The 70,883-nt window shown below is 38.2% G+C and overlaps 6 protein-coding genes and 2 non-coding genes across 10 annotated transcripts in view; 4 read left to right on the top strand and 4 right to left on the bottom strand.

The window, feature by feature from the left end:
• LOC104105294 (serine/threonine-protein kinase STY46) overlaps positions 1 to 649 on the top strand; it is an 18,374-nt gene extending 17,725 nt beyond the window's left edge. For 2 of the 3 annotated variants that reach the window (XM_070195281.1, XM_070195283.1), the window contains 2 exons: positions 1 to 68; positions 153 to 502. The exon at positions 1 to 68 is cut by the window's left edge and continues 67 nt beyond it. In XM_070195281.1, the coding sequence (XP_070051382.1) occupies positions 1 to 68; positions 153 to 233 (149 nt within the window). In that variant the 3' untranslated portion in view covers positions 234 to 502. The other variant, XM_070195282.1, reaches the window with a different exon arrangement.
• Positions 650 to 20,405: 19,756 nt separating this feature from the next.
• Positions 20,406 to 21,645, bottom strand: LOC104105295 (protein IQ-DOMAIN 20). The gene is made up of 2 exons (XM_009613554.4): positions 21,331 to 21,645; positions 20,406 to 21,226 (listed from the first exon to the last, which is right to left on the bottom strand). Exons 1-2 carry the CDS (start codon positions 21,547 to 21,549, stop codon positions 21,053 to 21,055), a joined length of 393 nt encoding a protein of 130 aa, XP_009611849.1. The 5' UTR covers positions 21,550 to 21,645; the 3' UTR covers positions 20,406 to 21,052.
• A 6,997-nt stretch (positions 21,646 to 28,642) lies between these two features.
• LOC104105296 (thiosulfate sulfurtransferase 16, chloroplastic-like) lies at positions 28,643 to 30,547 on the bottom strand. The gene is made up of 6 exons (XM_009613555.4): positions 30,265 to 30,547; positions 30,066 to 30,176; positions 29,887 to 29,960; positions 29,670 to 29,740; positions 29,506 to 29,559; positions 28,643 to 28,982 (listed from the first exon to the last, which is right to left on the bottom strand). Exons 1-6 carry the CDS (start codon positions 30,435 to 30,437, stop codon positions 28,908 to 28,910), a joined length of 558 nt encoding a protein of 185 aa, XP_009611850.1. The 5' UTR covers positions 30,438 to 30,547; the 3' UTR covers positions 28,643 to 28,907.
• Positions 30,548 to 31,916: 1,369 nt separating this feature from the next.
• Positions 31,917 to 32,112, bottom strand: LOC117279014 (U2 spliceosomal RNA). Its single transcript, XR_004509406.1, has one exon. It is a non-coding gene; the product is annotated as a U2 spliceosomal RNA (small nuclear RNA).
• Positions 32,113 to 33,110: 998 nt separating this feature from the next.
• Positions 33,111 to 37,269, top strand: LOC104105297 (thiol-disulfide oxidoreductase LTO1). Its single transcript, XM_009613556.4, has 7 exons — positions 33,111 to 33,420; positions 33,500 to 33,785; positions 34,607 to 34,863; positions 34,950 to 35,062; positions 35,817 to 35,964; positions 36,689 to 36,826; positions 36,968 to 37,269. Exons 1-7 carry the CDS (start codon positions 33,319 to 33,321, stop codon positions 37,046 to 37,048), a joined length of 1,125 nt encoding a protein of 374 aa, XP_009611851.1. The 5' UTR covers positions 33,111 to 33,318; the 3' UTR covers positions 37,049 to 37,269.
• Positions 37,270 to 38,192: 923 nt separating this feature from the next.
• LOC104105298 (GPI mannosyltransferase 1) lies at positions 38,193 to 41,520 on the top strand. The gene is made up of 4 exons (XM_009613557.4): positions 38,193 to 38,573; positions 39,151 to 39,333; positions 40,111 to 40,658; positions 40,754 to 41,520. Exons 1-4 carry the CDS (start codon positions 38,303 to 38,305, stop codon positions 41,066 to 41,068), a joined length of 1,317 nt encoding a protein of 438 aa, XP_009611852.1. The 5' UTR covers positions 38,193 to 38,302; the 3' UTR covers positions 41,069 to 41,520.
• A 706-nt stretch (positions 41,521 to 42,226) lies between these two features.
• LOC108946704 (uncharacterized) lies at positions 42,227 to 42,881 on the top strand. The gene is given in 3 exon segments (XM_070193252.1): positions 42,227 to 42,296; positions 42,701 to 42,732; positions 42,734 to 42,881. Coding segments are annotated over 3 exon segments (189 nt in total). The 3' UTR covers positions 42,821 to 42,881.
• On the bottom strand, positions 42,722 to 42,873 carry LOC117279015 (U4 spliceosomal RNA). Its single transcript, XR_004509407.1, has one exon. It is a non-coding gene; the product is annotated as a U4 spliceosomal RNA (small nuclear RNA).
• Positions 42,882 to 70,883: the final 28,002 nt, after the last annotated feature.

Raw genomic sequence — 70,883 nt, forward strand, 5'->3', positions numbered from 1 at the left:
AGCAAGACCCAACTCAAAGACCTGATTTCTCGGAGATTTTGGATATTCTGCAGCATCTAACTAGGGAGGTTGGGCATTTGCATAATATAAGCTTCATTTTGTTAAGGCTTTTTCATTCCTTTGAACCTGGTTTTTCTATGCTTAAAAAATAGGTCGGGGGTGATGGAGAGGACAAACAGAAGGACAAATCAATTGGTAGCTTTTTCTCAGCTCTTAGAAAGGGCCATCACTGAGATTTTGGTGAAGAGAGGAAGGTGCTTGGCCTTCCGTTTTTGTTTCAGTGAACCGATTCTCAGATGACCAGACTTGATCCGATTAGTCTTTGAAAATCATGGTTTTTATCCAATGTTGCTTGGCATTCATTTACTATTCCTAATTTAGTCAGGGGCGCAAGCTGGTGAGGAAAGCTTTAGCAACTCTGTACAGAATTCCTGTGAATTCGCAAATTCTGATTGCTAATCCTTTTTTGTACGTTTCCTATTGAGAACTTCTATCTTTTCAACTGGTTCTAGGCACCATGATTGCTTCTGAATTGATGCTTTTGAAGCTAACCAAGATGTCTACCAATGCCGCCTCAGATTACAGGGATGTAAAGAAAACTGGTAAAATATATAGAACACTATTATGGAATAGAAGACATTTTTTTAAAGTATGAAAATAGTACCCAATATTTATATATAAAAATGATTACATCTACTGCCCTGCCATACCTCGGAGGCAAAAGTCCAGACTGGCATGGCTGAAGCTGAAAGAATGAGGATAATTACATTACAGGAAATCGTTTTACTGGACTGCTAAAATGAACAGTAGAAAGAATTTCACGGAGAAGATATTTTATCTATGGTGTTAAAGGGTGATCGATTACTCCCTCTTTTTCAATTTTGATGACACATTTTGCTTATCGAAAGTCAATTCAACTAAACTTTAAAACTAAAGTAGATTAGTTCAATTATACGAAAAGTACGACTACAAGTTATAATTTCTCTCATGTCAATATAAATAAAACATAGTATATTTTAAAATGTTAGGTCAAAATTCATAAAGTTAGACTTTTGATAAGCGAAATGTATAATCTGAATTGAAACGGATACGGAAAATTATATCAAGAGCAGATTGCAATAAATTTTAGAACGTCCAGTTCAGTTGGATAGGGACAACCAGAGAATGATGAAAAATAGGAAGCTGTTAATTAGCTAGAATGTCCAGTTCAGTACGGCTTCAACATTGTTTAGGATAGCAGTGAACATTGTATACGGGTAAAATCGAACTCAGGATTTGATCGAGCATCCAACACGATAATTTGGGATCGAGAGATGGTGATAAAATCCCGGAGATCGGTCTCTGCCTTACCAAAATTAGCCACCGGAACCACCAGACTTGCCTTCGAGTTTATCAAGGTCATAACCGGTCCCGGTCATAACGGTTTCAAGAAATATATTGCCAGCTTATCCGGCAGAGGTCCAAAATTCCCGCAACTAACCAGGCATTACGGCAGAAATCAGGGAACATACCAAAAAATGTACCAACGGTCAACAAATCAAGGATTTTTTTTACCTTTTATGGAATAATAGGTTAATGGCTTAAAAGTAGGTTCCTCTATTATATAAAGGGGCCACACAATTTATGAAACACATTGTAACATACACTCATAAGAAATACATTATCGTTATCCTCTAAATTCTTATTTTTTGGTATCTTGGTATCAATCAAAGTACATTCAACTTGAGGGTGGTTGCCTAGGTTGAAATCATCTGATTCGTGTGATTTGCAGTTTATTTATCGTTATTTATTTCAATTGCAATCTAATTTATCGTTAAGTATAAAGTTAATCTGCATATCCTTTAAACCACTAACAAATTCAATTGTTATCCGATTTTGAGGGTAAACAGTTCGGTGCCCACCATGGGGCTAAGAATAATAGCTGCAATTTGATACGAATCATCATAACACACCCCATTTTACACTTGTTCTTTGAAGTGTTTCTGATTTCACGTCAGGATCGAAATGTCAAACCCACAATCTTTCACTCTAAACATAGACACGGAATCCGGCCACCACGGCAGGAACAATAATGCAACGCTCGGTAACGAGGCAACACCGGTCGGTCTTGGTAGAATCCCGGTGGTGGTTCCCATCGACGCATGTTTGCATATGGCCATCGACACAAACCAGCCCACCGACCCCAAAAACAGCGTGCGCAGGGAAGTGCATTCGATTGCCCAAAACACTCACGACGGCAAAAATGATGGGATCAACCTGAGTATGATCTTCGAAATGCTACATGCTCAACAGACGGCGATATCTCAATTGCAGAACCAACATCGAACACCGAGCAGGAATGAACCTAAGCTTCCCCTGGAAGCCATCCGCAGAAACGAACCAATCTCGAAAAAAATGAGCGAGAGTGAATTGGGGACTAACCCCGAAATCCGAAAATTGCTCGAAGAATTGACGAAACAGGGGGAAAAAAATCGAAGCCAATGATAAAAAGGTGAAAACCTAAAATTCCAAGGCCGACCAAATCCCAGGAGCACCCCCGATATTGAAGCGCCTAGATTCTAAGAAATTTATTCAAAGGCCTTTTCCCCCGAGTGCGACTCCGAAGCCGATCCCCAAAATGTTTCGCATGCCCAAAATCCCTAAGTACAACAAAACGACCGGCCCAAACGAGCATGTAACCTCTTATACATGCGCCATCAAAGGGAACGACTTGGAAGATGATGAGATCGAGTCTGTCTTGTTGAAATAATTCGGAGAGACCCTATCAAAGGGAGCTATGCTATGGTACCACAACTTTTCTCCTAATTCTGTTGACTCGTTTGCTATGCTTGTAGATTCCTTTGTAAAAGCACATGCCGGTGCTATAAAGGTCGAGACCATGAAGTCATGACTTTTCAAAGTAAAGCAGAGGGATAACGAGATGCTCAGATTTCGTTTCTCGATTCCAGATGGAACGGATGGATTTGCCCTCGGTCGCGGACGATTGGGCTGTTCAGGCTTTCACCTAAGGACTCAACATTCGAAGCTCATTGGCTTTACAGCAGTTGAAACAGAACTTTGTAGAATATTCAGCCATCTCTTGGACCAATGTCCATAACCGATATCAATCAAAAATCAGGGTCGAGGATGACCAACTTAGGACCCCTTACGTATCCGTACACCCCGTCAGGATCACCGACCGAGTCAAGGGAGACACCGATCAGGAACCTAAATCAAACCGGGATCGATATCAACCATACAATAGGGATCGGAGAAGCAGTGGGTCCGGGCGAAACCCTATGATAAATGAAATAAATAATGACCGAGAACAGAACAACTGAGGACTCATGAGCAAAAACAACTTCGACAGACCCATCGGGACTAAATAAGCATTGAGGCTCTCAGAGTATAATTTCGTCATCGATGCCTCTGCTATAGTGTCCGCCATATGAGACATCAAAGATACCAAATGGCCTCAACCTTTGTAATCTGATCCAGCCCAAAGGGATCCTAACCGTATGTGCAAATGCATGGACATAGAATGGAAGATTGTTGACAATTAAGGGAAGAAGTAGCCCGGTTGTTCAACAACGGGCATCTTCGAGAATTCCTCAGTGATCGGGCCAAGAGCTATTTTCGGAACATGGATTCTAATAAAAGAACCGAACCAGAGGAACCTCAGCACATCATAAACATGATCATCGGTGGGGTCGACATCTCCTAAGGACTGATGATGAAGCGTACCTAACTTTCCATCACAAGGGAGAAACGGACTCGAGATTACCTACCGGAAGGAACCTTGTCGTTCAACGACAAAGACACAGAGGGGATCGCACATCCCCACAATGATGCACTTGTAATATCGGTACTCATAAATAAATATTGACTTAAATGTGTGTTGATTGATCCAGGTAGCTAGGCCAACATCATCAGATCGAGGGTCGTGGAACAACTCGGCCTACAAGATCAGATTGTACTTGATGTCCGAGTCCTAAACGGGTTCAACATGGCCTTAAAGGGGAAATAACATTACCGGTGAACGTCATCGGAACTGTTCAGGAAGACAAGTTTTATGTAATCGATTGGGATATGAGATACAACGCTCTGCTCAGAAGACCGTGGATTCACAGCATGAGGGCAATGCCCTCTACATTACACCAGGTGCTGAAATTCCTAACGCCCGAAGGAATCAAAACAGTTTACGGGGAACAACCAGCCGCAAGAGAAATGTCCGCATCCGATGAGGTGATATTGGCATCCACACTCTCGGTACCGAAGGGTCCGAATCTAGTGGTAGAAATTGGGGCCAAATAACAATCACTGATACCAACCTCGCCAGAATCGGAGGAGCGGGGGATAGATGAGGGTAATGACTACGGAATCCCTAGGTCTTTCATAGCCCCCGATGATTCTGACGCTACAAAATCAACGGTCGAGGAATTGGAACAAGTCATACTAAGTGAACACTTGCCTGATCGAAAGATATACCTGGGCACAGGGTTAAACCCCGAGCTCAGAAATAAACTCATTCAATTTCTTATAGCTAACAAAGATTGTTTTGCTTAGTATCATAACAATATGACAGGGATACCGCCATAAATAACCACTCACAAGCTAAGCTTGAATCCAAAGTACCACACGGTCAAGCAGAAGAGGAGGCCCTTGTCCGAGGTCAAACATGCTTTCATCAAGGACGAGGTATCTAAACTCCTTAAAATAGGGTCCGTTCGGGAAGTTAAATACCTGAATTGGTTAGCAAACTTAGTTGTAGTTCCTAAGAAAGGGGATAAATTACGAATGTGTGTAGACTATAAGGATTTGAATAAGGCATGTCTCAAAGACTCCTTCCCTTTGCCCAACATCGATCGCATGATCGATGCCACTACCGGCCACGAGATCCTCAATTTTCTCGATGCTTACTCCGGGTATAACCAAATATGGATGATGAGGAAAAAGCCTCCTTTATCACTAAATACGGCATATACTGCTATAACATAATTCCATTCGGGTTAAAACCCACCGGTGCCACTTACCAACGCCTAGTAAACCGGATGTTCGAAGAACAAATAGAAAAATCAATGGAGGTTTACATTGACGATATGTTGGTTAAGTCCCTGCGAGCAGAGGGCCATTTAAAACACTTGCAAGAAACCTTCGACGTGCTGAAAAAATACAACATGAAGGTGAACCTAGAGAAGTGTGCGTTCGGAGTTGGATTGGGTAAATTCCTCGTATCCATGGTATCCAATCGGGGAATCGAGATAAATCCCGATAAGATCAAATCCATCGAAGATATCATGGTCCTAGATAATATAAAGGTCGTGCAAAGGCTAACCGGGCGCATTGCCGCTCTGGGACGGTTCATTTCGAGGTCCTTCGATAAGAGTCACTGATTCTTCTCATTATTGAAGAAAAAGAGTAACTTCTCATGGACTCCGGAATGCCAACGGGCCTTGAAAGAGCTCAAGCGATATCTATCGAGACCACCGCTGCTCTACACGTAAAAGATAGATGAACATATATACCTTTACTTGGCGGTCTCAGAGATAGCGGTAAGTGGAGTCCTGGTCCGAGAAGAAAAAAGTACGCAATTTCCAATTTACTATATTAGCAGAACTTTAGGTGAGGCCGAAACTAGATACCTTCACCTAGAAAAATTGGCCCTTGCCTTGCTAAGCGCCTGTAAGAAGTTGAAACCTGTATACGAGTAAAATCGAACTCAGGATTTGATCGAGCATCCAACACGATAATTTGGGATCGAGAGATGGTGATAAAATCCTAGAGATCGGTCCCTGCCTTACCAAAATTAGCCATCGGAACCACCAGACTTGCCTTCGGGTTTATCGAGGTCATAACCAGTCCCGGTCATAACGGTTTCTAGGAATATATTGCCAGCTTATCATACAGGGGTCCAAAATTCCAGCAACTAACCAGGCATTACGGCGGAAATCATGAAACATACCAAAAAGGGGACCAACAGTCAACAAATCAAGGACCTTTTTACCTTTTATGGAATAATAGGTTAATCCTTAAAAGTAGGTTCCTTTAATATATAAACGGGCCTCACAATTCATGAAACACATTGTAACATATACTCATAAGCAATACATTATCGTTATCCTCTAAATTCGTATTCTTTGGTATCTTGGTGTCAATCAAAGTACATTCAACTTGAGGGTGGTCAGCTTGCCTAGGCTGAAATCATCTTATTCGTGTGGATTATAGTTTATTTATCGTTATTTATTTCAATTACAATCTAATTTATCATTCAGTATCAAGTTAATTTGCATATCCTTTAAACCACTAACAAATTCAATTGTTATCCCATTTTAAGAGTAAACAGTTTGACGCCCACCGTGAGGCTAAGGATAATAGCGGCAATTTGATACGAATCATCATAACACACCCCATTTTACACTTGTTCTTTGAAGTGTTTTTGATTTCAGGTTAGGATCAAAATGTCAAACCCACAGTCTTTCCCTCTAAACATAGACATAGAATTCGTCCACCATGGCAGGAATAACAATGTAGTGCTCGATAACGAGGCGACATCGGTCGATCTTGGTAGAATCCCGGTGGTGGTTCCCATCGACGCTTGTTTGCATACGTCCATCGACACAAACCAGCCAATCGACCCCGAAAATAGCGTGCGCAGGGAAGTGCATTCGATTTCCCAAAACACTCACGACGGTGAAAATAATGGGATCAACCTGCGTATGATCTTCAAAATGCTATAGACTCAACAGACGGCGATAGCTCAATTGCAGAACCAACACTGAGCAGGAATAAACCCGAGCTCCCTCGGGAAGACATCCGCAGAAACGAACCAAACTCAAAAAAAATGAGCGAGAGTGAATCGGGTACTAACCCCGAAATCCTGAAATTGCTCGAAGAATTGACGAAACGTATAGAAACAGGGGAAAAGAAAATCGAAGCCAATGATAAAAAGGTTAAAACCAACAATTCTAGGGTCGACCAAATCCCAGGAGCACCCCCGATATTGAAGGTCCTGGATTCCAAGAAATTTATTCAAAGGTCTTTTCCCCCGAGCGCGACTCCGAAGTCGATCCCCAAAAAGTTTCACATGCCCGAAATCCCTAAGTACAATGGAACGACCAACCCAAACGAGCATGTAACCTCTTATATATGCGCCATCAAAGGGAACGACTTGGAAGATAATGAGACCGAGTCTGTCTTGTTGAAAATATTCTGAGAGACCTGTCAAAGGGAGCTATGATATGGTACCACAACCTTCCTCCTAATTTTGTTGACTCTTTTGCTATGCTTGCAGATTCCTTCATAAAAGCACATGCCGATGATATAAAGGTCGAGACCAAGAAGTCATACCTTTTCAAAGTAAAGCAGAGGGATAACGAGATGCTCAGAGAGTTCGTTTCTCGATTCTAGATGGAACAGATGGATTGCCCTCTATCGCGAACGATTTGGCCGTTCAGGCTTTCACCCAAGGACTCAACATTCGAAGCTCATTGGCTTCACAGTAGTTGAAACAGAACTTGGTAGAATATTCAGCCATCTCTTGGACCGACGTCCATAACCGGTATCAATCAAAAATAAGGTCGAGGATGACTAACTCGGGACCCCTTTCCGGATCCGTACACCCCGTGTGGATCACCGACTGAGTCAAGAGTGTCACGACCCAAACCGCAGGGCCGCGATGGGTACCCGGTGCCTTACACAACCGAGTACCAACGTAACATATCTTTCTTATCATACCGTTATGAGTAAGTGGGCCAGAAGGGCCGTAATGAGATAACGAGAATAAAACATAAGGGAATACTAGACATAGGATGACCCAACATGATATAGAAACTTATACATATGACATACGGGCCTATAAGGCCGATATCATCATTTCTCTACTCAAAACATAGACCGATAAGTCCATACAAGTATCCATATACATGACATCTGTCTGCAAGCCTCTAAGAGTACATAAATGTCATAAAGGTCGGGACGGGGCCCCGCCATACCAATCAATAAATGTCCAAATCATACTGATCAAATAGGCAACTTCGGAGCAAGTGGAGTGCACAAACACCTTCTGTTGAGCTGATAGCCTACTAGGAGAACTCTCAACCTATCTATCGGGACCTACGGGCATGAAACGCAGCATCCCCAGGCAAAATGGACGCCTGTACAAATAAAGTACCGAGTATGTAAGGCATGAAAATAGTATATAAAAGACATGAAAGAAATATGGAGTAAAGAACTCAACCTATAATTCTGAATAGCTCTGTGAATCATGAAAATTTTATAATGTTATGCATGTGCGTATAAATATCATACCATGCATAGGTATATATGTACATAACATCATCAAGATTCTGAGGGCATCTCATCATATTATCTCAGCCACTGTGGGCGAAATCATCAACGTATACCAGCTAATCAGGTGGTGATGCGTATATAATGCCATAACCTTTCCTCATATCTCATATGCATATAATATACGCGTATATAACATCATCTAGTCATGGGTCAATGTACATGTATAAGTGAATGCAATGCATAAGGAAGTAAGTCTATAAGATCTCTCGGAATATCATAAGACCCATGAGCAGACGATATGATAGTAGGACATATGGGGAATCAAGAACATAGGCAACCCTAGTACTTTTAGGAATAGAATCATTTGTGAAAGTTGTGTGCTTGCTCGTTTTATTGCATCATATGGATCATGCCAAAAGGAAAGAAGGGATAGCATTAATATACCAGTATGATCTCTTCCTTATTACTCAACAAGCTCAACACAACTTCTTTCATCTACAACAAGTGAAATTATATTGCCGTTAACATATAATGCCGTACCATCGTATTTGGCTAGTCGTATGTCTTAAGGAAAATCGGGCAGCAACTCCCCTATTTTTAATACATCCCAAAGATCACTAAGGGTCATCAACAACCAAACAACAACAACAACAACTATAACCAACAATAGCAATAACAACAATATAATCCAATATAAGTTTCACCGATTATCTTAACAACCAAATTGAGCGGCAAGCTCATTTTTACTCACAACAAGATATAAATTGAATCCAACTCTTATTCCATAAATTAGTTTATAACATTAAGAACATCATACTTATATGTACTATATTATTTCTAGTTCAAAACATCCACAAATGCCTTCCAAAACAGTCCCATACGTCTAGCACCTTAATGTTTATCGTCAATCACTTGTTTTTAATCTTTTCTTATTCAATAAACTTAATTAACACCTAGAAAAGCTTAACAACAGTAGCCACAACATTATCAAATTATTTCTTACAATTTCCAGCCACCACAAACCATCTATTTAGCTACAAAACAGTCCAACCAAAAAGGCAACTACATCCCATGTTCTTTCAAGTGCTATCTTATGGTTTCTCACTCAAACAACACAGCCAACACAAGATTAACCTTAAGCACAATCAATAAGATGTTATACATACCTTGGACAGCATCTACAACTCGAAACCCTATCTCAACTTAGCTCACAATAGCCCTCAATCACGCCACAATATCATAGAAACATTCTCTTATAGTCTTTAACATCTTAGATGATGATTTGAGTTGATTTCCCTTGAGTTTGGTTCTTGGGATATTGGTATATATTAGGGAGGGTTTTGGAGAGCTGTTAGATGAAATTTGGGTGAGAAATGACCCGAAATGAATCTGAAACACCTTTAAAAAAATGTAAGGTCGGAGGTCGTCTCAAGTGGGTCCCAACCGAGCTGCTTGCGCAGTCTCGCAAAAATATGGATATCTCTCTACTCCGACATCGAATTAATGAACGGTTTAATTCGTTAGAAATGAGACTCATAGACCTTAAATTTGGTATATAATATGTCCCAAAAAGACCCCATATAGCACATGAAATATATTTCTCAAAAAGCTCTGTTACAAGGAAAATCCTTAGTCGGTTTTTCCGCAACTTTAATCCGATTTTTCCCAAACTTTATATTTTCTATCCAAACACCATATATAGCCATATTATGACTTTAAACTCATTTAAATAATGATTAACAAGTCTCATATTCATTACATCACCTTGGGACGCACATGGTGTAACAAAGAGAGACACCGATCAGGAACCTAGATCAAACCGAGATCGGTATCAATCGTACAATAGGGATCGGAAAATCAGTGGGTATGGGCGAAACCCTATGAGAAATGAAAGAAGGAATGACCGAGAACAGAACAACTGAGGACTCATAAGCAAAAACAATTTTGATAGACCCATCGGGCCTAAAGAAGCACTGAGGCTCTCAGAGTATAATTTCGGCATCGATGCCTCTGCTATCGTGTCCGCCATCGGACACATCAAATATACCAAATGGCCTCGACCTTTGCAATCCGATCCAGCCCAAAGGGATCCTAACCTTATGTGTAAATATTATGGTACTCATAGACACAGAACGGGAGATTGTCAACAATTAAGGGAAAAAGTAGCCTGGCTGTTCAGCAACGGGCATCTCCGAGAATTCCTCAGTGATCGGGCCAAGAACCATTTTTGGAACAGGGATTCTAATAAACGAATCGAACTAGAGGAACCTCAGCACGTCATAAACATGATCATCGGTGGGGTCGACATCCCTCAGGGACTAATGCTGAAGCGTCCCAAACTTTTCATCACAAGGGAGAAACAAACTCGAGATTACCACAGGAAGGAACCTTGTCATTCAACGACAAAGACGCAGAAGGGATCGCACATCCCCATAATGATGCACTAGTAATATCGGTACTCATAAATAAATATTAAGTTAAACGTGTGTTGATTGATCCAGGTAGCTCGGCCAATATCATCAGATCGAGGGTTGTGGAACAACTCGGCCTACAAGATCATATCGTACCTGTTGTCCGAGTCCTAAACGGGTTCAATATGGCCTGTGACACCATTAAAGGGGAAAAAACATTAACGGTGAACGTCACCGGAACTGTATGTGAAGCCAAGTTTTATGTAATCGAAGGGGATATGAGATACAACGCTCTGCTCGGAAGGCTGTGGATTCACAACATAAGGGCAATACCATCTACATTACACCAGGTGCTAAAATTTCTGACGCCCGAAGGAATCAAAATAGTTTGCAAGGAATAACCGATCGCAAGGGAAATATTCGCAGTCGATGAGGTAATATCGGCATCCACACTCTCGGTACCGAAGGGTCCGAATCCAGTGGTAGAAATTGGGGCCAAATAGCAATCACTGATACCAACCTCGACAGAATTGGAGGAGCGGGGGATAGATGAGGGTAACGACTACGGAGTCCCCAGGTCTTTCATAGCCCCCGATGATTCTGAAGCTATAAAATCAGCGGTCGAGGACTTGGAGCAAGTCATACTAAGTGAACACTTGCCCGATCAAAAGGTATACCTGGGCATGGGGTTAAACCCCCAGCTCAGGAATAAACTCATTCAATTTCTTATAGCTAACAAATATTATTTTGCTTGGTCCCATAACGGTATGACACGGATACCACCAGAAATAACCACTCACAAGCTAATCTTGGATCCAAAGTACCAGCCGGTCAAGCAGAAGAGGAGGCCCCGGTCCGAGGTCAAACATGCTTTCATCAAGGACGAGGTATCTAACCTCCTTAAAATAGGGTCTGTTCGGGAAGTTAAATACCTGAATTAGTTAGCAAATGTAGTGGTAGTTCCTAAGAAAGGGGATAAATTACGAATGTGTGTAGACTATAAGGATTTGAATAAGGCATGTGCCAAAGACTCCTTCCCTTTGCCCAACATCGATCGCATGATCGATGCCACGGCCGGCCACGAGATACTCAGTTTTCTCGATGCTTACTCCGTGTATAACCAAATACGGATGAACCCGGATGATGTGGAAAAAACCTCTTTTATCACTAAATACGGCACATTCTGCTATAACATAATGCCATTCGGGTTAAAAAATACTGGTGCCACTTACCAACGCCTAGTAAACCGTATGTTCGAAGAATAAATAGGAAAATCAATGGAGGTTTACATTGACAATATGTTGGTTAAGTCCCTACGAGCATAGGACCATTTAAAACACTTGCAGGAAACCTTCGACGTGTTGAAAAAATACAACATGAAGGTGAACCCGAAGAAGTGTGCGTTCGGAGTTGGATCAGGTAAATTCCTCGGATTCATGGTATCCAATCGGGGAATCGAGATTAATCCCGATAAGATCAAAGCCATCGAAGATATCACGGTCGTAGATAACATAAAGGTCGTGCAAAGGCTAACTGGGCGCATTGCCGCTCTGGGACGATTCATTTCGAAGTCGTCCGATAAGAGTCACTGATTCTTCTCATTATTGAAGAAAAAGAGTAACTTCTCATGGAATCCGGAATGCCAACGGGCCTTGGAAGAGCTCAAGCGATATCTATCGAGCCGGCCGCTGCTCCACACGACAAAGATTGACGAACAGCTACACCTTTACTTAGCGGTCTCGAAGATAGCGGTAAGTGGAGTCCTGGTCCGGGATAAAAAAGGTACGTAATTTCCAATTTACTATGTTAGCAGAACTTTAGGTGAGGCCGAAACTAGATACCTTCACCTAGAGAAATAGGTGCTTGCATTGATAAGCGCCTCTAAGAAGATAAAACCGTATTTTCAATGTCACCCCATACGTGTTGTGACTACTTACCCATTGAGGAGTGTAATGCATAAACCCGAACTCTAGGGAAAATTGGCCAAATGGGTCGTTGAGGTCAGCGGGTACGATATTGAGTATCAGCCCCGAACCACCATTAAATCTCTACTTTTGGCAGACTTTGTGGCCGATTGTTTGCCGGCGCTGGTACCCGAAGTCAAAAGAGAGTTATTATTGATCTCAGGTACTTCTTCGGGAATCTGGGCCGTCTTTACAGACGGTGCCTCGAACACGAAGGGTCCGGACTTGGCATCATTTTAAAGCCACCAAAGGGCAATGTAGTTAGACAACCTATTAGAACCATAAAATTGACTAACAAAGAGGCCGAATATGAGGCCATGATTACATGTCTTGAACTAGCCAAAAGCTTAGGGGCAGAGGTGATCGAGGCTAAGTGTGATTCCCTCATTGTGGTAAATCAAGTTAATGGGACGTTCGAGGTAAGAGAATAACAAATGCAGAGATACTTGGATAAATTATAGGTAATATTACACTGGTTCAAATAATGGATTCTACAACACGTGCCTCGTGATCAGAACAACGAGGCTGATGCCCTCGCTAATTTGGGGTCGTCGGTAGAAGACGATGAGCTCAATTCAGGGACAGTCGTACAACTAATGAGGTCGATAGTCGAAGTGCCGAGATAAACTAAACGAGCCTAACGTGGGATTAGAGAAACAAATACATAGAATACCTGAAAACCGGAAAATTGCCCTCAGATCCCAAGGAATTGAGGACCCTACGTACGAAGGCGGCACAATTTAGTTTGTCTGAGGATGGAATCTTAGTCAGAAGAATATTTGATGGCTCGATCGCGATATTTTTTGGACCAGGAGATACCGAGTATGTTCTAAGGGAAATTCACGAAGGCACCTACTGAAATCATTCAGGTACCGAAGCATTGGTCCGTAAAATAATCAGGGTCGGTTACTACTGGATTGACATGGAAAAGGATGCGAAGGAATTCATACGAAGATGTGATGAATTCCAAAGGCATGCTCCGATGATTCATCGAGCCGAAAAGCTGCAGCATTCGGTCTTGTCACCATGGCCATTCATGAAATGGGAGATGGACATCGTTGGCCTCCTTCCACGGGCACCTGGTAAGGCTCAATTTATTTTATTTATGACTCACTATTTTTCTAAATGGGTGGAAGCACATGCAAATGAGAAGGTTTGAGAAAAATAAGTCATCGATTTTATCTGGGACCATATCATATGTCGGTTTGGAATATCGTCCAAGATCGTATGGACAACGGGAAACAATTTATTGGCAGCAAATTAAGCAAGTTTCTCAAAGACCATAAGATTAAAAGGATATTATCTACTCCCTACCACCCTAGTAGGAATGGACAAGTAGAATCCACCAATAAAACTATAATCCAAAACCTCAAAAAGAGATTGATCGACGCCAAAGGAAAATGGAAGAACATCTTGCCTGAAGTCCTTTGGGCATATCGTACAACTTTGAAATCTAGTATCGGGGCCACCCCATTCTCGCTGGTTTACGATGCCGAAGCTCTGATGCTGGTCGAAGTCGGAGAACCGAGTCTCAGATTTTGATATGCTACCGAAGAAGCAAATAACGAGATCCTGAACACAAGTCTGGAACTACTAGACGAGAAATGTGATGCCGTCCTCATTCGAATGGCAGCCCAGAAACAACGAATCGAGAGATATTATAATTGAAGACCCAGCCTTCGACATTTCAATATCGAGGACTTGGTATTGAGGAAGGTCACGTTAAACATTCGGAATCTGAACGAAGAAAAACTAGGACCAAACTTGGAAGGTCCGTATAAAATTTTTGAGATCGCCAGAAAAGGGTAATACAAACTCGAAACAATTAACGATGAACAATTATCGAATAACTGGAACATAACCCACTTGAATCGATATTATTGCTAAGGTACGACCCCGACCACCTTCTACATTTTTAACTAACACTTGCAGGTACCCAGCACAATTTTTCAGACCTGAAAACATGCGTTGCACTCTTTTTACCTTGATCTGATTTTGTCCCAAATGGGTTTTTTGGCAAGATTTTTGACGAGGCAACAGTGAAATCGTGCTAACTTAGAATCGAAGTCAACGGTATTCGAGGCTCATCTACAACAAACCCCGAACACTGAGGGGCATAATCCGGAGGGAATAATTTTTCGATTCTTGTGCTCTAACAATCTAGGCTCGACCAATAAGATTCGTTCAATAAGATTCTATGTAAAGTCTAAACGGTCGATTGAACCGTGCCCACGTAGATCACACGAGTCCGGACACAAAATACAAGTTTAACTTTGTATACTACGCACAAAATTGAAAGAAAAGTTTTGCCTTTTGGATAAAAGTTCTTGTCTTTTCAAAGATTTTTTTCGTTTGATTCCCCGAAGACACCAAGACCGAGAGCCACTTAACTCAGGGACTGCCATTTAGGCATTGCCTAAATTAAAAGGCTAAGGCCATTCCGGGTTAACAAAACCCGAGGGCATAAAGTTTATTTGGAATTGCCCGAAATAAAAGGAAAAGGTCGTTCCGGGTTAACAAAACCTAAGGGCATGAATCTTATTGGGCATTGCCCCAATGAAAAGGCTAAGGTCGTTCCGGGTTAACAAAACCCGAGGGCATGAAGCTTATTTGGTATTTCCCGAATGAAAAGACTAAGGTCGTTCCGGGTTAACAAAACCCGAGGGCATGAAAATTATTTGGCATTGCCCGAATGAAAAAAGGCTAAGGTCTTTCCGGGTTAACAAAACCCAAGGGCATGAAGCTTATTTGGCATTGCCCGAATTAAAAGGCTAAGGTCGTTCCGGGTTAACAAAACTCGAGGGCATGAAGCTTATTTGGCATTGCCCCGAATTAAAAGGCTAAGGTCATTCTGGGTTAACTTCACTCGGGGACTCCTAATTAGGCATTGCCTAAATTAAAAGGCTAAAGTTATTCCGGGTTAACAAAACCTGAGGGCATGAAGCTTATTTGGTTGTCCGAATTAAAAGGCTAAGGCCACTCCGGATTAACAAAACCCGAGGGCATGAAGCGTATTTGGCATTGCCCGAATTAAAAGATTAAGGTCGTTCCGGGTTAACATAACCCGAGAGCATGAAGCTTATTTGGCATTGCCCGAATGAAAAGGCTAAGTCTGTTCCGGGTTAACAAAACCTGAGGGCATGAAGCTTATTTGGCATTGCCTGAATTAAAAGTCTAAGGTCGTTCCGGGTTAACAAAACACGAGGGAATGAAGATTATTTGGCATTGCCCGAACTAAAGGCTAAGTCCATTTCCGGGTTAATAAAACCCGAGGTTACAAAAGCTTACAAAAACCTGAGCAAAACACACTCTCGGCAAGTCATATTCTAAAAATTATAAATATTCAAGGAAGAGTTCCCGGACATACCGGATCCCATGATGCCTTAGAGATAATGAAATCAAAGTCAAAGCATGTTCGGAATGATGAACATGACTATTTAATGCTAAGGCATTTCAATCTTTGCAAAACATAAAAAGAAAAGCAAAGGAAGAACTCGAAAATTATCAAAACATAGAAAACTTGTATTTACGAAGTATTTTCTTTACAAAGGCCGAGCAGCCTCGACACAGAGTACTAAGTACAGAAAAAGAAACAAAGTCAAACAGTGGCAGCCTAATCTTGCCCGGAGCCCGCCTCGTCATTGAGATTTTCGGGGTCTTCTCCAGCCTTGGACCTGCTTGAGTCCTCAGAATCTTCCTCTTCGGGATAGGCCAACTTCTTGGCCTTAGCTTCGAGCACCCCAGCATCCTTGATCTCGGTCGATAAGTCAAAACCCCGAGCGTGAACTTTCTCGAGGGCCTGCCTTCGATATTGCCACTTCATATGCTCGGTTATATTTTTCGATTGATCTTGAGCAGCTTCGGCATCGGCCTTGTACTGGGCCACCATTTCAGCAACTTCGACCTTGGCCACGACGACTTCTGACTTGGCCATTTTAAGCTCCTTGGCCAAATTATCTCGATCTGAGAAGGCCGAACGGAGCCGAGATTGGAGCTCCTCAACCTTTTTTGTCTGAAACTCGGCCCTTTCCTTTATCGTTCTTAGCTGGATTTTGGCCGATTTTTTGTTGGACCTGTGGATTTTGACCATCAGTCACCGAATCAAATTCATCATCACTTACTTCGAAAACTTTTACCTGCTCAACCAAATCTGCATGATCCTTCCGAGCCACTTCCAGCTCGTCACGGAGGTTCTTAGTCTCCCCTTTGAGCTACTCACTAAGAAGTTTAAAGGCATCTCTCTTCTCATTAAGCTCTCGAGCTTCGGCTTCGAGTTGTTTTAGGTCATCCCGGTACCTCAAAAAAGCCTCGTGATGAAGCACCGAAGCCTACGAACAAGAAACTCTAAGCCATCTGCGAAATAATCTAAGTATAAATCAAAAATTCACTTAGGAAATCATGAAGTTACCCAGTTCAGCACCTGTTCCGCTTCATTGAAAAGGAAGGGTGCATCCACCTAGTTCATCTTAGCTTGATCATCCTCGGTCACCAGGCACCGAAGATAGCTGGCCACCCCTACGGGGTCGAAAAACACTTGGGCATCCTCCGGAAGGGAAAAAACAATGGTGCGTTTCCGACCAGGATATGCACTCGGGGCTGGGAATCGATTGATCAATTTCGGGCTCGAAGAAGGCCCACTTGCCTCATAGGGTGAGCTCTTCCTCGGTATCTCTAAATTTCCAAATCCAATGGCGTCCTCCGTGGCCATCCAATCAACAACGTCGAAAAAACCACGGAATGGGTCGTTCGATCTATGGGCCCCATCGATGGGGCGTTCTTTTGCAACTTGGGCCTCGTTAAACATAGACTTTGTGAAATAGGGCGACTCGGCAATCTCTATTGGGCCGAGTGCTTCCTGCAGGGCTTTGCCCGTATCTCAGGAAGCCTCAGTTCATGCCTCCACCTCGGCCTCCCCGACATGATGAAAATCGGCCTCGCCTCCCCCTGGTTCGGAGGCCCCTTGCCCTTCGAGCTACATCGACATATTGGCCATCATATCAAAGGCTTCTCCTTCCCCCTAGAAATCATCCCTCAATTGATAGAGTGAGTCTGGGGACAGTGCTCGACCACTGGTGCTTCCCTTGGGTTTATGCGCCAATCTATTCCTTGGCCTCTTCTTATCAGGGCCCGGAGAACTCGGAGCCTTTTTTCCTTTTCTTCTCTTTATCCTACCCCGAAGCAGGGGGCTCAGTGAAGATAGCGTCATCACCAGATGGAGGCCTCATCTCGACATCTTTTGGTAAACCTGCAAAAAAGAAGTAAAAGCGAGTTAGAAATCGATAGCGCGAAAGGGAAATCAAAGTCACTTGAGAAAACTCTTACCATGGGAACGAGCTTCCCATCGGCCCTTCAAGAGCTCGCGCCATGAACGCTCGGAATAAAGCCTTTGTTTTACAATGCCCTCAACCCATTCCTTGAGTCGGGGAACCGCGTTCGGCATCCGAGCAACAACTGCTCCACCACAAAATATAGATAAGAGGGGAGGAAAAGAAAAGAGCAACGAACGAAATCTTAAAAGGGAGATTATACTTACGTTTCATATTCTACTTTTCAAGAAATGGCATATGCTCGGCTGGGATAGAATCCGAGGTCTTCATTCAGAAAAAATGACCTAACCAGCCTCGGTCCCAATCTTCATCGATGCTGGAAAATGGAGCCTTACTGGCCTGACGGGACAGCTTAATCAGGCCACCTCGATAAAGTTGGGGGCTATACAAACGCATAAGATGATCGATAGTGAAGGGATACCCCTCGATTTTGCTCACGAAGAAGCGGAGGAGAATTACTATTCTCTAGAATGAAGAATGTATTTGACCGAGGGTCACCTCGTACCTCTTACAGAAGGCAATGATGACCGGATCTAAGGGGCCCAACGTGAAGGGGTAAGTGTAAACACTTAAAAAATCCTCCATGTGGGTAGTAATCGCTTCCTCGGGCATGGGGATCACTACGTGTTTATCAGCCCAGTTGCAATCTTCCTTGACCTTGGCAAGGACACTATAGGTGATCGAGCATATATATCTCGAGACTGTCTCACACCGGACCGGTACCGAGGAAGTTTTTTCGACCTTGAAATCAGCTCTGGTTGGGCACCCCGTAGGGACAAACATTTGCAGAGGAGATTCCGGTGTCGGTTCCTCGGCAGCGGCAGATGAAATATTTTTCTCAATAACCGGTCGTGAAGCAGAGGGAGTTTCTTTTTGGGGAACAGATTTTGAAGTCTTTGCCATTGCTTTTAGTGAAAAGGGTGGAGAAAGGGAGATGTTAATGAAAGAGAAGGTATGATTGACACATGAGCCACTTTTACGGAAGTTTCTAGAAAACCAGAACGGAAGAAGTTTGAATATAAGCCAGAAAACCAGAGAGTGAGAGTGATGAAGTTTCTTAAAGCACAAGAACAAAAAGTTTGAATGTAAAGTTCAAATGGATAAGTGAGAGGGTATTTATAATTTTCCAAACGACGGTACACGTCTTGGAGTGGCCGACCGTTAACTGACATATATTTAATACCTAGAAGACTGGACCAATCGGACGTTTCAACTATTCTTATCACTTACGTCATGATTTTGCCGCTTACTTCATGATTTATCGAAGAGGAAATCGGGAGCTCACATGGTTTCTTGTCATTTACTCTCCGAAAAATGAGAGGACTATCTATATACGGGTAAAATCGAACTCAGGATTTGACCGAGCATCCAACACGACAATTTGGGATCAAGAGATGGTGATAAAATCCTAGAGATCGGTCCCTGCCTTACCAAAATTAGCCAACGGAACCACCAGACTTGCCTTCGAGTTTATCGAGGTCATAATCGGTCCCGGTCATAACGGTTTCAAGAAATATATCGCCAGTTTATCCGACAGGGGTCCGAAATTCCCACAACTAACCGAGCATTACGGCGAAAATCACGGAACATACCAAAAAAGGGACCAATGGTCAACAAATCAAGGATTGTTTTACCTTTTATGGAATAATAGGTTAATGCCTTAAAAGTAGGTTCCTCTAATATATAAAGGGGCCTCACTATTCATGAAACACATTGTAACATACACTCATAAGCAATACATTATCGTTATCCTCTAAATTCTTATTCTTTGGTATCTTGGTGTCAATCAAAGTACATTCAACTTGAGGGTGGTCAGCTTGCCTAGGCTGAAATCATCTGATTCGTGTGGTTTGCAGTTTATTTATCGTTATTTATTTTAGTTGCAATCTAATTTATCGGTCAGTATCAAGTTAATCCGCATATCTTTTAAACTACTAACAAATTAAATCGTTATCCGATTTTGAGGGTAAACAAACTTCTTTTGCGATCAGCAACAATTTGAGAAAAGTTGAACACCTCTGTCATTTTATTGATCCCTATAAAGAGGGACGAACTGATATTATAAAAGCAGAATACCTAATTAACCCCTAAAGTTTGCATCGTTTATTTGGTGCACGTTTAAACTATTCGTAGTACTAATTATCATCCCCTTGGCTATTTGAAGCTCACAATGTATAGACACCTCCCCATTGAATTGTGCCTCAAAAGTGAAAAGTTGTGGTTCATGGAATCTAGGTTATTTACTTATTTATATGAAAAAGGGACCAAAATATATATACTCCAGTAAAGCTTTGGTAGGAATTAGGAAAGGGGGAGAAAAGCATAAGTTAGTTTGAAAAACAAATCTAGTAGAAGAATATGCAGTTCCGCTTGCCCCAATTTGGACCTAGAATCCTTAACTAACAATTTCATTTTGTCGAGATTTTCAGCAGTGATACATACACAAGTAGAAGAAATTTATATTTTCTTACAAATCCAAATGTACATAGTATATGCTTTACAAAATAATTCATGTGTGTAGTCAGATCTGAATAGTGACATTCTCCAGAAGCTTACCAGAATTCACAACTAAATAATAATCTTAAAAGATTGAAGACGCGCAAATACATGAAAACATACAGTACAAAATATTTGTTAGTTGAACTGCAAGTTCTGAGGAATAAGAGACTAAACTCATGTTCAGGCATTCCGTACTCCCTCCATCCTATCGGATTGCCCTATTTACGTTCCAATTGTTAGTTTAATTGGTTTGACATCAACGAAAAATTAATTCGTCCTCCAAAACAACTTTCAAACATTTTGAAACTAGTTACCACTTATAATAATAGACCACAAAGTCTCAAACTTTCATATCCTGAAATCTTGAAAAGTATATTTATAAGAAAACTGTAATCTGCATATATTTTTCTTTATAGAGAAGCAAAAAAACGTAGTGCCCTTTAGATGGAGGGAGTACTAATTAAGGTAAAACTCCCCACAATTCCGGACTCAAATCCGTATACTACCCGAATTGTTATAATAAGCGCAAAATCCTGTTTACGTCACTAGATGGAGGGAGATACTGAAGAAGATAGTATATGAATTATCGAGAATTATCGCATTTGCTGAGGAGTTGGCGAGCTCGGACAGTTACTTGCAGGCGTGCAAGGGCGTGCATGCAATGGAGAGCTATTCTAGCTTGTCTTCTCACACATGCCCCACGTACCACTGCTTGAAGCCTCACAAGGCTTTTCAATGCCTTAAACGCCCGTCTCGCCTATATATAATTTTCATTGCCAGAATCAAGAACATGTATATATACATAGCAAATATTAATTAACGTCAAAAGGAAAATTAAGAAGATGGTTAAGTAAAACTTACAAGATGACCCCTAAAGTGAGATTGGATAGTAATAGCAGCCATATCCTCTTTAGACAGAAAATAGGTGCGGCCATTGTGCTTTGTAGATTGCCCATTTGCACTGCTTGTTCTAGTTGTAATGGTGTTGTTATGTAGAACAATGATTGTTTTATGTGGAGGAGATGACCTGAATAGTTTCTTACGGACACTGCCAAACCAATTCTTCTTGTACATCCTCATGTTTGATAAATGTTAGCTTCTAGTTTTGGTTAGTTTCAATTTTGGTAGAGCTTATGAATGGATAGATTTTTATGTGTGTTATTCATTCAGGGAAAATAAGGAAGCGTACGTGGGCAACATGTTTGTTAGGAAATAAGAGAATGGGGCAATGGGTATACTTAGAACGTGGCAAGATGAAATTGATTTTGTGTAGTAGTAACTTTTAAGTATTTCAAAAGACCATTCCAGCACCAGGGACCACTGATGTTAGGACATGGCCGGCCTGGGGACTTTTGAAGTAGTGGAATACCAACCCATAATAGATTAAAGTCAAAAGAAAGAAATTTTAAAATTAAATATATTTAAGTTATATACGCGATATGATTTACCTTATTTATATAATTTAACATGCATGCAATAGTGGTGGTTAATTATTACTTATTAAGTTACTAATTAATACATTTACCATATCCTTTTCCTGTAATTATTTTATAAATAAGCTGTGTGAATATTTTTCGTACCTTTAGTACATTCAACTTAAATCAATTTAAAAAGATTCAACTTGTATAGTACCGGTTTGGGTCCAGCCGCTTGTTCTGCTTCTGCCAATGCGTACCATCCTTTACATTCAAACCAACGCTATTCCCTAGAAGTTGGCTGGTCAATTTTTATGTGTTTTTCTATATCGACCTATGCATTGCTCTCCTAAAGTATTTTTATAATATTACCCTCACGTTGTTTTCCGTTATGATTCGTTTAATTTAAGAATGAGATTATTGAGTTTCCTTTGTATTATATCGCCCAACCTATTTGTACCTACCATCTTATTATATATCTTTGCTTTCAAGCAGCGCAAAGTTGTAAACTAAAGCTGCTTGTCAATTTCCCTTGTTTATAATCCGAAGGACATACCTATCTTTAGAATATTTAACCCACGATAGTACTATTGAAAGAGTTCTCAAATCGTCATTTGTCGAAATGGCCCAAGAAGCGATGAAGTCGGTGGTCGAAGAGTCAACAAGGGACGAAGTCGAAGAGTCAACAAGGGTCGGGGCCGAGGTCGAGTACTTTTGACAGAGTTATAACGGCTAGTTTCAAAATAGGATATTACAGAGAATATTCTAGTGAATATTCTCTACACTTATACTATTAGAATTTTTTGAAAGCATATTTCTTAAAAATAGAAAAAGACATTATGATAGGAGACATGTGAGCAGGGTCGGCCGGAGCCTAAGGCCACTAAGGCAATGGCCTTAGGCCCCCAAAATACTTAGGGCCCCAAAATCTGTAAATAATAAGTATATATAATAGAGTTAATACCCTAAAACCCACTTAAACTATCATATTTTTGTCAGTTTCCTACTTAAACTATTCGGTGTCCCGAAAATTCCCTCCCCTCAACTATATTGCCCTTCATATTAAAACCCCCTCGTTGCTGACCTGGCATAACGTGTATAAACATTCGCTTGGGAGTGCGTGTCAACGAAAAAGCCATCAAAATGGCTCATATGATAGAAAATAATGGCTAATTAGCCTAACCCTCTTTCACATTTTTTTTTTAATAAATATTCTCCTTATTTCAGTTATATCCACATTTCTTCCTCATTTTTTTCACCGTTCTTCTTTATTTTTTACTTTTCTCCTTTTTTTTCACCTTCTCTTTTATTTTTTAACCTTTATTCTTCAGTTCTCCATATGGGTTTCCTCTCGAAAAATTTCTCCCTCTCTTGTTTCCTTTGAAATGATTTATTCTCTTTCTTGTTTTAGTCTTCTTTCATGTCTTACGCATATTATTGAAAGAATACCAATTTAAATCTTCTTATTAAACACAACACCTTGTAGAGAATAAAGTTGAATATCTTGAACCTTCTTTATGTCATTTGAAATTAGAGAATATAATTGTTGGCCAATTAATTTTTAATGGCGAAATTTTATTTTGTGTAATCTTTTTAATGTAATATAAGATGATTTTTAGGAAATGCAATACTATATGCCTTTATTTATATTTTTAATGTGCTACAAAGTGAATATAAATAAGGACTTATTCAATTAGAGTTTAGCATAAAACACAATCACAATTATACCTAAAATTAATACAGTACATTAAATATTATTTTGGCCAAAACTCCTAAAATTAATCAATCATTCGAGAGTAATACATCATGAGTAAACTATGTAAAAAATAAATTTACAAACCATAAGTTAATATAGTTGGACAGATGCACTTTAAACAACATGAAATTTTAATATATAGGGGAATATAGTTCGGGGGGGAGGGGAACACCATATAGTTTAAGTAGATAACTGATAAAAAATGATAGTTTAGGCGGATTTTAGGCTGAGTTAAATAGCCACATGTAGTGCTATGTGACACGTTTTTTAAATAATTAAAAACGCACCTCTAAGAATGCAATGAGGGATTTTTAATATGAAGGACAATATATTTCACGAGGGTTTTGGGGACACCGAATAGTTTAAGTAGAAACTTACAAAAACATAATAGTTTAGGGGGATTTTAGGGTATTAAATCTATATAATATTTAATAATTATGAATTATTGATAAAATATTTAAATCATTTGGTTAAAATAGTTATAGCTAAAAGTTTTACGCATCTTAAATTGTAGTTACTAGTTGTTTCTTGTCTTTAATTCGTCTCAACTCAAATCGTTCTTTTTAGAATGTTAGTTTAGAACAATGTTTCTTAATTCTTTGAGTGCCTTTATAGACATTTTTCCAGCTACTTTGATACGTAAGTATTAAAATTCATCCTTAACATTGATTGACTCTTGAAACATAGTAGTTACTACAGTATTAATTTACCATTATTTATATAAATTTAATTATTTGAACCAAGATTTATATTTTTTGGTCGAACAATTTGACGCCGTCTGTGGGGATGTTTTAGTTAAATTTTTAGTTTCCTCTAGATCTACAATTAACGCAAGTCACTAACGTCAAAAATCTCGAGATCTCCTTTCTTTGTGTATACAAAACCCTACATGGCAGGTAACTAAGGAGAAAGGACAAAAATAACATGTGACTGCCCAACCAACCTTATGAATGTCATCAACGAAAGCTGTGAAACAGTAGGTGAGGACACGATGCCCAACGCGTCCCTAGGCGAGAGAGGTTGCCACCCCCACACTGCAGCATAAAGAAACCCAACGGAAAATAGGTCCCCGCGTCTATAGAGAAAGGGATGTCACCAGCTGTGAAAAAAGCCCTCGAGGCATGGTTGACCGACACGCTATCAAGCGTCCTTAACAAACCTGCCCCAGGCCTGGCTGCAGAAACCACAAGGGCTTGCAAGATACAACAAATAGATGAGCAGTGCACCCGACCCCTCCCTCTAACGACAGGTATGACTAACAATGTTACTGATAGCGCAGGTGACAACGCCCTCGCTACCATTCTAAAGAGGATGGAAGAAATGGAGAATAAAAATAAGGCACTCCGAGATCATATGAAAGAACACCAAGAACGAGTTGACAAGATACCAGGTGCTCTTAAGTTGCTGCCGAAAAGAAACGTCGGCAGGTTCGTAGAGCAGTCGTACAGCGATGATTCAGCCCCGTAAGCCACACCAAATACCTTCAAAATGTTGCCCTTCCTCGGGAAATACGATGGAATGACTGATCCTGAAGATTATATGACTCACTACGTCACCGCCGTGAAAGGCAACCATCTCGTCAAGAACAAATGTCCTCCATTTTGCTGAAGAAGTTTGGCGAGACCCTTACGGGAGGGGCATTAACATGGTATTCGTAGCTACCAACACGCTCTATAGAAACTTTCGAAGAAATGGCCGATAAGTTCGTAACCGCCCATGCCGGAGCCAAGAATGCCGAGGCGAGATTAAACGACATATTTGCTATTAAGCAATCCCTGGGAGAGGGACTAAGTGATGCAGTCACAACTTTTCAGAACGGGCTGAATAGAGAGGGTTCAATAGCAAGTAGAAAACTGTTGAGCCGATTGATGAAGTGTCCTCCAACCCCTTGGGACGAAATCCACAATGCTTATTGTGCCGAGGTCCGAGCAGACAAGGACGATCTCAATGGACCAACTCACCAGCTAACCTTGATATAAGCCGAATCCAGAAAGGAATGAAGAGGCAGTACCAGAAGAGATCATCCGATTCTGCGGCCTCATAAGGAACGGCACCAACCATATGTCAGGGAGGTCGCCGCACCCTCCTTCCGCTATGAAAAAGGCTCGTCCAGACCAAGGACTGGGACTCGTCCGAATGAAAGAGATATGCCTCTTTTATTATCTACTCACAATTTTTGTATGTCGCCTACAGAAATAGTCTACGCTCTTGAGAAACTCGGAACAAAAGTGAAGTGGCCGCCGAAGATGAGATCAGATCCGAACACTAGAAAGTCTGAAGCCCTCTGTGAGTTCCACCAGGAACGCGGGCACAAAACAGAAGATTGCATCGTCCTCAGACAGGAAGTCGTAAACATGTTACGACAAGGGCACCTCAAAGAGTTGTTAAGCAATAAGGGGAGGACCAACTTCGCCAAAGGACGTGAACATCAAGGCCCGCCGAAGCCGCCATCGCCAGCTCGTGCCATTAACATGATCATCGGTTGCAGCGACGACGACTCTATCAACAACAAGATGTTCACCACCACTCACAAACTCAAGCAGTCTATCACCCGCAAACGGTATGACGGACTCGAAGAAAGTATCATCTTAGACGAGTCGGATGCCGACGGTTTGACTTTCCCTCATAATGATGCCCTCGTTATTACTTTACGCATTTTAGATACCGATGTCAAACGCATAATGGTGGACGATGGAAGTGGTGCATGCATTATCCATCCCCGAGTCCTAACCCAAATGACGTTCGAGGATAAGATAGTGTCGCGCTGCATCACGCTAACATGTTTTAATAATGCATTTGAGCGAACATTCGAGGAAATTACTCCCCGTCTTGGCCGGCAGCGTGACTCTGGAGATGACATTCCACATCATGGACCAGGCCACTACGAACAACGCCATAGTGGGACCGCCATGGATACACCCCATGAGAGCCATCCCATCCATCCTATACCAAGTAATTAAGTTCCCCACAACGTGGGGGATATTCAGCATTCGCGGAGAACAACGCACGTCCCGGGAATGCTACCGCATTTCCTTGGACAGAAGGATCATCCAACATAAAAGAGATAAAGAAAAAGAGGCATAGCAATCAACAAGGTCGAGGTGGAAGCAAGAAGAAACCAGGGATGTCATCATGGATCCCGACATGGTCGAGGCTGCAGGTTCGACTATATAAGACCCCGACCCCATTCAATTAGACCTCAAAGATCATAGCAAGAAGGCCTATATCGGCTACAAACTCTAGGAACCAATTAAATTCTGTCAATTCTTAATAGCTAATGCAAATTTCTTTGGTTTCATCCATGCATATATGTCGGGCATCCCAAAGGAAATCGCCACACACAAGTTAAACATCGACCCATTCCACCCCCCAGTAAGTCAAGTCAGACGTAAATTCAACGTCGCTATCAACGATGCAGTCCGCGAGGAGGTGAAAAAACTATTAGAAAACAACTCCATCAGGGAGTCGAAGTACCCCAAGTGGATTGCCAACTTAGTGATGGTCAAAAAGAAAAATGGAAAATGGCGAATGTGCGTGGATTTTAAGACTTGAACAAAGCATGTCTGAAGGACTCGTTCCCGTTACCCCACATCGACCAGCTCATCGACGCAACAACCGGGCACGAACTATTGAGTATCTTGGACGCTTAGGCTATAATCAAATTCTCATAGAGGAAGAAGACTAGGAGAAGACCACGTTCATCGCCCACCCAGGAACGTATTGCTATAGGGTCATATCGTTCGGACTAAAAAATGTGGGGGCTACTTATCAAAGTTTGGTAACCAAGATGTTCAAAAACCAGCTCGGTAAGACCATAGAGGTATATATAAATGATATGTTGGTCAAGTCCAAAAGGGCAGAGGATCACATCGATCATTTGAAAAAAACTTTAGACATACTCAGATGATACGGAATGAACCCGGAGAAATGCGCGTTTGGCGTAGCCTCGGGAAAGTTCTTGGGTTTTCTGATGTCGCAGTGAGGGATCGAGGTCAACCCAGACCAAATCAAAGCTATCGAGGGGATACCAGAACTCTTAACCACCAAAAAGCAAGTCCAAAGGTTGATAGTACTAGGGGAAGAGTTCTCAAGTCGTCGTTTGTCGAAATGGCCCAAAAAGCGGCAAAGTCAGTGGTCGAAGAGTCAACAAGGGACGAAGTCAAAGAGTCAACAAGGGTCGAGTCCAAGGTCGAGTACTTTTGATGGAGTTATAACTGCTAGTTTCAAGATAAAATATTATAGAGAATATTCTAGTGGATATTCTGTGCACTTGTACTATTAGGGTTTTTTGGGAGCATATTCCCTATAAATAGAAAAAGACACTATGATAGGGGACATATGAGATTCATTTATAAAAACACACTTTGACTTGAAAGGGAATCGGATCTCATTGCTAAGATACAAACATCACATTTTCACTGAGATTCTTATCTATATTTTTTCACTAGATCCGAGAGTAACTCAAAAATTCAAGGGATTGTCTATCTTTCATCATTGTGAGAAAAAACATTCATTTATTCCATCATTTCTTGGGTGACTTATTCATTGATATTGAATGCTACATTATTGCCTCTGATTTCTAGAATAGTTAATGTATGATACCACCACTGTCCGACTATATTTACATAGTATTTTTTGTTTCTTCAAGAACTCTATCTAGGGATATTATTGTTAGCTAAAATTAACCATTATTTATATAAATTTAATTATTCGAACCAAAATTTATATTTTTTGGTCGAACACATACAATTGTACAAGTGCATATATTATATCAGTACCTCTGTTCCAAAAAAGTTTAATCACTTTTTGCTTCTTTTGAATATTAATTTGACTAATTCATCTTTCAAATTAGATATTCAATAACGATAAGAAAGAGTAGTACAAGTTGCAATTTCTTACTACATATCAAAATGAGAAAAATTGTATTTAAAAATTCTAGTCTAACACTAACATTCTGAAAGCAAAACATGACAACCATTTTGAGGGAGGGCAAGTCAGCAGATGAGAGCACTTTCAGGCAATAATATTTATTTCATCAGAATGAGGAGAACATTTACACATATGGTAAATAAAATTCAGTAATCTTATCAGATTCACCACATATATAGGATATCGCCTAAAAATTACTGTACAAGTATTTTCAAGTTGCTTCTTTATAACTTCCACCACACTTGTCCGCATTTTGATGTGCTTAAGGGAATTGACTTCGTTTTGACTACTGTTCATAGTAATTAAGATGGTGTTATTGTGCTTATTAATGTTGTACATCAAGAGTCAGTAGGAAGACCATTCTCTGTCCAAGCAGCATATCCTCCAGCAATGTCAGTCACCCCAGTAAACCCCTACAAAATAATTGGTGCACATAATCAATTAGGGTACATAGAATTTTATGTCAGACATATTATTACAACTCAATTTTGTGTATGGATCTTAATTTGTATGTTGATTTAGGTGTGGAGGTGCAGAGGCTCTAAGATTTTACTTCTTGTCGCAAATTAATAATCACTTCCAATTTTTATTGAACTCGAAGTTTAAAAGAAAACTTTTGAACTTATGGTATAGAATGAGGTACATATATTTCGTGTGGTTATAAATCATTGTATAAAGGTAAATTATTTTTAAATATGAAAAGTGATTATTCTTTTTGGCACGGATTAAAAAAAAAATAAGTTCAACGGTATTTATTTTGGATTATTTTAAAGCAGGATCATTTATATTTGTGAATATTTTTTATGGCTAAGTGTCTGGGCCACTGCATAGACAAACAGATTACTAGTATTGCTAATTTTCTCTATATGTTCATCCAAAATTCTCTTTTACAAATATTTTTCTTTACTTATGACGCAGTATGTAAAAGGGACTTACAGCAGCAAGAAGATCACTCGTAGCCATAAATGATCTCTTCCCCAACTGGCACCCCTATACAATGCAAAGTCAAACCAAAGATATTAAATAAGCAAAAGCAAATTGACAAATCATTAAGTCGTGAAATTAAAGCTTATTAACATCATATAGCTTTGTGGACTTACAACTATAATTTCATCATCCTTCCCGAAACGTTCTAACACTTCTTCCAAGAAGTTGGGGTTCTTTGTCATACCTGCACCAAGTATAAAGAAGTAATTAAACTGATTGGACATATATTCTTGATATAATGAAATATTTCCAAGGGATGAGTGCAATTAAAATTAGTTCATATTTCTGGTACTCAAAAATGGGGAGTGTTGAATATATATGTAACCGAACCTGAGCCAATTCTAAACATGTACGGAATGTTTATGGCCCCAGGAGCATGCCCATCACTAAATTCTTCAGCAGTTCTGCGCAAAATTATAAGGTTAAACATTGAATTTTTCATACTAAAATAGCTCAATCTGTTTGGCAAACTCATTGAAGTAAAGTGCATAAATTGGCACAGTACGTACCTGACATCTAAATAACGATGACCAGCTTGGAGTAATTCAAGTGCCACACGAACTGGAACTGAAGTAGGAACGGTTGAGACCTGCACTTTCTCTCCCACTGTTGCCATCCAACTGCAGAATTCAGTCATTTTGAAGTCAAAAATATATCTTAGCTTGGTATAAATAAAACAGAGAATTAAAGTAGTCAATTCGAACCCACCTAAAGCCCGGAGTTGTATTGCTAGTGCCAAAGTTACGTCTCTTTTGAGGCTGAAATTGAGACCTCGCCATTGGAATCAATGTCACTGATGATACATTCCCATACGTCAAATTCTTGGGAACTTGGCAGTCAACAAGTGAAAATAAGGTGGAGGGAAGGGAAAGAATTCTCATGATTGCAATTCTAATTTGTGATTGAAATTCAATAGAATGAGTGAGATTTTGAAAAGATGATCAGCTCTTTGTTGAATTGTGTTAATGGTAAGAATTGAAATGGAGAGGGATATTTAAGGAAGAAGCCAAGGGATGGAGTAGACTAGTGTAAGCAGCATGGCCACATGGGTGTTAAGTCTTTGAATAGATAGACACGTAAAGGAAATATAGCATGGACTGGATTGGGAATTATTAGACAGTGACTTGGAATTTGGATAACCTGTGGTTGGATAAGTTCCAAATGGCCTTACCCTTCTTTTATCCACTCGCACACTTTTCAATGCCCTCTCACCCCGTTACAAGTTTTCATTATCCTACATATGACTATGGAGATTTTTATTTTTCCGATAATTAATAGTTGAAGTTCGAGGTTTTTATTAATTCTGATTTGTATAGGTTGGATCGGATGTCAACCTGTGGAGGCAGGTATATACTTAGCTAGATATGCAAGATTTGAAATAAGACCCGAAAAGATGGAACTACTTTCGGCGGCCCCCCAGAACAAAACCCCACCCATCTTTTCCCCTCTCCTTGTTTTATATGTCAGACAACTCAATTAGAAGAAGTTTTTTTATTATAAGTTAAAATCGAACTTGAGATTTCTAATTAAGAATGAAAAATCTCATGCATTTAATTACTTTCATGGTAACGACATGTAAGTAGTACATGCTTACATATCTGTATTGTAATTCAGAAAACAAACACGAAGATAAAAGCTTATAACAAATTAATCGAACATGAAGATAAAAGTTACAAATTAATTTCTATTGCAGTTTTAAGTTATTAAATGATACTTATCAATGAGCTTCAAAGAAGTAAAAGAATTGACAAATTTTTTTTAGTTTTTACTGTGTTATATGTCGCAATATTTGATGAAAATATAAAACGTTTTCATGAGATTACGTAAATTTTTTCTTTATTTAATGGGGACTCGTTTCTTGAGAGATGGAACTTTTTCCTTTTCTACGAATAATAATAAAAAACTGATGGTCGGGTAAATGAATATCCAGTGCCTGAGTCAATTTCATGAATAAATAGTTTTGTTAAATATTAGGGAAATATTATTCCATAAAGTGGTGTAATTCTTGGCTCAAGGTTATAAGTTTTGGGCTTGAAAAGTAATGTCACCCACCCCAGTATGTTGGTGTTGACTCTCCACAACTTACTATGGTATTAATACTAGCAAATTGGATGCCTACTCAATCCCACATTTTATAGGTTACAGGAACTCCATTGACATTTAACTCAATTTTCATACAATTCAAATTCAATTAATTTTTGTCATATATTAAACGCATCTCTTACACTTATCTATCTAGACCATAACTAGCACACAACATTTATAAGAACCATGTACTCATAGATAAAGATAGAACACAAAAAATAACCATGTACTCATAGATAAAGATAGAGCACAAAAAATAATTTGGGCTGGACTTGGTAGGGTACGCCAAGCCCGTGCAGTAGTGCAACACATGGGCGACGCGCAAGAGCCCAAGTAGCAAGCTACTTTAATGGACTCTTCCCCTTAAAAAATTAAGTTAATATCGTGTGAACCAATGGCCCACATATCAGATATTAAACTGATAAGAACAGATACTACACTTGATCTTAGCCAAAAGGCCGAGAAAGGTATGCTTGATCCATTCCAAGCAGCTGGCTTTTATTACAAGCACTTGCATTGAAGTCCTACTTTGGCCAGCGATGTGGGAGAGCAGTGTGGACAGACTGAACTCCAAGAAGAATAGAAACTTAAGCTTCTGCTTTTGTACCATGACCGTTGTAAAGAAATATATGAGATGCACTTGATGAAAAGATTAACGTGTAAAATAAATGTACAAAAAACTTTAAAATGGAAATTAATATATATTAAGACATGAGTATTGACTAAATAATTGTACTAGCACTTAATATTGAATTCCTCCAAGTTGAGCAGGAAATGGGTCATCTGCATTCTATCCTAATATCCCTCTTAGGCTATTTTCATTATAGTGCTCCTTTATATCAAAGCTACAAAAATTTAAAAGTTGCATTTGAAAGTTAATTGACAAGATTTAAGAATATGCTTGGTGTGAGTGACATGAATTAGAATAGTCACGTTTATATACTTGGATAATTAGACAATGTAATCAATAGCGAAGTTATGTAGGAGCAAGGGTGATAGTCGAACATCTTTAACCAAAAAGTTATATTATGTATATAGACAAATACTACTTTTTATGAATATATATATATATATATATATATATATATATATATATAAAAAAATATTTTGATCACCCTTAACACAGTTAAGGCAAAGAGCCGACCAATTAGTGATGTTCAATTTGACGTAAATGACTCGTGTTGGTGTAGAACTTCTTACTAAAGAAAACATCCAAACCCGCTCCCTTCTCCTTACGCATACATTTGTATTGCTACTTATTTCCTTTTATCTTTACGTTTTCACTAATAATATATAAAGAAAAGTAATTTATTGAATTGAATTAGAGAAATGAAATATAGTAATAATTAAAAAAAATAACCATCCACAAAGATAGTTGTTTAGAAGAATCCTCAACATTATAACATTTTGGAAGTAAAGTACTCCTCACTTCTTTTTTAACTAGCTTTAGCACATTAGTTCCTCAATTCTTTTGTTAACTTCAGCTCAAATATTGTCCAAAGCCTTGCTAATATTGAGCAAGCGAGCCAGAGCCGAAGTGTTGGTCCAAAAGCTGAAGTGGCCCAATTTCATTAACGGGCATATTTTCTGCACACTCAATTAACGGACCAACCACCGCCACCGGACAAACTAGTCAAACCACCACTACCACGGCGGGTGGCACCCAATTGTGAGCTGATGGCCAGTCTCATCGGCGTATCATCTTCCCCTTTTCCCACCCAAACCTCTCATCTCGTCCCATCTCGCTCTACTTCTATATCTTCCCTCCTTCAACTCAAGGTACACTTACTCTTCATCTCTTCAAGATTCATTTTTTTTCTTGCCAATATTAACATTTTTATTGCTTCATTTCCTAAAGAGAGATTCAGTACGGCGATTATTGTTTCTTCGAGTGAGCTGCTCATCGAGAAAGGTCGAAGATGCAGAGACAGAGTCAGAGTCGGAATCTAAGGTGGTGTTGTCAAATACTTCTGCTGACACAAGCATTTCAGCATACAATTGGTGTGCAGCACTTGGCGGGGTTGGGTTTCTGGAAACTTCTTACTTGACGTACCTCAAACTCACTAACTCTGAAGCATTTTGTCCTGTTGGTGATGGTAGCAGCTGCAGCAACATCCTCAATAGCAGCTACTCAGCTGTGTTTGGTAATATCCTTTTGCTATTTTCAGAAACTTTCTGCTTTAGAAGTATCTTTGTAACCTTGTATAAACATCTACAGTTTTGTTAAAAGAAACAAACTTTTAAAGTAATCTATAAATGTCTTAAAGTTTTGTTAAAAGAAACAAACTTTTAAAGTAATCTATAAATGTCTTAAAGTTTTGTTAAAATAAACAAATTTTAGTGGGAATATTAACACTTTTGGACAAGCAAAATTGGTGGGAACCTGAAAAGGTGGTTGGATACATTTATTTTTTTCACCGGACAAACAACAACTAGGCCTCAGTCACAAACAAGTTGGGGTCGGCACCAGAATGTAAAAAACTTCGCGCTTCTCTTTGATGATTAGCCTCTTGTTTGATTCTCTATATGAGTTATTAAATGTACCAGAATTAAGAATATTTGCTCTCTATTTCCCCAATTGAAAATGTCTTATTTTGACTAAAGAGTAGAAGGAACACTTTTTAGTATTTATTGAAGACCATGTAGTGCAATAGGATCCCTTTACCATTTGGAGATAAAATTGTTTTTGAGAGAATAAAAGGAGGAATACAACTATTTATGTGGTATTATATCTCTGAAAACGTAATAAAATAGACAGACTAAGAAGTGAAAGGTGAAACTTCCATTTACAGATGGAGATGGTAAATTTTTCATATTGTTAGCATTCGTCATAAAATGACTTTGTTCTATTTTGATCTGAATGACATAGATTGAACAATCATCAAATTGAAAGCAGTATGTCACTTAAACTGCAGGTAATATGTGTTGGAAAGAGATTCAGTTTTCACCCTTTTGCATTTGCCAGGTGTTCCTCTTCCATTGATTGGTGTGATTGCTTATGGAGTAGTTGCAGTACTTGGGATACAATTGGGCCAGAAAAGGATGCCTCTTGGAATTGGTGAAGCTAATGGGCGTTTGCTTTTACTTGGAACAAGTACTTCCATGGCAGCTGCCAGTGCATACTTCTTATACATCCTAAGCACACAATTCTCTGGAGAATTTTGCCTGTACTGTTTAGCTTCTGCCTTATTGTCGTTTGGTTTGTTCATCAGCAGTATAAAGGTTATCTCCACCACAGATAATATTGTTTGTTTAGCTTCTATGGCTATATGCAGTGCTAATGACAAAGGTGTGGCTTTCGTTTACAGGGTTTGGGGTCTCAAGAGGTGCAAAAAGAGGTGGGTTTACAGTTACTTATAGTTCTCTTGGTGGTTTCCACCCTAAACAATTCATACAGTGCCTCTCAGCCGACAACTACCAGGTAAAAAATCCGTACGCCTTTACACCTTGTAGGTTAATATTAGTCAAAGTGTCTTTGGATTTAAAGGACAATAGGCACCCTTTTCTTGCATTATATAAGGAAGGTTTAAGGAAAAGAAAACAGGAGCTCTTCTGTTTTATATTTCCTTGTCTATTCTTCCCAGAGTAGGTGTTGGATTGCTCGGAGCTATAAATTCAACTCTAACCTCTTCATGAGGAGTTAGATTCTCCTAGGTTAAGTACAGACGCTGTAATCTCCTTATATGATTGTAGATGATTCTCATCACTTGAGTTAGCTTTAGGTTGAATTAGGCTCAACATACATTTCTCAACTATTTCTTTCGGGTAAGTAGGCAATCGCAATACCTTATCATGGTTCCTTCTGATTTTCAATGAAGTAGGTTTGCAACATTATGGACCTTTCTTCTCGGGCTGAATTCAATGAGCTTATTGGGTTGAAATTGCTTAGAATTAAAAAGTCGATTTTTGCTTGGCATAGATTACACCGATAATCACATAACTTATGTAATCACTTTCATGCATTATTTAAGCTATAATCTTAAGCAAGTAGAGAAGCTTGTTCAGTTTGTAGCTTTATCAATAGCAAGATATCTTGGTCATTTTAATATAGAAAAGCTTTTGATGTATAGTCACACTTAATACTCTAGATCGTCTGAAATCTATGAGTTGGTGAAAAGATCCTGCACATCATTCAAGAGAACAATTACTCAAATTCCTTTTCCCATCTTTTGCAGTTCTGCTATGACTGAGCTGGAATATTTCACAACTGAGATAACATCACCGTCGACACCTTTTGCTGTTTCCCTAGCGAAGCACCTGCGTTCAATTGGAGCAAAAATGTATGGGGCTTTCTGGTGTTCTCACTGCCAGGAACAAAAAGAGGTTCTCCTTCTTTTTGCAGTTGTGCTTTCTTAAAATTGCAATGGGTATAGAAACCATATCATCCTCTGCTTGTATTTATGTAGAATATGAAAATGATTGTTTTTCTAATTGATGAATTATTCCCATTTTGGTTGCCTCAATGGCACAGTGACATTTTTTCATTAGGCAAAAAAAGAGCATGATTCTCAGAGTTGTGACCAGAAGAAAACATGGATAAGACTCTGGTTAAGAGTCAAAAGAAAACATGATATGGGTAGGGAAGAATACGAAGAATGCCCATCAAATTACTTGGATGGAAAGTTAACGTCTCCCATAAATTTGTAATAATAGCGTGACTAAAGGGGGAAAAAGAGGGAGCCTTATCTTTATTTCTTTCATATATGTTATGTCTATTTGCTGGTGCTGGAATTTGGGCTAAGAGCTTCAATGTATTTATCTCTAGAGCTCAGAAGCAGATTCTCAGAGTTGTGACCAAAACTATTTTTGTGTATTGCATTTAATCTTTAAAAATGTTAAAAAGTGCCTTAAAGATCCCACTGAAATATGGAAACAAAGTATTGTTGACAAAATAATTCAGTGTCTTTGCTTCTTTACTCTTCTCATCAAAAGCTTCCTTTTCAACCTTGCTGTTGCACTAGATACTCTGATTTGCATCATGCACTTAACAGCATGTATAAGAGATGTTTGTACTAAATTAGTTTATTTCTGGTGTCACTGCAACAAGATGTTTGGACGAGAAGCATCAAAGCTACTAGACTACGTGGAATGCTTTCCTGATGGAGTCAAGAAAGGAATTTATATGGCCAATGCATGTCAAGAAGCAAAACTTGAAGGGTTCCCTACATGGGTTATCAATGGGGAGGTGAGCAAGAACCTTCTTTCTGCTGGAAAATCTTGTATACCCTATATATATAAAGGCATCAGTCATTCGCACGCTGGATGCTGTTCGAGTCTTTTCTGTACATTGCGGGACCTTGATAGTTAAAACTATATATTGTGGCAGGTGCTGAGCGGAGAGAAGAAGCTTTCGGAGCTGGCTGAACTGTCTGGTTTCACTATGAAAGAAATCACTGAGGCTAAATGAGCTTTCTTGACCAACACAACCACATATTCTTAGGGTATCATAGTTTATGACTTTATTATTGCCCGATGGTATTTATTTTGTTTCATACTGTAATTATCTTAGTATATTGTAAACTGAATAGATAGCGTCATAAATGAATCCGAGTGGATTTTCTTCTGAGTATGTATATCAAACTCTATTACCCGCAAATATTTGAATTTTGTGGTCCTGTTTTCTGCTAATGTTGTACCTGTCCAACTTACCCCTGAAATTTAGTTATCTAGTTAAGTGGTTACTTCTGAATATCTTTTTGTGACAGAAACTTTTGAAAATTATTTAGCACATTCTTTATCTTATAAATTGAACAGTGTATATAACTTAAAATTCTATTACTATATATTATAGGAGTAAAAGACTTTCCTAATTTGGAAATCTTTTCTCTAAACTTATCAATAATATTCATTATTTTGTTATCAAGAACGCCAACAGGGACCTACTTTTATTCTAAGTAATGTTCAAATCCATCAACAAGTCAATTTTGTTTCCCTTTTTTGATTACTTTTACTTGTTCATTATACCGGAATATTTTAAAATCTCAATAATCGTGTCAAAACCAAATAGGACACTTAAGTTTGGACGGAAAGATAGTACTTATGTTTTACCAGCAACTTGTACACAATTGAATGTTTGAGTTTAAAACCCAAGTCAATAAGTTTAATAAAACTGAATGTCGAATTAAGAATCTAGTCACAAAACATAATAAAAATTAATTTGGAAAATGTAAACATTGCGGAACTAGCTATGTTTAGTTTTATATGTCATTGCTCTTTGTATTTAGAGAACTAACTCTATTTCCAATTTAACATCTGACCTTGCTTAATAATTACTAAAAAAAGAGAGCTGACCATTAGAATTTCACTTCCATTTTACTCATTATCGACTGAGTATTGAGTTTAATATGCTTATTTGACTTGAATATTTTGTAGTGATAAGAGTAACATAATAATATATTGCTTGATAGAAAGAACGTTATACCAAAGTGTAAATTTTGAATATTTTATTGAATTTTAATTCTTGGTAATTAATAAAAATTACTGTGCAAAAATTGAGGTCAAATATTGTGGAAAGTCATATTTTTTGCTTTTTAAGAAGGAAAAAAAATCAAAAGCTGAGTATCGCTTATAACTAGTTCCTCTCTTGTTTTGGCAATCCTCAGGGGGTAACCATTTTCAGTCTCTTCCTCTCGAGCGATCACTTCCTGTAACGGACATAACAATGGTGGCAGTAAATCTCAAGTCCCTGCTCATATTCTCAGCATTCCTTAGGGTATTTTTGATAGTTTACGGAGAATGGCAAGATAGGCATATGGAAGTTAGATACACAGATGTAGACTATCTTGTTTTCTCAGATGCAGCTGCTTTAGTCGCTGCTGGAAAATCCCCTTATCAAAGATCTACGTATCGCTACTCACCCTTAATTGCCTTTATTCTTGTACCCAATTCTTTCATTCATCCTTCTTGGGGAAAATTCATCTTCTCCGCTTCAGGTATATGCCGTTTTGGGGTTCTTTTTACTGCCTTCATATACTTAAAAGGTCTGAGCTTTACAATTTTAATATGATTAATTATTCATGGTTGAGTTAAGTTTTCTGTTTATTATTTGTTGGAAATGCCAGATGCATGAAAGCTATAATCTTTTGATGATTTAAGATTTGTGGTTTATTCTTTTAGTCAATTTTTGAATTTAGCTCTTATTGAATTTTCTGTAAAAAGGGTTCTGATTTCAGGACAGTGCGAAGTTTCCATTTTTATTTTCTCATTTGGTATTCTTGTTTTGCCTCATACAAGTGCTTCTTGCATGTGGAGATCAAGAGATTTCAATTCTCATTGTTTATGTTTATAAGCTTAGGTGTCATTGGCAATCTTTGACATTGTTGTGGTTATATAACTAAGAATGGGTGAATTGTTAAATGTGATAATCACTTGCACTTGCACCTTTGTATCTGAGTTGATTGTTTCTTCTTATTGCAAACAATGCATAATTGGATTCTTAGAAACGTTACCTTAATTATGTTTCCAAAACAGATGTGCTTACTGAAACTTACAATTGAGTTCGTGCGGCAGATCTTCTCGTGGGATTTCTTATCAACACCATTCTAAAGCTAAGAGGGGTGCCTGAAAAATTGTGCACCTATTCGGTGATGGTATGGCTTTTGAATCCATTTACCTTTACCATTGGAACCCGCGGGAACTGTGAGCCTATCATCTGCGCCATAATCCTTTGGATTATTATATGTCTAATGAAAGGTAAAATTTGTTGTACCTATTTTTTTTGGTGAAGTAAGTAAATTTCCAGTACCTTTTGCTTACTTCTAATATGATTATGTTGAGAATTAGCTCTCGTATTTTTATTTTTCATTGTTAGTTTACTCCTCTACTGTTGCTTTCTCAGTTATTGTCTTTCATAATGGTCTTTGTCTCCTTCTTAACCTGCTTTAATTATCATGGGGCAATGTAAATGACAGTAAGGAGGGGACATACGGGAGGGGAAATATTTAGACTATGATCATCATTCTTTAAGTGATGACATTGGTAGAAAAGAAGGTATTGTCATCAAATACCGGTCAAGATTGAGTCTTTCTCTTCTCCCACTCCACCCTAGCGTTAGGTGTATAATGCCCAACCTAATATTATCAGCCACTGAATGAGGTTTTAGCGAGCAACAAGACTTGTCCTGAATACTTATTTTTTTACCGTTAGAACTTGGGTATATCTGATAAAGAGATGAAACAAGACTTGTCCTGAATCTGCCACTGTTTCTTTTCATAGCTCTTATACGATTTGAAACTATAGTGAGCCTCTAGTTTAAAAGAAAAGTAGAAACCAAGAATGTTAACTCTGGAAATTTTTAGGATTAAACAGAAAACTATTTTAATTGAGAGTCTTTTTAGGAATCCTCCGATATTTTGGGTCAGATAACTGTATTCTCACTTGGGTTAGTGCCACTGAAACTGTAGCTTCATATTTTTCTTTGTAAGTGAAAGTCATCACGCTCTCTTGACTTTGGTGGTTTTCCCTGATCAGGTCGTTTAGTACAAGCTGCATTTTGGTATGGGCTTGTCGTCCACATGAGAATCTATCCAATAATTTATGCTCTTCCAATCATTTTAGTTCTTGATCCTCTGTTCTTCCAGTATGGTACAAAACCTGCTCTTGTGAATTGGAGTTCTAGAAAAAGCAAGTCACATCAGACTTCCAGCTGTAAAAAGCTTATGGATCCTTATTGTATATGGAACTTTTTGACAAGCCTTTTAACCTGGAGAAGGATAACGTTTGGGCTTATTTCTGGAGCTATGTTCTTTCTCCTTACTGGTTTTTTCTTCTATTTATATGGATGGGAGTTCTTGCATGAAGCACTTCTTTATCATCTTACACGTACTGACCCAAGGCACAATTTTTCAATCTATTTCTACCACATATATCTGCACTATGAACATGAGTTTTCAAGCTTGGAAAAGCTCGTCTCATTTCTGCCTCAGATTATGGTGCAGCTGGTTCTTGTTTTCCGTTTTGCACAGGATTTTCCATTTTGTTTCTTTGTGCAGACTGTGGCATTTGTAGCATTTAACAAGGTTTGTCAGCAATCCTTGACTTCTTTTTGGGTTGAGAATCAGCTAATAATAGCTTGACTTTCCTTTAGCAAATATAATGTTCTTTTCCTCTGCAGGTTATGACAGCTCAATACTTTGTTTGGTTCTTCTGTCTCTTGCCGCTAATCCTGCCATGGACCAACATGAAACTCAAAGGAAAAGGATTGGTCTGCATCTTGTTGTGGATTGCAGCTCAGGGTCATTGGTTGATGTGGGGATATTTGCTTGAATTTAAAGGAAAGAATGTCTTTCTTCAACTCTGGGTGGCAGGTTTGCTATTTTTGGCTGCAAATACTTTCGTTCTTATCAATATTATCCAGCAACACACATACAGTCCAGTCTTCCAACAGTCATCTCCTGCCGCTTCAAAGAAACGTGTCAAACAGGGATGAGGAATCATATCAGATACCTCCTAATTCAATGTGGGAACATTTTAGAGCGAATAGTGTATTTAGCCATGTTCAGGACTTGTAGAGCTTTTCGCAATCAAGCAAAACACTTGATGTTTTCATAGCTCCTAACCCAAAAATGCCAGCACTGAAGATGTACCAAGAGATTGTAATGACTTTATTCTTGGCCTCTTGTCCATTTTGCTTTAGTGGATACTTCACCACAAAAGCAATATACAATTGTCTACTGCAATTTTTTTGTACGCGGGATGGTTGGAGTTTTCTTGATTACAGTTTACTTCTCATTTAGTTTGATATTCATTTCCCACCCTTGCTAGAGTTCGTTAGGCAGCTAGAGGAGTGACGTCACATCCTTTTCATGTGCGTTGCTTGCCTGTATATCTTTGTAAAACCAATATGATTGGTATGAATAAAGATATCTCTTTTTGTTGTTCCGTGTCATTGTTCTTTCAGTTCTTGTTGCCTCGTTTTCTACTGTATTTCCTTGTAGCTCATTGAATTATTGAATTTCCATGTGATAAGAAATGAAGATCCTTAGGTTGTTGAAGTGCAATGCCACTGGATGAGTCGATAAATGGCTTGTGTCAGCATTTTTTCACTGGATTATTCATGCTATATAAATTTACAACATCATTTTGAATATTTCAGGTATGAGCAAATAGATGTTTTACCTTTTAAATTTTGGATATTGGTTGGGCAAAGGTGGAAAAAGCAATAACTGTGGCATATAGGTGCACTGCTACCCCTTAGAATGTATTACTCTTGAGAAGGAAAACATCCTCAAAGAAGAAAATACTGTTAAATGGCAAGCTATAAAAGGTGAATTCCATTCTGGTATTACATTACAAACGAGTGAAATTGTCAAGACATGTCTAGAGGGACAGAGCTAGGCAATTGTATATGCCACGAGATTTCTCTTTGTTATGCTCTCTAGTTCCTACCAGTGAACCTTTCAAAGAGTAAATTTGTTTAGTTGGGACACAAAAAAAATGGTGTAGTGAAGAGGATGTTGATACTGAAAGTCAATGCCCTTGACAAACGATAATACCTTTGTGCTTGTTTCCAATACTCTCAACTGTCCTTGTTCAAGCAAGTTAGTGAATAGCTATAATGATTACTGTTACTTGGGTACCTACTACAATGGTGGTTGGCAGTGGTAGCATTAGCTATTCTTCTGATATCGGTGTCCTTGATATTGCCCTATGGTTGGGTCCACTTAGTTTGATTTCTATTTCCCACCCTTGCTACAGTTGGTTAGCCAGCTGAGGAGTGACGACGTCGTATTATTTTCATCCGCGTGGCTTTCCTATATTATAGGAGTATCAGTTATGAATGAAGACATCTCTTTCGCTCGTCTGATTTACCAATTATTTTATTTCCTCTTAATTTTCCAGTTCCTTAGCTCATTTTGACAAATTATTAATGTTCACCACAAAAGAATATATACATTACAATTGTCTAACAGTAAAACTTTTTAACTCCTTTCATTCTCTTTGTATGTATACCACATGTTCCGTAGACGAGAAGAGATAAAAACTGAAACTAGAGATAAAGAGCCAAACAGCCTTAAACGAGAAGAGATTCATTTATTTGTCTAGCCTTAAAAAAGAAAAGCATTAAGACTGAGAATTGTAGGGCTTTACCCAGAAGGGAAGCCCTTTCAAAAATTCTCAACGGCCAAGGCAGAACCCAGGCCGAAGAGGGGGTTTGGAAATAGTTTTCAACCAGCAATAGACGCGCCTCGGTTAGAACCTCACTAGCTGCGTCATTGCCCCAAGCGCAAAGATGCCTTCTACTTACATATGCCTTCCCTTTTTATACACCTCTTTCCTGGAATGTTATCTTCATATCTTCGATGTGGGAAAGAAGTAAAATAACCGACTTGTGCGTACCAAAGTTAATAGAAAAGGTCTAGTAACTCATGACTATTGCAGTAAAATGATCCTTTTTGTAATGCAAAGCTGAAACTAAACGGTAAGTTATTTTATCTTGATGGTAAATCTGAAGTAAAAAAAAAAAGGATAATCAATTACTATATCCCAATAACCGAATTTATTTCTGAAACTCTAAAGTTAGCAATACAAGTCATACATCCTTATATACAGTCTTTCGCTATAAAAATCATATTTTTTTCGGAATCAATTTTATATGTTATATTTTACTTCTTTATGATTGTTTTTTACCTGTAACAATAACATCCGCCTTTAGCACTACACTCTTTATAAAATTACTCATTTATAACAGGCATATAGAATTTCTAAGACTATCAATAATAAGCCTAAAGATTTTAATTTGATCAAATTTTGTAATACGATAATGCACCATTTATAATAAAAAATAATATGTTAGTACATACTTTTATAATTAAAGATATCATTTAATTCGATTAAAAGATAGGTTTGTATATTTTTAGTCCAATGCACAAAAGGTTTTATCATACATAATGTCCAATATTTGAACATCTGCATGCACATTCAATCTTTTTTATTATTGGATAAAGTTTCCATCTTGTAAAATGTTTAAGATTTGAAGATTCGCACATATCTTTTTAAGAGTTCTTTTATCAATTTTGAAAGAATTTTTTTTCTAGTTGCTTTAAAATGTGTGTCCTAGAGTTTAAATCTCTGTACATTTAGTTATGAATTTATTAATAATGTATTAGTTGTCTTTAATATTTAATTAATAAAATATGCATATCTTTTGACATTTTAAATTTGAATAATTTCTTATAATTTAATATGAAATATTACAAAAGGAAAAAAATTATTATTTTTTGATAATTTTTATCTATAATAACCAAAAAATATTTAAACAGCAAATGTTGTTATAGGTGTATAATAGACATTCACTATAAAAAAACTAAAAATATTGGAGCATACAATGATGTTATAGAGAGATTTGACTGTAGTAAATCTCTTTCTATGTTACATAGGCAAAGATATCAACTCGAGCTCGATAAAACTTGGACACATGACATGAAATTTTTCCACAAAAAAAATAATAATAATAATAATAATTAGATATGCCACTGTTAAGAACTTATGCTACAAAGAAACTCAGGGCCGGCTCAAGGCCTAAGCCACTAAGGCATGGCCTTAGGCCCCGAAATCAGTGAGGCTCCTTTTTTAAAAATGAACTTTATTATTAATTTTTTTAAAAAAATAATGAATGTTTTAAAATAAAAAATATAAGATCTTTATGTAAAAAGTGATTATTTAGTAATTTATATTTTACCATCAATATACTTTTATTTTTTCTCCAGCCTCATATTAAAATTTATACTTTGTCTTTGTGTATTCTTTTCTTTTTCATATTGATCTACCTATTCTCTCAAAATTAGCACAAAGAACATTGAATAGACTAAATTGCACATATTTTTTTATTCTTTCTCAAGTTTTTAAGCGTTAGAGCAATGAAATTTTATTTTAATATCAAGTAATTCAGCTTCTAGAATCATGCTTTATTATTTTCATTGTCTATTGTCTTTTTCTTTTAATTTGACATTTGTTATTTTTACCTAATATAGATATTATTTTTATATTATATATATTTCTTTAGGATTTAAATTTGTCAACTAAAAAATATCAATGAGATTACTTGATCACACAATTAACAAAAAGAGAAAGATTGATGAAAAAAGTTAATGCAACCTCAAAATAGAGCTCTTTAAACAATGTTTCAAAAAGACTAAATAGATTGATTGTATTGTCAATTGATAAAAAAATATTAGAAAAAATTAATTATAATAAAATTATTAACCACTTTGCATCTCAAACAAGTTAAGAAAATAAACTTTATAAAAAAAATTATTCTTAAATATAAGAAAGATATAAGGCCTCTGAATAATGTTTGGCTTTAGGCCTCGATGTATTAAGCTGCCCCCGAAAGAAACGAACATATTGTATGTGAAAATGCATTTGACAAAATACAAATGTAAAATAACAAAACGTAATAAACTTATCTCCTTTTAAAAGAAAATGTATATAAGCCATCAATAATAGAAATCAAATGTTGTCATTTTTTTTTGGTCATCAAAGACTATGTAGTTAGTAGTATATTACTACTAAGTAGCAAAGGTTACAAAGGCCCGATGCATATAACACTAGTAGTGGCGATTAGTGGTGGCAAAATGGATAAAATAAATATTTATCTATCTATATTATTTACTAAAAATGGGTTGGACAATGAATTTTTTAAAAACGGGTCAAATATGGATAAGAACCATATTATACACTTAGAAAATGGATAACCAATAGATAACTAATAGGTTTAACTTTTATATTTGTAAATACTCAAATTGGGGGTTCCTCAAGCGTGGGAGGCTAAAAATTCTCCCAAAAATGATCATATTCAAAAAGTCATGGATAATATGATTAACCATATTATCCATCGATTAACCCATTTTTTATTCGTATTAAATATGGGTCGCGTTAGATACTTTATCTGTTTTTACATTATTCATTTTCGACCTCCCATATTCAACCCGACCCGACCGTTTGACACCCCTAATATGAGAATTAAAACCTCGAGCCTATCTGCCACCATATTTGTCTCCTTGTAAGTATGATGTGTGCCTATCACCCAACAACTAGAGCATTGACCTGCAGTCATTTATAAGATTAGCATAATGTGGGTTACTGTCATTTGTTAATATTAATAAATCATAAACATACTCGAAAAGATATGCATACATACTAGGAGATGTAAATAATTACTCAACCTAGTTAATCGTCTGGATTTTATTCCAACGATTTACGAAATAAATTGAACCAGACTTAGATAGTGTTTGGATTGGCTTTTAAAAAAACACTCTCTCCAGTCCATTTTAAGTGACTTTTTGGCTTTTTTTTTTTATGACCCAAAATATTTGATTTTTTCAAATATCAAGAAGGAATTAACGTCTTCTTTCTAAAGTTGCCCTTGGAGTAAAAAGCCTAGGAGTTGTTTGTTATATTTACACTGAGCAAATTAAGGTTAATATGATCAATTTCATTATTAATTATGATAAAAGGTGAATTCCTTAATATATGTGAAAAGAGCCAAAACATTTAAGTGGACCGGAGGGAGTAGCTCTGTAGGCATGCAAAATTTATTGGATTTAAATCCATAAAATAATTTAGACCTTATTTTAAATTCAAGATATTCTAGTCCAAATAAAATATTATGGGCTAATATAATTGAATTAATTATATAGTTCCATTATGTATGGGTTAAATAAATAAGTTCAAATTTATTGTGCTAGCCCATTTAGTTGGGCTACAAATGATGAGCTCACTTCATTAAGTCCAAGATGTCATCTTCCTAGAGGTCCAGTTTGGTCTCACGTGTCAAATGACGTGGCATGCCAAATTAAACGGAAGAGCCAATAGGATCGTGCCACGTGTCAAAATGACAAGGCATGCCAAGTCAAATTAAAAGGTGTCACGACCCAAAAATTCCACCCGTCGTGATGGCGCCTATCTCAATACTAGGCAAGCCGACAATCTCAATAAAACTCTCATATCTCTTAAGTTTAAAAACATAATGATTAAATTCAGCGGAAGAAAAATCACAAATACATATATAAACACTCCCAAAATCCGGTGTCACTAAGTCCATGAGCATCTAATATGAATACAAGTCTAAAAAATACGGTCCATAATAGTCTGAGACCAAATGCAATAAATAAAAAGATAGGGAAGGAGAGGCAAGGTCTGGAAACACGGCAGCTACCTCAGAATCTCCAAAAAATCAATTGCGTGAAAGAATCAACACTCGCTACGTCCGGGAATACCTGGATCTGCACACGAAGTGCAGAGTGTAGTATGAGTATAACCAACTCAGTAAGTAACAATAATAAATAAGGAACTGAAGATAGTGATGAGCTACACAATTATATTTCATTTTCATTAATTTTAACAGAGAGTAAACATGCTTTCAAATCCAGCAATTTAAGTCAAACCAATTTATACAGTTCAAGTTCATGTAATCCGAATATAAAATCTTTCAGATAATTTCACAACAATGACAAATAGTAAATGAAAAGCAAGTACGGCCTCTTAGGGCAACAGTCACTCCACTCGTCACAACAACTCAACCACTCGGCTCTCAGCCCTCACCACTCACACTCAATGGGTACCCGCACTCACTAGGGGTGTACAGACTCTGGAGGGGCTCCTATAGCTCAAGCGTTATAATCTGCACGGACAATTCACGTGCTGTACGGACAACTCACATGCTATAATATCCTGCACGAACAACTCACGTGCTGTAATATCCATACCTCACCGACAGGCCCTCGGCCTTAATCGGTCATCAACCTCTCTAGTCTCTCGGTTCTCGAAAATAACAAAGATCATCCCAAACAAAGATAACATAGTGTATCAACAAAATCAAGAAAGACTGACGTATGATACAGAAGTAAAATCATGACTGAGTTCAAGACAGCAATTAGCAAATAATTCAATAAGTGCGAGATCTCTGCGGGTCCCAACAATACTATCACATAGCCTAAGCATGATTTCTAACACGATTTACCGTCAAATTTCTTAAACACATAGAGAGTATATAGCTAACAACAAGTTATTCAACTTTATAGTTTCACGGGATGGACCAAGTCACAATTCCCTCGGTGCACGCCCATACGCCTGTCGCCTAGCATGTGCGTCACCTCCAAAATAGTCACATGACACAAAATCCGGGGTTTTATACTCTCAAGACCAGATTTATAACTGTTACTTACCTCAAACAGTGAAATTCTTATTCCGCTAAGCCTTTGCCTCGCGAATTGGCCTCCAAACACCTCGAATCTAGTCATAAATAATTCGATTCAGTCAATAAAATTTATTGAAATTAATTCCATAAGAAAATGCAAGTTTTCCATAAAAATTCGAAATTTAGCTCAAAAATCGTATGTGGGGCCCACGTATCGGAACCCGACAAAAGTTATAAAATACGAAAGCCCATTCTATCACGAGTCTAACCATACTAATTTTACCAAAATCCGACATCAACTCGACCTCCAAATCATCAAATCTTATTTCCAAATCCCTAAGTTCAAACCCCCGATTTACACCTAAAAAATATGTAACCTAGTCGGATTATTCGATGATAATTCAATATTATGGAGTAGAAACGATCACAAGGGACTTACCTCAAGTTTTCCTCAAATTCTCTCTCAAAATCGCCCCAAAATCCGTATTTGAAGGTCCAAAAAGGGCAAAACTCGGAACCCATTTGAAATGTATATTGTCCAGGGGTTCCGCACCTGCGACTCACTTAGCCACTTCTGCGGTCTCGTAGATGCGAGAATTCAACCGCTTCTCCGATTTTGCCAAGCCTTAACTGGAACCGCTTCTGCGGGCTCGCATTTGCGAGGCTAGCTCCGCTTTTGCGGAAAGCTCGCTTCTGCGATGACTGGTGCACACATGCGGCTTCGCACCTGCGATCAAACCTCCGCAGGTGCGAAAATACCAAAAGCAAAAATTCCAGCTGTGGTTTTAAGTCCGAAATTGATCTGTTAACTATCTGAAACTCACCCGAGGCCCCCGGGATCTCAACCAAATATACCAACAAGTCCTAAAACATCATACGAACTTATTCGAGTCTTCAAATCACATCCAACAACACTAAAAACACGAATCCCACATATATTCAAGCCTAATGAACTTTGAAACATCCAATTTTTACAAACGATGCCGAAACCTATTAAATCACATGTGATTGGCCTCAAACTTTGTACACAAGTCATAAATGAAATAATAGAGGTATTCAATTTTTAGAATCGGATTCCGACCCCGATATCAAAAAGTCAACCCCCTGGTCAAACTTCCCGAAAATTCAACTTTCGTCATTTCAAGCCTAATTCCTCTACCGACCTCTAAATAATTTTTCGGACATGCTCCTAAGTCCAAAATCACTATACGGAGCTATTGAAATCATCAAAATTCAATTGTGAGGTCGTTTACACATAAGTCTACATCCGGTCAATTTTTCTAACTTAAATTTTTAATTATGAGACTAAGTGACTCGTTTCACTCCGAATTCCTTCCGGACCCGAACCAACTAACCCGATAAGTCATATAACAACTGTAAAGCATAAATTGAGCAGTAAATGAGGGAACGGGGTTATAATACTAAAAACGACCGGCATGGTCGTACATTCTCCCCATCTTAAACAAACGTTCGTCCTCGAACGAGTTTAGAATCATACATGGAGTCTCAAATAGGTATGGATATTTGTACCGCATCTCCTGCTCAATCTCCCAAGTAGCTTATCCGACTGGCTGGCCTCTCCACTGTACCTTCACTCAGAATGACCCCTACCGCGATAAAACTGACCACTTGAAGGAACACCGCTGAAATCACCTGAACCACGAGGCCTCGTAGCCTCTCTCTCAACCCGTTCCTGACTACGAACCATCTCAATCTGACGAGCAATGTCGACAACCTCGTCGAAAGTAGCACCAGACACTCTCTCTTTAGTCATGAGTAATTGCAGCTGAAAAGTGAGGCCATCTATAAACCTCCTGATCCTCTCCCTGTCTGTGGGAATCAACGAGATAGCATGGCGGGCCAACTCTGAAAATCTCATCTCATACTGCGTCACAGACATATCACCCTGACGAAGTTACTCGAACTGCCTGCACAGCTCCTCTCTGCGGGACTGAGGCACGAACTTCTCCAGGAATAGATCGGAGAACTACTGCCAGGTAAGTGGTGTTGCGCCGACCGGCCTACACCTCTCGTAAGCCTCCCACCATCTGAAAAGCCCCAGAAAACTAAAAAGTAGTGAATGAGACCCCACTGGTCTCTAGAATACCCGTTGTCAGAAGCATCCGTTGGCACTTATCCAAAAAACCCTGAGCATCCTCTAACTCAGTACTGCTGAATGGTGGAGGTCTAAGCCTCTCAAATCTCTCAAGTCTCCTCAGCTCATCGTCTTCCACAACAGGAACTACCGGGGCCTAAGCAGCTACAACTGGCTGGGCTGGTATTTCCCCCGGTATATGAAGTCCCTGCACTACCTGGTCTGAAGTACGGGCAACAGGGGTATGAGTACCTCCTCGGCCTGAGAAGTGGCCGGTGTGACATGAGCCGAAACCACCTGAGCAAGACCAGTGCAAACTGTCAATATCTGGGCCAAAGTCTACTGAAGGCCTGGAATCTCAATGGGCACAGCTGGTGCCTGAGCTGGTCCTATCGGCTCAGCTATATCTGGAATCTGCTCCTGAGCTGGAGCAACTGGTGGTACTACAGGTGCTGGTCCAACTGTGGTACGAGCTACACCTCAACCTCAGCACCGGCCTCTACCACGACCCCGGCCTCTCGCGGCCCTAACTGGTGGCACTGATTGCTGACCGTCCGATCCGGTAGTACGTGTTCTCACCATTTGTGAGAGAATAGAATAACAGAAATTTAGTTTCCGGAATCAACAATTTCGCACGATAGAATACAAGAAAGTGAAATTTTCCTAAGGGTTCTACAGACTCTCGAAGATAAGTACAGACGTCTCCGTACCGATCTGCAGGACTCTATTAAACCTGCTCACCCAGCTCGGGGAGGGGGTCAGGCAGCTAGGGGTCTCACAAGAGGGGAAGGCCGGTCAGGTGGCAGTCAGGCCCGATTCTATGCTTTTCCTGCCAGGCCAGATGTTGTTGCTTCAGATGCAGTGATCACAGGTATTGTTTCAGTGTGCCACAGGGAGGCTTCTATATTATTTGACCCTGGTTCCATTTATTCATATGTATTATCGTATTTTGCTCATTATCTGGATATGCCCCGTGAGTCCTTATTTTTACCTGTTTGTGTGTCTACACCGGTGGGCGATATTATTACTGTGGACCGTGTGTATCGATCGTGTGTGGTAACTATTGGGGAACTGGAGACTAGAGTTGATCTCTTATTACTCGGTATGATTGATTTCGATGTGATACTGGTATGGATTGGTTGTCCCCATGTCATGCTATTCTGGAGTATCACGCGAAAATCGTGACGTTGACGATGCCGGGGTTGCCAAAGGTTGAATGGAGAGGTTCTCTAGATTTTGTTCCAAGCAGAGTAATTTCTTATTTGAAAGCCCAACATATGGTTGGAAAGGGGTATTTGTCATATTTGGCCTTTGTGAGAGATATTGATATAGATACTCCTATTATTGATTCAGTACCGGTCGTGCGAGATTTTTCGGATATATTTTCTGCAGACCTGCCGGGTATGCTACCCGACAGGGATATTGATTTTGGTATTGACTTGGTGCAGGGCACTCAACCCATTTCTATTCCTCTGTATCGTATGGCACTAGTTGAGTTAAAAGAATTGAAAGAGCAACTTCAGTAACTCCTTGAAAAGGGGTTTATTAGGCCTAGTGTGTCACCTTGTAGTACACCAGTTCTGTTTGTGAAAAGGAAATATGGTACTATGCGTATATGCATCGATTATAGGCAGTTGAACAACGTTACAATCAAGAATAAATATCCCTTGACGTGTATTGATGACTTATTTGACCAACTTCAGGGAGCGAGGGTGTTCTCCAAAATTGATTTGAGATCTGGGTATCACCAGTTAAAAATTCGGGATTCGGATATTCTAAAGACGAAATTCAGAACTCGTTATGGCCAATATGAATTTCTTGTGATGTCTTTTGGGCTAACCAATGCCCCAGCAGCATTTATGCATTTGATGAATAGTGTATTCCAGCCATATCTTGATTTATTTGTAGTGGTATTTATTGATGATATTCTGGTGTACTCACGTAGCCAGGAGGAGCATGCACAACACTTGGGTATTGTATTACAGAGGCTGAGAGATGAGAGACTTTATGCCAAATTCTCTAAGTGTGAGTTCTGGCTTAATTCAGTGGCATTCTTGGGACATATAGTGTCCAGTGAAGGATTAAAGTGGATCCGAAGAAAATAGAGGAAGTTCAGAGTTGGCCCGGGCCATCTTCAGTTACTGAGATTCGGAGTTTTCTCGGCTTGGCCGGTTATTATCGTCGCTTTGTGGAGGGATTCTCGTCTATTGCATCGCCTATGACTAAATTGACCTAGAAAGGTGCTCCGTTCAGGCGGTCGAATGAGTGTGAAGAGAGCTTTCAGAAGCTCAAGACAGCTTTGACTACAGCTCCAGTATTGGTGTTGCCTACAGGTTCAGAGTTTTATACTGTGTATTGTGACGCGTCGCATATTGGTCTCGGCGCAGTGCTTATGCAAGACGGTAGGGTGATTGCCTATGCATCCAGACAATTAAAGGTACATGAGAAGAATTATCTGGTCCACGACCTTGAGTTAGCTGCTATTGTTCATGCTTTGAAAATTTGGCGGCATTACTTGTACAGTGTCCAGTGTGAGGTATATACCGATCATCGTAGTCTACAACATCTGTTCAAACAGAAAGATCTTAATTTGCGGTAGCGGAGGTGGTTAGAGTTGCTTAAGGATTATGATATCACCATTCTCTATCATCTCGGAAAGGCCAATGTAGTGGTCGATGCCTTGAGTCGTAAGGCGGAAAGTCTGGGCAGCTTAGCATACTTACCGGTAACGGAGGGTCCTTTAGCCTTAGATGTTCAGGCCTTGGCCAACCAGTTTGTTAGATTGGATGTTTTCGAGCCGAATCGAGTTTTGGCTTGTATGGTTTCTCGGTCTTCTTTATATGATCGCATCAGAGAGCGCCAGTATAATGATCCACATCTGCTTATCCTTAAGGACACGGTTCATCACGATGATGCCAAGGAAGTTACTATTGGAGATGACGGTGTATTACGGATACATAGCAGGCTATGTGTGCCCAATGTAGATGGTTTACGTGAGTTGATTCTCCAGGAAGCTCACAGTTCGCGGTACTCTATTCATCCAGGTGCCGCGAAGATGTGTCAGGATTTGAGGCAGCACTATTGGTGGAGGCGAATGAAGAAAGATATAATTGGGTTTGTACTCAGTGTTTAAATTGTCAACAGGTGAAGTATGAACATCAGAGGCCGGGAGGATTGTTTCAGAGACTTGAAATTCCGGAGTGGAAATGGGACCGTATTATCATGGATTTCGTAGTTGGGCTTCCACGAACCTTGAGGAAGTTTGATGATGTTTGGGTGATTGTAGATCGGTTGACCAAATCTGCGCATTTTATTCTAGTTGGTACTAATTATTCTTCGGAGCGGTTGGCTGGGATTTATATTCACGAGATTGTTTGCCTACACGGTGTGCCAGTGTCCATCATTTCAGACCGGGGCACGCAATTTACATCACAGTTTTAGAGAGCAGTGCAGCGAGAATTGGGCACACATGTTTAGTTGAGTACAACATTTCACCCTCAGAAGGACGGACAGTCCGAGCGTACTATTCAGATATTAGAGGATATGATGTGCGCTTATGACATCGATTTTGGGGGTTCTTGAGACCAATTTCTGCCACTCGCGGAGTTTGCTTATAATAATAGTTACCAGTCAAGCATTCAGATGGCTCCGTATGAGACTTTGTATAGGAGACGGTGCCGGTCTCCGGTGGGTTGGTTTGAGCCGAGTGAGACTAGGCTATTGGGTACTGACTTGGTTCAGGATGCTTTAGAGAAGGTCAAAGTGATTCAGGAACGGCTTCGCACGGCACAGTCTAGACAGAAGAGTTATGCCGACATGAAGGTTCGTGATGTCGTTTACATGGTTGGGGAGAAGGATCTACTCAAGATTTCACCCATGAAGGGCGTGTTAAGGTTCGGGAAGAAAGGCAAGTTGAGCCCTCGGTATATTGGGCCTTTTGAGATACTTAAGAAAATTGGAGAGGTGGCTTATGAACTTACTTTGCCACCTAGTCTATCAGGTATTCATCCAGTGTTCCATGTATCCTTGCTCACTTATCATGACCCGAAAATCTCACATGTCGTGATGGCGCCTATCTCAATACTAGGCAAGCCGACAATCTCAATAAAACTCCCATATCTTTTAAGTTTAAAAACATAATGAATAAATTCAGCAAAAGAAAATTCATAAATACATATATAAACACTCCCAAAATCTGGTGTCATTGAGTACATGAGCATCTAATATGAATATAAGTCTGGAAAAAATGGTCCATAATAGTTTGAGACCAAATGCAGTAAATAAGAAGATAGGGAAGAGAGGCAAGGTCTGCGAAAACGATAGCTGCCTCAGAATCTCCGAAAAATCAACTGCGCGAAAGAATCAACACCCGCTATATCCGGGAATACCTGGATCTGCACACGAAGTACATGGTATAGTATGAGTACAACCAGCTCAGTAAGTAATAATAATAAATAAGGAACTGAAGATAGTGGCGAGCTATACAGTTATAGTTCATTTTGAGTAATTTCAACAGAGAGTAAACATGCTTTCAAATCCAGCAGTTCAAGTCAAATCAATTTATACATTTCAAGTTCATGTAATCCGAATATAAAATCTTTCACAGAATTTCACAACAATGACAAATAGCAACTAAGTGCAACAATAAATGAAAAGCAAGTACAACCTTTTAGGGCAACAGTCACTCCACTCGTCACAACAACTCAACCACTCGGCTCTCAGCCCTCCGTACTCACACTTAATGGGTACCCGCACTCACTGGGGGTGTACAGACTCCAGAGGGGTTCCTACAGCCCAAGCGCTATAATCCGCACGGACAACTCACGTGCTATAATATCCTGCACGGACAACTCACGTGCTGTAATATCCATACCTCACCGACAGGCCCTCGGCCTTAATAAGTCATCAACCTCTCTAGTCTCTCGGCTCTCGAAAATCACAAAGATCATCCCCAAAAAAGATAACATAGTGTATCAACAAAATCAAGAAAGACTAAGGTATGATACGCAAGTAAAATCATGACTGAGTACAAGATAATAATTAGCAAATAATTCAACAAGTACGAGACCTCTACGGGTCCCAACAGTACTATCACATAGCCTAATCATGATTTATAACATGATTTATAGTCAAATTTCTTCAACGCATAGAGAGCATATAGCTAATAACAAGTTATTCAACTTTACAGTTTCACGGGACGGACCAAGTTACAATCCCCTCGGTGCACGCCCACACGCCTGTCACGTAGTATGTGCGTTACCTCCAAAATAATCACATGACACAAAACCCGGGGTTTCATACCCTCATGACCAGATTTATAACTGTTACTTACCTTAAACCGTGAAATTCTTATTCTTCTAAGCCTTTGCCTCGCGAATTGGCCTCCAAACGCCTCGAATCTAGTCACAAATAATTCGATTCAGTCAATAAAATTTATTGGAATTACTTCCATAAGAAAATGCAAGTTTTCCATAAAAATTCAAAATTTAGCTCAAAAATCGTCGTGGGTCCCACATCTGGGAACCCGACAAAAGTTACAAAATCTGAAAGCTCATTTATCCACGAGTCTAATCATACTAATTTTACCAAAATCCGACATCAACTCGACCTCCAAATCATCAAATCTTATTTCCAAATCCCTAAGTTCAAACCCCCAATTTACACCTCAAAAACATATAATCTAGTCGGATTATTCGATGATAATTCAATATTATGGAGTAGAAATGATCACAAGGGACTTACCTCAAGTTTTCCTCGAATTCTCTCTCAAAATCGCCCCAAAAACCGTGCTTGAAGGTCCAAAAATGGCAAAACTCGGAACCCCTTCGAAATGTTTACTGTCCAGGGGTTCCGCACATGCGACTCACTTAGCCCCTTTTGCAGTCTCGCAGGTGCGAGAATTCAACCGCTTCTGCGATTTCGCTAAGCCTCCACTGGAGTCGCTTCTGCGGAAAGCTCTCTTCTGCGATGGCTGGTGCGCACATGCGGCTTCGCACCTGCGATCGAACCTCCGCAGGTGCGAAAATACCAGAAGCAAAAAATTCCAGTAGTGGTTTTAAGTCCGAATTTGATCTGTTAACCATCTGAAACTCGCCCGAGGCCCCCGGGGCTCAACCAAATATAGCAACAAGTTCTAAAACATTATATGAACTAAGTCGAGTCTTCAAATCACATCCAACAACACTAAAAACACAAAATCCCGCATATATTCAAGTCTAATGAACTTTGAAACTTTCAATTTATAAAAACAACGCCGGAACCTATCAAATCACGTCTGATTGACCTCAAATTTTGCACATAAGTCATAAATGATATAACGGAGATATTCCAATTGTTAGAATCAGATTCCGACCCCGATATCAAAAAGTCAACTCCCTAGTCAAACTTTCCGAAAATTCAACTTTCGCCATTTCAAACTTAATTCCTTTACCGACCTCCAAATAATTTTTTGGACACGCTCTTAAGTCCAAAATCACCATACAGAGCTATTGAAATTATCAAAATTCAATTCCAAGGTTGTTTACACATAAGTTTACATCCGGTCAACTTTTCTAACTTAAATTTTTAATTATGAGACTAAGTGTCTCGTTTCACTCCGAATTCCTTTCGGACCCGAACCAACTAACCCGGTAAGTCATAGAATAATTATAAAGTATAAATTAAGCAGTAAATAGTGGAATAGGGTTATAATACTAAAAACGACCGGCAAGGTTGTTATAAAAGGCTAGTGAAATCGCGCCACATATACAAGTGACATATCCTGGCCAATCAAATGGGCATTATCACACTTCAATTTGATTGGTCGGAAAGAGTTTGTTCTTATCATAACTCTCCCTCCCACAACTATAAATAGGGGTCTTCATAACCTAGAAAAGACATTAGAAATTATAACAAGAAGACACAAGGGAGCTCGTGGATCAAAGACCACAATTCTCTGTAAACTGCAAGTGTTCAAGCATTCAGGCACTTCAACACAAATTTCAAGTATTCAAGATCAAGAACGAAGTCAAATCAAATACAAGGAGTTCAAAATCAAAGCTACTTGTTTGTGATAAAATTCATGGCAATAATTAAATTGTTCGCGATGGATAAATTAAATTTAAATTCAAGATCAAGCTAAAAAGGCCCTTAAATTTATATTGGAAAAGTAGAATTAGAGGAACCATAGAGATTGCAACACTCAAATATTTGAAATAAAATACTACGATTGTCGCAATATCTTTCGGTCTTGATTTTATTTTTTCGACGTAAATTTATTGTCTACAAATTCTGGCACGCCCAGTGGGACCATCTCTACCTCTCATTTTTTTTCCAAGTTCAAGAACAAGATCTAACAATTCGACCATGTAAGAACAACTTGCAAATTTGACCAAAGCACTTGAGAAGTTGACCAAGTATATGGAGGATCGAGATACTCGCCTCGAAAAGTTAGCAAGTGAGATCGAGAGCTTAGCAGAAGCAAAATCAATTCAAGCACCAATGGAGCTTTTTGAAGATAAAGAAGAGGGAGAATCCTCTGCGAGGTGAACGATCGTGGTCAGAGAGATCCAAGTTTCTTTAGAAGGTCTAATTCATGCTGATCAATTGAAGGACTTCATCACGGGGACAATTGAAGATAAAATTGATCATCCGATTAAATCTTCTCTCACATACGCAAAGTCATACACACAACAGATTGATAACTTGAAGATGCCTACTGGATATCAACCTCCAAAGCTTCAACAATTTGATGGAAAAGGTAATTTGTTCGTTCTCTCAAAGGTAATGCATTCGATTGGTACACATATCTCGAACCTGGTTCTATCAATAGTTGGGAGCAGTTAGAGCAAGAGTTTTTCAATCGTTTCTATAGCACAAGACGCATCGTAAGCATGATCGAACATACAAACACTCAACAAGGAAAGGATGAGCCAGTTATTGATTTCATCAACCGCTGGAGGAGCTTATGTCTCAACTGCAAAGATCGCCTTAGCAAAACTTCTGGCATCGAAATGTGCATTCAAGGCATGTATTGGAGTCTTCGCTATATTTTACAAGGCATAAACCCCCAAACATTTGAAAAACTAGCAACTCGTGCACATGATATGGAATTGAGTATGGCTACAAGTGGAGATCAAAGGCTTCCTAGCTTTGAGTCTCATGATGAAATAGAAGTAGAAGATGCTGAGAATGGGGAAAAGTATTCATCCGAAGATAAACTGAAGAGTCCATGCATATTATAATGCTCCTCAACACACGAGCCTAAACTGCAAGTTATAATGCTTCTTGGTACATGAGTATATATTGTATGTCATGAAACTCCCCAATTTTAAACTAAATCTTTAAGGCGTAAAACTTTTCGAATTCGAACAAAGTCTTCAAGTTGTAAAGCTATTCAAATTTAGGCAAAGTTTTCAAGTTGCAAAGCTCTTCAAATACAAGCAAAAGACTCAAGTCGAAAGCTCTTCTAAGTCGAGCAAGGACTTCAAATCGCAAAGTTTTTCAAATTCGAGCCAAACCTCAAGACGTAAAACTCGTCAAATTCGAAAAAGTCTTCAAGTTGTAAAGCTCTTCAAATTCGAGCAAAGTGTTCAAGTTGCAAAGCTCTTCAATTTTGAGCTAGATCTTCAAGTTATAAAGCTCTTCAAATTCGAGCAAAATCTTCAAGTTGCAAAGCTCCTCAAAACACGAGCTTAAATTGTAAGTCGCTACGCTCTTTGACGCACGAGCCTAAATTGCATGTTCCTATACTCCTGGCCTACAAGAGTACAAACTATGTACGGCCCACAAGAAAAAAGGTCCCCTGGGTTGAAAACCTCGAAAGAGGCGGCCTAGGCAAAAGTTAGGACAATTAAAAAAAATCTCTCATTATGAACTACGGTATGACTTGATCCTCTTCACCGAGGTACGTAGGCAGCTTAGAGTTTTATTCTAAGTTCAGTCGCATGAGTTCAAAAGATATAAAAAAAAAGTATGTTCGTGTCAGACCTTTTAAAAAAGGTTTTCGTTGCGAACTTTTAAAGGTGTTTGTCTCTAAATTTTAAAGGCATCCGATTTTTAAGGTTTTTGTTCCGAACCTTTAAAAGGTGTATGTCTTGAACTTTTAAAGGTGTTCGTGGAAAACTTTTAAAGGTTCTCACTAGCAACTTTTAAAGATTCCTACCACGAGCATTTAAGGATCTTTATGCGAACTTTTATGGGTTTTCGCCATAAATTTTAAAGATCTTTACTGCGAACTTTTAAAGGTCGTCACTGTGAACTTTTAAAGATTTTGACCACAAGTTTTAAGGGTATTTGCGCGAACTTTTATGAGTTTTCGTCATAAATTTTAAAGGTCTTCACCATAAACTTTTAAAGGTCGTCACTGTAAACTTTTAAAGACTGCAAGCTTTTAAGGGTCTTTGCCGCGAACTTTTAAGGGTCTTCGCTAGATATTTTAAAGGTGTTCTTCATCACGAATTCTAAAGGTCTTTATCTCGAACTTTTTAAATTCTTGGTATCCTGGAGAAGTCGCTTACGTTGCCTACAAAAGAAAGACTACAAAAAAAGTAGTAATGACGCAGAAGAAGGAGGAAGAAAGGCTTTACCTGACAAATATGGATTCAAGCAAGCGTGGGAATTGCAGATTGATACTTAACAAATATGTAAGCGTGAGGCTTATATAGATTCTCCGAGACAGTTGTTGAGAACAGATTCTCAGTGTGGGATCAGGTTAAAGGCGGCAACTTCTATCTGTTTCCAATATGGACTTGGTAGCTTGACTTAACCGTATCCAAATAGAAGCCAACTGAACCAATTTGATGCCGAGTGGGAATTGAAAAAAAATCAATATCAATCTATGTGATAAAGTCTGTACAAATTGGCTAGAGCATAATGCTTACGTGTGATTCTTCAAAGGAATTAATACGTGACAATTTCAAGAGCAGAGAAGGCGGTTACGTTTGGTCATTAGATTCAACAGCAAAAAGTATCATGGCAATTAAATTATTTTATTCAAGGTGCTACTTCTAAAGTTATAGCAATTACTTATGGTCCATTCATAAGTTCTTTTCTTAATTGGACAGAATGAGTTACCTTAAGCTACATTTGGAAGATACACGCATGAGTAAATCTATGAGAGTATTTGGAAATGACAAAATTATGAATTATTTTTTTTACCAATACTTCAAGAGTCTAGTCTTTAAAGTTTACACTCTCACAAGTTTTGAAGTATAGGGCATTTGTAGGTATGCAAAATTTATTGAATTTAAATCCATAAAATATTTTGGACTGTATTTTAAATTCAAGATATTCTAGTCCAACTAAAATATTATGGGCTAATATAATTGAATTAATTATATAGTTCCAATACGTATGGGTTAAATAAATAAGTCCAAATTTATTGTGCTACAAATGATGAGCCCACTTCATTAAGCCCAAGATGTCATCTCCCTAGAGGCCCAATTTGGTGTCACGTATCAAATGACGTGGCGTGCCAAGTCAAACGGAAGAGCCAATAGGATCGTGCCACGTGTCAAAATGACAAGGCATGCCAAGTCAAATTAAAAGCCCAGTGAATCGCGCACATGTACAAGTAACATATCCTGGCCAATCAAATGGGCATTGTCACACTTCAATTTGATTGGTCGGAAAGAGTTTGTTCTTATCATAACTCTTTCCTCCCACAACTATAAATAGGGGTCTTCATAACCTAGAAAAGACATTAGAAATTATAACAAGAAGACACAAGGGAGCTCGTGGATCAAAGACCACAATTCTCTGTAAACTGCAAGTGTTCAAGCATTCATGCACTTCGACACAAATTTCAAGTATTCAAGATCAAGAACGAAGTCAAATCAAATACAAGGCGTTCAAAATCAAAGCTACTTGTTTGTGATAAAATTCGAGGCAACAATCAAAATGTTCGCGACGGATAAATTAAATTCAAATTCAAGATCAAGCTCAAAAGCCCTTGAATTTATATTGGAAACGTAGAATCAGAGAAACCATAGAGATTGTAATACTCAAATATTTGAAATAAAATACTACGATTGTCGCAATATCTTTCGGTCTTGATTTTATTTTCTCGACGCAAATTTATTATCTACAAGCTCATAAGTTAAAAACCAAAAGCCATAAGTTGGTAATACCCAACTTTTGGCTTGGCTTATTTTTGTAATTTTCATGTCTAAAAGTAAGTGCTTTTATGCATTTTTATCATTGTCAAACACCACAAAAATTAAAAAAAGTGCTTAAAAGTCAATAAGCACTTAAAATAAGTCAATCTAAACACCTTCTTAACCTTGAATTTATTAAGAGAGATTTGTTTAATGAAATTTTCATCTCCTTTTTGGTTTCTCTTTCTTCTCTTTTCTTCTTTTCTTAAAGGAAAGTTTTATACTTGCTTGATTTTAAGAAACTGAAACTATTGTCCGGGATTTTAATTGTGAATTTCCTTTTCTCTCTCTTAATTTAGCTTATCTTTTTTTAAAATGTTGTATATATATATACCCCACTAAATGCGTCTGCCAAGAGTTACACAAACTTGGTTGAGATATATTATTCTAAACATTAAAAAATTAAAAGTACCAAAATTGACTAGTTATTGTAACTCTCCGTTTGATGACTTGTCGATATAGTTTTAGCTACATTCCAGATGGCGAAATTATTCCACTAAATAATTGGCATTTCATCATTTTCCCTTTCTTATGTTGTACATTTAAAAGCTTTTATATCCTTAGAGGGCTTTCTGCCTTTTTTTGTTTAATAACTATCCATTAGAATAACATAATTTAGAAAATGTAGGTCAAGGGACCAATTAGTCTAATGAGGAACAATCGTTACAATAAAATTGATTAACGTAGTACGAATAGGGAAAATTAGTGCTTACTTTTACTAATTATGTCTCTCTTTTTCTGCGCACCCTTTAACTTTTCTGTCTTCTCTTTTTCTTCTAATTGACCAAACAACTGGTATGAAATTAGACTTGTTGAATAACGGATGCTAAAGGCTAGGGCCCTCCATTTTCTCAAAGTAATAAACATGCAATTTGCATGCTACTTTTTATTACTTCTAGTGTCTAGTAAATATAAATGACTAATGAGAATATGTATTTGGTTCTGGCTAAATTTCTTCTAAATTTGTTCGAAGTAATCCTTATCCTTCTTTTGAATTATTCAAACAAAATAGCTTACCAACTGAGACAAATCGTTGGCTTCAATATGCTTTGAATAAATCAGCCTGCTGGCAGCCTAGCAGTAGCATGGATCGTTTCTCTAATGCAATTTGCAACATCGTTATCTCTAAAGAGGCTCTTTTATATTCTTTTCATGGATTAAATTTTACACAATAATGACATTTGTCACACCTTTTTTTGTCCCAAAAGATATATGTGTTATGGATTGTTGTGGGTTAAAGAGCTTTTTCAATTAAAGTGACAAATTTAAGTAGGAATTATTTTATTTACAGAGTCGCCACTTGAAATTGATTTTTTGGGTGTTCCAAGTCACCATTTATTTGAATCCCTAGTCAAAAGAAGGTTTGACTCTATTATTATTGGTCTGCGAAAATAAAGTCCAGGTAAGAAATTCTGTTGACCGGGAAGAAGGTGTAAGGCATTCCCCGAGTCTCGTGGTTCTAGCACGGTCGCTTTATTGACTACATTTGACTCATATTATTTTTGGATAACCTGTGTTTTATTGGTTCTCATGTTTTACCTATGTCCTCTTTTATTGCTTAATTAGATTTATGAAAATTATCTTGAAATAAGTCATGCGTACGTGTGCTCATTTTTGTTTGGCGTCAAGAATCATGTCACGCGTACGTGTACACAATCAATAACACATTTATTATTATTCGAAGTTGATTGGTCAAGTCATGGGAACACGCACTTGTATTATTTTCCTAAAATAATTTAAAATTATTGTAAGACCAAGAGTTTATGGATAGGAAATTATTTGGAAGTCGGAAAATATATTAGTTATTTAAAGTATTGAAAAGTCATTCACACTTAGAAATATTTACAACTTACTACTCTCTCTTTGAAATTAGGAGACATTTATCCATTATGGAAGAATAAGCTAATTATTAGTCTAGTGACAAAATTATTGGGCCTCACAGATTTATACTCAATCCAACCCATGTCTAATTCTTTCTTTCCTATTAAATGTGGTAACTCATTTCTGGTTTACTTACTTGAACTCCAACGCATGACCCATTAATATGGCAAGATTTTCATTCTTAATTCTAAATAGCAAATCTCATTAAGATGAAATCCTATTCAAATAATCTGTTGACAAATCGCTTGAAATATGTAAAAAGAAACTACAACATGATAATGTGTATAAATAAAACAACACAAAAAATTATCACATGAACCTCTATAAGAACATCACACAAAACAATGAAATTATTAACAAAGGGAGGATAAGCAATGAACCTTTAAGCAAAAAATTTCCTTCAGAACTTGATTAATGCAAAAACAATTCTGAGCCGAGCAAATACACCAAACCAAGGGCAAATCGGCAGATGAGCAAAAAATCTAGCAACGAACCTTCTAAAATTCGAGCCCGGACCGAAACTCGACTGTACCTCGTGAGTCTGCTGGTTTTTGGCGTGCGAGATGTGACTATCAATGAAGCTTCACAAGGTATTTTTAGGCTTGAATTTGAGGCATTTTTGGGTCTTAAACATGGTAATGAATTGCTTGAATTTTCGAAAGAAATAATGAAACGAGTAGAAATTCACTTAGCGCAGAAGAATTTTTTTTTTTTTTTTTCAATTCTCTCCTCTATTTTTTAACTTCATTTTCCTCTTTTCTCCTCACATTTCTCTTCTATTTATAGGAAAAAAATTCGGAATTGTTTTAGATTTAGTTTTTTATTATTTTATTATTTTATTATTTTTTAATTAAAAAGAATTCCCACTTCCCATTTTTCTTCTTTTAAAAAAAAATATAAATCCCCACTTTCCTTTACTTTTATTTTTTAATTTTCCACTTTTTTACATTTTTTTTAAATTTCCACTTATTTTACTTTTTTTTAAAAAATTTCCACTTATTTTTCTTTCTTTTTTTAAATTTTCACTTTCTTTTAATTTTTTTTAAAATTTTTTAGCTACCTTTACTTTTATTTTTTTAATTTCATCTTTCTTTTACTTTTCATTTTTTAAAATTTTCACATTCTTTTACTTTTATTTTTTTAATTTTTCACTTTCTTTTACTTTTAAAAAAAAATAATTTCCACCTACTTTTACTTTTAATTTTTTATTCCAAACTTTTAATTTTTCTATTATTTTATTCTCATTCGAAAATTAAAAAATATATTTTTTTTTCGTTTTTTTAATTTATTTTATTTTAAATAAAGATAAAAAATAAAAATAATACTAATAGTAATAATTTGATATTTTAAATTATTTTTAATTCTTACCCTATATTAAAAAAATGTAACAAAGCTAAAAAAGTATATATTAAATTTCTAAAAATATTTATATTGTAGAAGGTGGTAAAAATTCAAATATAGTTAAAAATTAGGTGCTCACAACATTTAAAAAATTTTATAGCATCAACAGCTTCAGCTTAGTAATCAATTATTGATAATTATCTACTCCGTATTAAAACATGAGACGATACACTAAAAAAAGGGTAATAGTATAATTTTCCTAACTTTCTCGGCAAATGCCTAAAGCGCAAAAACAAATTCAGGCTTTCAGATCTTCTGCTTTCTTTTCTTTTTATGAGTTCAGGATTTGAATCTTTTTGATTCAGGATTGTTATCATCTCAAGTTACTAGGTTTTAAATTTCTTAAGACAAATATATAAACTATTGAGTTACTTCGAACCCGCATTCCACACTTTGGCTCCACCCCTGATTGTTGAGTTCTGATACTTCCTCCGTTTCAATTTATGTGAACTCATTTGATTGGGCACGAAGTTTAAGAAAAGAGAGAAGACTTTTGAACTTGTGGTGTAAAATGAGGCAGATATATTTTGTGTGGCCATGAATCATTGTATAAAGGTAAATTATTTCTAAATAGGGAAAGTGATCATTCTTTTTGATACGGACTAAAAAAGAAATAGGTTCACATAAATTGAAACGGAGCAAGCATGAGACTCCTGCTAATGAATAATGATCAGTGAAGAATCCGCGTGAGCGCCCCTAACAACATGTGGCATATTATGTTATCAAGTTGTTGTTATTTCGTAAATTACCTGGAAATTTGATAATGCACGGTCAATGTAACAAGCTAAAAGTTAAGTATGTCATATGATATTTTAATTGCGAGTAACAGATGGGACAGTGTAATCAAGCTATTTCGAATGCACGCTGAATCAAGGGATTCCTTTTTTTTTTCCGTGTATAACCGTGTAAGCAGCAATAGTACTATTAAAGGTTGGTCAGAGCAGATGTGAATTCACATTTATATACTCCCTCTAACCTATTTGACTAGACACCAAACTTAAAAAAAATAAAAAATAAAAATTAAACTTGTGGTATAAAATGAGGCACATATATTTTGTGTGGCTCTAAATTATTGCATAAAGATAAATTATTTCCAAATATGAAAAGATGTCATTCTTTTTTACACGGACTAAAAAGAAAATAAGTTCACCTAAATTAAAACGGAGTAAGTATGTAACAATAAATTCTATAAACTATTGGGTCCATCCCATGACCCAGGTGAAAGAAGATGAAACTTCTTTTTTTTTGGTTTTGTCAAGCCAGTCAATTTAGAAGTTCAATTTGGGCAACTAGCTTTTGAAGTGAATATTGATGTCATTGCATACATCAATATGAGCATACTTCAACTATAAATATGTGTCTCTACCTTCATTTATAATCACACAAAAATAAAGAGAAAGAGAGTGATTTACAGAGTAAGAAGCAAAATACTCTGTGAGGAAAAATATAGAGAGTTTGAACGGTATTGTAGTGAGGTGGAAAAATCAAAATAGGGTTATTTATTTTGAGTGTTTAGTGGTCTTGGAGTATTTTACTCGGTACCACAAATTGTAAAATCCTCGCTATAGTGAAATCAGTTGCTCCTCTCGGCCCGTAGTTTTTTTCCTTATTCAGAAAGGTTTTCCACGTAAAAATCTTAATGTCCTTGTTTCTCTTATTATTACCGTTAGTTACAGTATTTTAGTAATCCTCATTTACTATAGTCGTATACCGCGAATATTATTTTTGTGGGGTTAGTTTTCCCAACAACTGGTATTAGAGCACAGGTTCTGCTCATTCACAGAAATATTATTTACAGTTAATTTTACTCTGTGACAAAAAAAAAATCAGGAGTAAAGTATGAAGTAACAAGATTCAACGGTAATGACGGTTTCTCCATATGGTAAAGAAGGATGAAGGACATGCTCATCCAACAAGGGTTAGACATTGCACTAGATGGAAAAGAGGCAAAGCTGGAAACCATGAAAGCCGATGAATGGGCAGACATGGATAAAAAGGCGGCTAGTGCAATCAAACTACTATTGTCCGATGAAGTACTCAATAATGTCGGAGATGAAAATAGTGCTGTGATATTGGGAAAAGACTATAAAGTCTATATATGTCCAAATCCTTAACAAACAAGTTATTTTTTAGAAAACAACTTTATGCCATCCATACGAGTGAAGGTACAATTTTCTTGTCTCGTTTAAATATGTTCAATGGATTAATCACGTAGCTGGCAAACCTTGGAGAAACAATCACTGAAGTAGATAAGGCTATCATGCTTCTAAACTCGTTGCCATCTTCCTATGATAATTTGGCAACAACCATCCTGCATGGTAGAGATACCATCGATTTAAAGGAGGTTACATCAGCAATCCTACTCAATGATAAGATGACGAAGAAGCCCGAAAATCAGGGGCAGTCTCTTATCATGAAAAACAGAGGAAGAAGTTTTTATAGAGCATCAAATAGCCGTGATAAATCTAAAGCTCGTAGAAAGTTCAGGAACCGGTCAAAGGGTAGAAATTGCTACAGTTGCGTTCAATCCGGTCACTTCAAAAGAGATTGCCCAAAGAAAGGTCGAGGCGAGAGGAGTGGCTAGAAGAATGATGTCAACACAACCGCCTCAGTGCACAACGATGATTCGGTGGTTCTCTTCGTTCACGAGGAGGAGGAATGCATGCACTCAGCAAGCCAAGAGTCAGAGTGGGTGGTTGATACAGCTGCATCCTACCATGCCATACTGGTAAGAGAATTCTTTTGTAGGTATAAAGCAGGAGACTTTGGAATGGTCAACATGGAAAATGTCAGTCACTCACAGATTGTGGGGATTGGCGACATTTGTATCAAGACAAATGTCGGATGCGCATTATTTTTAAGAGATGTGCGGCACGTACCAGATCTGCGAATGAATTTGATTTCAGGGATCGCTCTAGATCGAGACGGGTACGAGAATCACTACGCCAATAGGAAGTGGAGGCTCAACAAAGGATCATTGGTGATTGCTAAAGGAGTTGCTCCCTACACATTGTACAAGACAACCGCTGAGATATGTGAAGATGAATTACATGCAACTGTAGATGATACGCCTGTAAATTTATGGCACCGGAGATTGGGCCATATGAGTGAGAAGGGACTGCAGATCCTATCCAAAAAGTCACTCATCTCATTTGCAAAAAGTACAACTGTGAATTCTTGTGATTATTGTTTATTTGGAAAATAACACACGGTATCATTTCAAGCAACTCGTGGAAAAAAATCGAATATACTTGATTTAGTATATTAAGATGTTTGTGGTCCAATGGATGTAGAATCAATGGGAGGTAACAAATATTTTCTCACATTTATTGATGATGCTTCACGAAAATTGTGGGTTTATTTCTTGAGAACCAAAGACTAGGTATTTCAAGTATTTCGGAAATTCCATGCTTTGGTGGAAGAGAGACAAGTCAAAAATTAAAGCGTCACAGGACAAACAATAGAGGAGAGTATACTTTAAAGGAGTTTGAAGACTAATGCTTAAGCCATGGAATCAGACATGAGAAGACAGTTCCTAGAACCCACAACACAATGGTGTAGCTGAAAGGATGGATCGCACTATTGTCGAAAAAGTGAGAAGTATGCTCAAAATAGCAAAAATACCTAAGTCATTTTGAGGTGACGCAACTTGCACAACATCTTACTTGATTAACAGAAGCCCATCAGTTCCATTGGAGTTTGACATTCCAGAAAAAGTCTGGACCAACAAAGAGGTGCCCTACTCCCATCTGAAAGTGTTTGGATGTAAAGCTTTTGCACATGTGCCGAATGAGCAGAGAACGAAGCTGGATGACAAAGCTATTCCCTGCATCTTCATCGGTTATGGAGACAAAGAGTTCGGCTATAGATTGTGGGACCCAGAAAAGAAAAAGATTATCAGAAGCAGAGATGTGATATTTAGAGAAGATATGGTCGGGATTGATAGTGATCAATCAATAAAGACCAAAAATGATAATGGTACAGTTACTAACTTTGTTACTACTCTTACTGTACTTGTTCGTAATCCTTCCACGGATGAAGAATGGCACACGGAAGGCGTAGATGAAGAGGTTGCTGAGTAGGGGGAGCACCATAGTCCATAAGAGGAAGAAGGAGAGCAACAACAACAAGAAGAAGGACAACAACCTTTGAGAAGATCTGAAAGAGAGAAGGTAGAGTTCACAAAGTATCCTTCATTGGAGTATATCCTCGTTACTGATGAAGGGGAGCCAGAGAATTTCAAGGAGCTGCTATATCATCCGGAACAAATCCAGTGGATGGAAGCCATGCAAGACGAGATAAATTTTGTAAAACAGAATAATACATATGAACTGGTTAAACTTCCAAAAGGCAAAATACCGCTCAAGTGCAAGTGGGTCTTTAAGCTCAAGAAAGATGGAAATGGCAAGTTGGTCAGACACAAAGCTCGATTGGTGGTAAAAGGTTTCGAACAGAAGAAAGGTATTGACTTTGATGAAATTTTCTCACATATTGTCAAAATGACTTTTATTCGAACAATCTTGAGCTTGGCAGCTAGCCTATATCTTGAAATGGAGCAGTTGGACGTGAAAACTGCGTTTCTGTATGGAGATTTGGAAGAAGAGATCTATATGGAGCAACCAGAAGGTTTTGAAGTAAAGGCGAAGAAATACACGGTGTGCAAGTTGAAAAAGAGTCTTTATGGGCTGAAACAAGCACCTAGGCAGTGGTACAAAAAGTTTGACTCATTCATGAGAAGTCAAACGTACACAAAGACTTTTTTAGATCCATGTGTATACTATAAGAAATTCTCTAACAATAACTTTATCATCTTGTTGTTATATGTGGATAGCATGCTGATTGTAGGACAAGACAAGAAGTTGATTGCTAAGTTGAATGAAGATTTGTCCAAGTCATTTGACATGAAAGACTTGGGTCCAACACGATAAATTCTAGGAATGGAGATTGTCCGAGATAGGACAAATAGTAAGTTGTTGTTGTCACGGCATAAGTATATTGAATGTATACTTAAACGCTTCAACATGATGAGTGCTAAACCAGTTAGCACGCCTCTTGCTGGTCATATGAAGTTGAGCAAGACAATGTGTCCTACAACAAAGGAAGATAAAGAAAGTATGGCTAAAGTTCCATATTCATCTGCCGTTAGGAGCCTGATGTATGCAATGATATGTACCAGACCTGATATTGCTCATGTTGTCGGTATTGTTAGCAGATTTCTTAATAATCCCGGAAAAGAACATTGGGAAGCTGTGAAGTGGATACTTAGGTATCTAAAAGGAATCTCAGATGAATGCTTGTGTTTTGGGAGATCAGATCCAGTCTTGAAGGACTACACAGATGCTGATATGGTAGGTGATCTTGATAATCGTAAATCTACTACAAGTTACTTGTTCACTTTTTCAGGGAGAGCTATATCATGGCAGTCGGAGTTGTAGAAGTGTGTTGCACTTTCTACAACCGAAGCGGAGTATATTGCCGCTACTGAAGCTGGAAAGAAGATGGTTTGGCTGAAACAGTTCTTTCGAGAGCTTGGATTACATCTAAAGGAGTATGCCGTCTATTGTGACAGTCAAAGTGCAATAGACCTGAGCAAAAATACCATGTATCATGCGAGGGCGAAGCATATCGACTTGAGATATCACTGGATTCGAGAAAGGATAAAGGATGGATCTATGCAGGTCAAGAAGATCCATACAAGTAAGAATCCTTCGGATATGCTGACTAAGGTGGTACCAAGAGACAGGTTCGAGATATGCAAAGAACTTGTCGGCATGCACTCAAACTAGAAACTCCGATGTTACTTCCTTCAGGTGCATGGGACTAGAGGGGGAGATTTATTGGGTCAATCCCATGGCCCATGTGAAAGAAGATGAAGCTTCCTTTTTTGGTTTTGTCAAGCCAACCAATTTAGAAGTTCAATTTGGGCAACTAGCCTTTGAAGTGAATATTGATGTCATTGCATACATCAATATGGGCATACTTCAACTATAAATAGGTGCCTCTACCTTCATTTGTAATCACACCAAAACAAAGAGAAACAGAGTAATTTACAGAGTAAGAAGCAAAATACTCGGTGAGGAAAAATATAGAGAGTTTGAGCGGTATTGTAGTAAGGTGAAAAAATCAAAAGAGAGTTATTTCTTTTGAGTGTTCAGTGGTCTTGGAGTATTTTATTCGGTACTACAAATTGTAAAATCCTCGCTATAGTGAAATCAGTTACTCCTCTCGGGCCGTGATTTTTCCCTTATTCAGAAGGGTTTTCCACGTAAAAATTTCGGTATCCTTATTTCTCTTATTATTACCGTTGGTTAAAATATTTTAGTAATCCATATTTATTATAGTCGTATACCGTGAATATTATTTGTGTGAGTTAGTTTTCCCAAACATAAACTTCAAGCATCGATATAGTTAAAGAATTATATGTCGGTTGTGAGTCTTCCTTCCTTTGTTTTTCCTTTTCAGATTCTTTAATTGGATTTAATAATCTGGGTCAAAACCAGATGTTGACTGAGCCCATGGACTGTGATCTTGGCTGAAATAGTAGCTTATTAAATTGGAGTATAATTCATGAAAAGGGGGGAAAACCCGATTT

Source organism: Nicotiana tomentosiformis, chromosome 2 (assembly GCF_000390325.3).
Source record: "Nicotiana tomentosiformis chromosome 2, ASM39032v3, whole genome shotgun sequence".
NCBI classification, from domain to species: Eukaryota; Viridiplantae; Streptophyta; class Magnoliopsida; order Solanales; family Solanaceae; genus Nicotiana; species Nicotiana tomentosiformis.

Coding starts and splice junctions, on each gene's coding strand:
- LOC104105295 (XM_009613554.4), bottom strand. CDS start 21,549: ATGAGGATGTACAAGAAGAATTGGTTTGGCAGTGTCCGTAAGAAACTA. Junction 21,227..21,330: donor CTCACTTTAGGGGTCATCTT/GTAAGTTTTACT, acceptor AATTATATATAG/GCGAGACGGGCGTTTAAGGC.
- LOC104105296 (XM_009613555.4), bottom strand. CDS start 30,437: ATGAGAATTCTTTCCCTTCCCTCCACCTTATTTTCACTTGTTGACTGC. Junction 30,177..30,264: donor AATACAACTCCGGGCTTTAG/GTGGGTTCGAAT, acceptor TGAATTCTGCAG/TTGGATGGCAACAGTGGGAG. Junction 29,560..29,669: donor AGGATGATGAAATTATAGTT/GTAAGTCCACAA, acceptor TGCATTGTATAG/GGGTGCCAGTTGGGGAAGAG.
- LOC104105297 (XM_009613556.4), top strand. CDS start 33,319: ATGGCCAGTCTCATCGGCGTATCATCTTCCCCTTTTCCCACCCAAACC. Junction 33,786..34,606: donor CAGCTACTCAGCTGTGTTTG/GTAATATCCTTT, acceptor TGCATTTGCCAG/GTGTTCCTCTTCCATTGATT. Junction 35,965..36,688: donor ACTGCCAGGAACAAAAAGAG/GTTCTCCTTCTT, acceptor CACTGCAACAAG/ATGTTTGGACGAGAAGCATC.
- LOC104105298 (XM_009613557.4), top strand. CDS start 38,303: ATGGTGGCAGTAAATCTCAAGTCCCTGCTCATATTCTCAGCATTCCTT. Junction 38,574..39,150: donor ATTCATCTTCTCCGCTTCAG/GTATATGCCGTT, acceptor TTCGTGCGGCAG/ATCTTCTCGTGGGATTTCTT. Junction 39,334..40,110: donor TATTATATGTCTAATGAAAG/GTAAAATTTGTT, acceptor TTCCCTGATCAG/GTCGTTTAGTACAAGCTGCA.